Genomic DNA, 72,089 nt, shown 5'->3' on the forward strand with positions numbered 1-72,089 from the left:
ACATCTCTCCTTGTGGATATCCTCAATCCACATCTCCACATCATGTAGTCCACATCCTAGGGTGGCTAATTTAATACATTCCTTAGCACATACCTTAGCCTCTAATCTATGTGCTCATGGCACCACAACTCTCAACAACACATGCCATCATATGGTGCACCTCATGCCACACATGCATAAAATCACATGGATGGTGCACACATGCCTCACATATCATCCTATTGTGATTATTGCACATGATGCCACACACTCATACAAATGTAGTTGTATATCCCACATCAATGCAAAAAATAGCCATGATGACACACACTCATACAACTATAGCCATGTAGGAGCATGCATGCATCAATACAAACAGTGAGCACACATGCATCAGCTACATGATAAATACGCTAGATCTCACTCAACTAAATACTAAAGGATTAAATTAGTGGGACAACTGCAATTCTTGTAACACTTGTCCTCTATTCTATTTCATTTAAATAAGAAATAATGTGGCAACGTGTAACTTTGCCATTGCATGTAAGAGGACTAGATAGAGATTGTAATAAGAAAGTGGCAAAATGTGATCAAGGGATACCACCATGAGATGTGGTGTCAAAATTGGTGGGAGTATCATAGAAAGATCAAAATCTTTATCCTCTAATTGGTGATTCATCATGCCCAATTCCCTAAAAGACCTAGCAAAATATACTTTGTAGCTTAAGGTGCAATGTGAAATAGGTACATAGCTTAGACTAGTTGGCTATCTTGGACCATGCTTGCTCTTCTTCATCAACCTTCTCTAAATGTGGCTGAGTGGTCACTATGACTTTATCTCTTGTATTTGATGACTTTCATTGTGATTCTTAATAAAACACTACATCTCCACAGGTAATGAACTTTCAGTTGATGGGCATCATACAGCTTATATGCTTTTCTCTCTTCATTGTAGCCATCCAAGATGTATTTAGGTGACTTAATATCCAACTTTCTATGATGCCCATCATGTATGTGGGCATATCTATGCATCTGAATATGTGGATATGTGCCCAATACATGGATTATATCTAGTTAATGCCTCATAAGGTGTCATACATTGAATGAATCTGATCAAATCCGATTAAGTAAGAAGTTGGCAATGTGTACTACTTCTACCCAATAGTAGTTTGGAAGTAAGAAGTTGGCCATGTCTACTACTTCTACCCAATAGTAATTCGAAAGTAAGAAGTTGGCAGTACGTACTACTTCTACTCAATAGTAATTTGGAAGAGGCTTCTAACTTAGCATTGCTTTAGTAATTTGGAAGACGCTTCTAACTTCATACCCCATAGTTATTTGGAAGATGCCTTTAGCTTAGCATTGCTCTAGTGTTGTCTACTAAAGTCCTATTCTTCCTTTCCACTATCGTATTTTGTTAGGAGTATCTACACTTGTGAAATGTCTTTCGATTCCATTAGTCTTGCAAAAAGTTCATGAATGTGGAAGACATGCATTCACCTCCTTTATTTAATCTAACGACTGTGATCTTTTTTCCTATCTCGTTCTCTACCAGTGATGACTGTGAACTTAAAATCTAACAAAACTTTTGATTTTTCCTTGAGAAAATAGACCCATAATATCTATGTAGTTGTCGATGAAACTCAAGTAGAACAGTGACAATTTATGCTATGAGTTTGTCCATAACCCCAAATGTTTCTATGAATTAAAATCAAGAGCACCTCTTGCCCTAGTGATGCTTCTTAAGTGGTTCTTGATTGTTTACTAAAGCAACATGCTTCACAAACTTTTCCAAGAAATTGAAGTTTTGGAATGTGGGTAACTATTTTCTAATTTCTCAAGTAATTCAAACTCTTGAAGTTCAGATGCCCATATCTCTTGTGCCATATTAGGGAAAGTGGCATTGGTTGATGTTTAGTTAACATAGCTTGGAAGTTCAGTACTAAAGCTAGCATTGTAAATAAGCCACTAGACACTTTCCTTTGGCCTTGTTGAGTGTTATTGCATTGAAAGAGATGAACTCATGATAATCCATACACACATACTTGGTGCTTGTAACTACATGCTTGATTTCATATGGCTAATAGTCAATTTATGCAGGTATGGATCATTGATCGAACAAATTCTTTTGTATGGAGAGTCAACTAATGAAGGTCCTATATATGTGCCTTCTTAATTTTGCTATAGCTTCTCATGATAAATCTGCTAGAGAGTCTTTTGTGGTAGTACTCTTGGATAAATGTCAAATAAGTCTTAAAGAAGAAAAGCCTCTAAGGCATGCCAGTAAAGAAGATATCTTGAGAAAGTTACATGCCTATAATGTTAACAAGGATGAATTAAGGTGAACCATGCAAGAGATGATGGTGCTCTTTTGACATAGAACTGGCTCTTTTTTAGTATATACAAGTTGTTCATTTGAGTGTCAAGGATTATGGCAATTTGCCAAATATGTAACTATGACACTGTGCATTTACAATTTTGAAAAAATTTCATTGTTTCTTTAAAACAATTCATGCATGTGTGGCTTATATTTATTTTTAGGCTTACTTTAAGTTTCTTTGTATTATTCTCCATCTCTCTTAACCAAAGACAATCAAACCTTAGTAAAGGATTCGTTCATCCCTCCCAACCCCCCGTCTCAATGTGCACCCTACCTATAGCTCTCTACCCCCATCTTGTCATAGCCTGCACCACCCCAAATCCCATAGCTATGATGGTAAACTCCTCTCTAGTATTAGCCTCCTTGCTCTCTTACATACTATTTTTATGTAATGTCTAATTGCATGTAGTCATCAAATTTCACAAGCCACATAATTTTCCTTGACTTTGGCTAAGTGAATGTTGGGAAATGTATGAGTATGTGGAGTGGGCATCCTCGGTAGATTACTCCTACCACACTTTGGATGTTTCCAAAACAACACTATCCAATGATCGATATGTAAGATGTACACATGTCGAGATGGGGAGTTCAAAATTTCAATAAAGTTTATCAAAACTCTATTGCATTTGCTACATTCTTAGACTCTAAATAGCTCTAGCCTGATTGTGCTAAGGGTTTGACCTTTATCTAGTTGAATGTTAAGTTTAGGGATCTAGGTCTTTTGATGGGGCTTAAGGAATCTAAATATTTAGGACACTTTGGTGTCTTAGGCTAGGGTTGGAATAGCACTAGGGATTTTCTAGACATATTCTCATGCACTTTAAGGAGTGTCCTTAATGTGATTAGATGGTAATTCCTTTGGTATTGGTATCTAGAAAAATGAGGTTTACTTGGGTGTTGGGATCTATAAGTTGCCTAACAGATGTTTGTGCTTTGGTTGACACTACTTTTGTTAATAGGCCATTATGGTGTTCATGGGTCCTTAACATTTTGTATATATCCCACAAGTAATTCAATGATTGTCATGTTTTTATTTTAATTCAAGTTGTATTTAAATCATAACTTAATTTCTTCAATTTGCACAACATATGCAATTTCCCTTTTGTCTCAAGACTTGGTGGTTGTTTCATGTATACTTCTTCCTATAGATTTCCATTAAGAAAAGTTGACTTGACATCTAGTTTATAAATGTACAACTAACACCCATTAAGACTATAACATACTATTGATCGCATTTGTGTCAAATATTTAAAGAGGATGTCTATTGAACTACACTAATGGGATAGCAAATTTTGTGCATATAACTAGCACCTATGAAAAAAAAATTATAAAAAGTCTTGGAATTGTTGTCTTGGATCATTTTTCCTTGCCATAGCTTCTACCTTTTTTTATTCTCCTTTGTTCCACATGAAATCTTCCATATGTAGATGTGATCTTGGTCTTTCATGTGTGCCATAATAGGCAACATGGAATATTGCTTATGGATCCTTAAACAAGCATATAGCAATTGTACTTTCTAATAAATGTGCATTATTGGTGCCAATATGGCATTGCATTCATTGTATAGGAAGTATTGATAGTACCAAATCTGAAATTAAAGACCCATACACAAAAGATCACATTGCATTTAATGTATAGTAAGTATTGATAGTACCAATGTCTGCTTAAAATGATTGTGCTAAATCAGGCTAGTAGCAACTTCTTTTTTGTGGATTCATGGATAGATAGGTATAAGTAATTTGGCAAGCCATTTGTACATTTTGTGTGTGTGTGCGCGCGCGCATGTGCATGCGTGCATGCGTGTGTGTGTGTGTGTGTGTGTGTGTGTGTGTGTGTGTGTGTGTGTGTGTGTGTGTGTGTGTGTGTGTGTGTGTGTGTGTGTGTGTGTGTGTGTGTGTGTGTGTGTGTGTGTGTGTGTGTGTGTGTGTAGATACATACATATATACATACAGAATGAATAACTCCATTGGAGAAAACTACATTTGTTCTCACAAAGAACACGCTTGGAGATGCCTTGATCCCATAATGCTTGCAAAATAATATTGAGTTGGAACTCTCAAGCTCCCTCGTTGTGCACCATACTTGTTGAAGAAAACCTCCATGTCACTCTTGGTCATCTATCTGATAGAAAGAAGCTATGTACCATTGTCAAGAAATAGGATGCATGCTCTCTCATGAATTCTACTTCCTAATGGCCTAGGATGCCACATTACTTGTAGCTTTGTTCTCTCCTAGGAGTACTTGATTTCCTCCTCTTCCAAGGTTGCATCCACCTCTCGCATTCCATGTCCCTCTCTAAATGGTAGGACCATTGTTCTAGCATGTAATCCTAGTGCAGACTTAGATTATTTGCGATGGCTGTGTCCTCATCCTTGATTGTTGGAGTGGCTAGAGTTCTTGCTTTTGTCTTTGTGGAGCCCTCCTCCTCCTCTTGCCTTTGTCTTTGTGGAAGCCTCATCCTTCTCTTGCACAAAAGGTGTTGTCAAGATTCTTGGAACTTAAGATCTCATCTCATGTGCTATTGGATGACAATATCCAACATGAGTTGGAAGGAGGGAAGGCATCTCTTGTGACTATTGCAGTCACAACATTGTAGTCATTTACTAGTCAAGTCTAGTTGCTCTAGCTTGACCTCTTATCTGATTGAAGTAACTGATCTTTGATGTCCTTCAACCAAGCAAGTTTGACCACTTGACTCATTTTGTAGCTTGGGAGTTGTGTTTAATTGATTTTCCAATAAGACAAAAATCTTGGACATGATGGTAGTATTGAACCAGCTCTTAAGAGCCTTCCATGCAACCATGGTAGATTTTTGAGCTCGAAGGATGGATATCATGAAATTGTTCACATTGTGAAATCTATGATGTTCACTACAAGCTAGGTCTTCTTATCCCCATTGGATTGTTATTTCATTGGTCAGGGGTGAAGAGAGTTGTTGAACTTTTAGAAGGAGGTTCAAGTCTCTTCTTTCTTTTGATGATGATGTCCTGCAACCTCTTAAGCTGGAAGATGTTGACCATCTTGAATCTCTAGTTTCCATAATTGTTATCATCTAGCTTACTATAGTGATCTAGAAGTATGATATCATCATGTGATCTAGCCATGATGAACATGCTAGGGTTAGGGATTGTCCCTATCCCTCTATGCAATAGTTCAATTTACACTATTCTTAACAATACACTTGTGGTTGTAAGTTTCCTTCCCATTGGGGTGCTTGTATGCTGGTGGGTAGCACTCTATCATGTAAAAAGTATTTGAACACTAAAAGTATTTCACAAAGAAAAGCACGAAAGCTAGCTAGTTTTTTCTTTTCTATTTTCTAGAGAGTTTCCAACCTTTGTCTAAAATTTTTATCATTTATTCAAAAAATAATGATTTGAAGCGTCATCCTCATGACTAAAAAAAGATCCCTCACATCCTTGGGTTGTCCATCTGCAAAAGTGGATGGAAATGTCAAGCTTTGTACTTCCATTGACATATGAATCTAGCAGCAACCAATGTCCATGGGTTGTCTTCCACCTTCTATATTGAAAAGCCATTTACGATGCTTGACATGTTACGTGTGTATCTACAACTACATTATAGTAAAAAGTGTACAAGCTTTCTTTCACTTCCATAAAAATATGTTGCATTTAATGGTAGTGGGAGTTGTATCTTCAAAATGTCCATGTGATCACAAGTCAACATAAAAGGACGATACTGACAAAGATGGCATTGTCAACATAAAAGGAAAATATTGACAAAGATGGCATTGTCAACATAAAAGGACAATATTGACAAAGAAGGACAATGCCATCATAAACAAGTAGGTCAGCTATGTCAGTGTCAAACATTTTCTCAAATGTCCTCAAGACAACCAGTGTCTTCTTTGAAAGAAAAATCACAATGTTAAAGAAGAGGTCCAAAAAGACATGTCTAACACATTTCTTTTTAGGTATAAGGAAAGCAAGAAGCTTAAAAAATCATGTCTATTAGTAGGCCCACTCTCAATTAGTTCATAAAAATAGTCATGTGGCCTTTATAGAGAAGGTGCTCACCCCATATCCATGAAAATTCTCATTTCAATTGAGGAAGTGAAGCCTCATGTTTCTCAAGCAGTTCTTTAGACCTTCCAAAAAAAAATAGCCTTCCCTTAATTAAAATTCCCCTAGCAAAAAGAGAAGTGCCTTTGTTGGCATAGCCTTTCTTAGGATTATGCCTTTCTCTTGTGATCACTATCCCATCAGATCCATTAAGAATTTAATTGCCTTCTAGCCTTCTAGAATTGAAACATGCAACCATGCATACATCACAAGGTGAGATATTCATTCATTGACATCTCACTCACTCTCAATGGCAATCTTTTTCAAAACACAATCAACCTAGCTTCAATCTGAATGGGATACCAAAATATTACAATAGTTATAAATCACCTATTCTCTTTTTTTTCCAAAAATGGGATACCAATTCATTACAATAGTTATAAATCACCTATTCTCTTTTTTGTCCAAAAATGAGGGTTTATATTAATATTTTACGAGTTAAGGGCCCTTGTGGAACAAAAAGGGAAGATAGAGACACCAAAAAAAATTTGATTCTTTTAAGGAAAAACTACTCCGCCTCCTTAGATGCAACCATGTCTGGCTCAAAGACCACACTGATCACAGGTGTGAATTGTGGTATAAGCATAATAGGATGCTCAAGAATTATGCAAAAAGAAGCGAAGTTGACCCTGAGTGTCAAAAAATTCTGATGGCAGTCATTGACTTGGTAGACGTACACGCTGCTACTAGGGCCGAAGGCCTAGTAACTGGCCCGGATAAAGACTCACATAGACAAAAGACATCAACTTAGAAGGACCAAAATCAAGTGGCTACTAGGTTGGCTAAAGAATTAAAAGGGAAGGTAGTCAACTTGTAGCCTAAGTCACCTCTAGTACTACAGTTGACCAAGTTAGGTGAAGCTTCAACGAGTAAGTCCCAATCCGAGGTGAGTACCACCAAGTGCCCAAGTCCAAAAGTGATGCAAGCATGAGAAACCTTCCACAATATGAATGTTAGTCTCGTGGTGGTTAAATCAATGAAGATTGGTTTGTATTCCAAATACTTTGTTATGCAACAATTTTGAGCTAAGGAGAAAGCCTTAAGGACGTAGACTCTCTTGTCAAGAGGAAAATTGTCCAGCCTTTAGGATTGGTGGATTAAATTTGGAAATATCCTAAGCATGGACAACATGAGCTACATTGCAAATACCACTGCATCTATTTGCTTGGCCACCATAGCACATTATAGGGAGGTTAGCTATCATATATTGTGAATTCTTTCCTCAAAAACTTGGACTTGTAAACAAAAAAATAAGCAAAAATAGTGCCCTAACATGTTGCATTGCACAAATTTTGAAAATTTTCTCGATAAAATGAGGAAAATAATTTTGCACGTTGTTCTATTGGTATTGCTTGCTATTTCATCAGTCACTCTATAGTTCTTCATTGATGACATCTATCTTATGTGTTTGAATGCTTACGACTTGCTCTAGCATTGAGTCACTTTTTATTTTTATCTTTGCATGTGTGATTTGTTCCACGTCTCTACTTTGAGTCGATGTAGCTTATATGAAATTATTAATAATATACTTACCTCTTGCCAAGGTGGGTTACTAAGCCCTGCCATTTTGCTACTTTTCCCGTTATCTTGCTGACAACCCAATCCCATCTGCTTTTCTTTGAGAATTTGAATCCCATAGGAATACCAAGCAATCTAAATACTTCCCCTTCTTTTGAGATTCTGGATCCCTTTTCAATGGGTAGGTAAGGAGGAGGGCTCCTAGTCCTATAAATTTCAATCTTACTATGGTTTATCCTGGACCCAAATGCTTCACAAAAGAGGCATTGCATCACTACTCCAACCATTGAGGATCATTTTGAGGAGTTAAATTGTGTCATCTGCAAATTGTTGAGTTACAATTTGTAGAACCCCATCTAGTTAGATGCCTTTGATTTCTCCCGTGTGCACATTGTCCTGAATGATCCAACCAAGGTCATCAACAACAATTGCAAAGAGAAGAGGGCATCCCTTCCTTATTAATATTTTCAAAGATTAGAATTGTTCCCATTGACTTCTAGCTTGGCTTTAGGAGAATATCCACAAAACTGCTAAATTTGGGTCCTATGCCCATATCCTGCATTGATAATTGAATGAAGCCCCATTCAATTCTCTATCATAGGCTTTATCAAAATCTATTTTTAAAAAGAAGATATCATGCCCCTTATCTTCAAAACAAACTCCAAACTCTTTAGCAGGGCTTTAGCAAGTATTTAGCATGGTAAGAGGTCTCTAATCCTTTAGTTCATCTTTTGGTACTCTTTTAAGGATAATATCTATCATGCCCAAACTAATTATGGGATCCAAGTATCCTTTTTCTAAGGATTCCTGCAACCACAGCATTTAAAAATAAGGGCCTGCAGTTTCCCATAAGGTTTGATAAAATTAAATTAGAAAGCTATTCTCTCTTGGGGTTTTCCCTATAGCCATCTAGTCGATGGCTTCTTTCAACTTGTCTAAAAACAAATCTCTGTCCAAATAAATTGAATCAAAATGGGAGACCTTCCTCACTTTAACTGCATTGCAAGTGTTTTGTGCTCTCAACTTTTTTTTTCACCTTGGGTTCCCCTAAGAGTTGTTGAAAGTGATTACAATATCCTCCACCCTAAGGATTTCATTGCATTCTTGGGTGTGTTTTTTTTGAAGCATCCTAAATATTCCATCATTTTCTTTGTCTCCTTTTTCCAGCCCACCAATCCCTAGCATATACCTGTGCTTGATGTGCTTCAATGAGGGCCTTCTTCCATAGATTGTCTTTGCATTCCCTTAGTCTTTCATGCTCCTACTTATAGGTTCTGCCACTAGATCTGATTCGGTTCTTAATGTCTTGTCTCCTCTTACGTCTTGCCTGATTTTCTCGTTTCTTGATAGTTTTAGAAAAATCTTTGTTTTATGAATAGCCTAAAGCCACTTTAGACCCCTTAAAAGCTACATGTGAAATTCTGACATTTTTTTCCCACACGAGGTAACTGAAAATAAAAGGGGTTTGCCTTGAACCAAGATTTTGCTACTTTTTGCTCTCCTCTATCCAACTTCATCAACACTCGCTTGGGATCTAAAAATGGAAAGGAGGAGAAGAACATGTGTAGAGTATAGATTCTTCTGGGATGGCTTTTGACATATATGCTTTGTCTATCCTGGCTCTTCTATGGTTGTCAACATACTGGTTATTGGTTCAAAGTATAACAAGTATCTTCTCACACATCTATCAACTCAGCCCCGTGCTCTTGCCTCACTCCCATGTATACCCAAACCATTCCATCTGTCCTCACGTGCCTCAACCATATTTAAATTACCTAGAATGATTGCCTTTTCTCTGAAAGGGCGACTATCCCATAAGAGAGCTCTATCTCTTGTAGAATTAGGTGCATAAATGGAGAAGATGTCACAAGCCAACTTTTCATGCGTGAATTCCACTCCTATCCCACAAACACCTAGAGAGTGTAGAGGTCTCCTAAAAGGCCTCCTAAAGACTCTAGTACTCCCAAGGCTGGACCTACCTTACCCTCGGGATTTGTTACAAACCAAATTCTCTTGATGTCAATTTGTTTAAGTTGCCACCTAAGCTTTAAGCCATATTTTGTTTTAAACATTTGTAAGACCCTAAACGTTTGCACTAAGAAGCAGAAACTATGTTGGCTGATGTGTTGCATTCTTAGTAAGTGTTCCTATTCCTTTCTTTCTTAAATTGGATCGTACTTTGTATAGGAGAAACAACAAAATCCCTTGACATCCTTCTCTTTTCTCCCATCTCAAAAGAAGTTGCTTCCTTTAAACTTGGTTTTGTGCCTATTGCTTTGGCATGCTGGCTCTTTCTTTCCAATCGAACTATCCTCTTGCCCTTAACCAATGTAAAGGGGGGGCCGTTGCTTTTAGCGTTTGCCTTATCCGCCTTCAAAGTTTGTTCCTCAAAGTTATGTGTTGGGAACTATTTCTTCCACTTCTTCCTCTAAGCTTTCCCTTTCGTCTCTCAGCACCTCCAACGTGTTCTTACTCTCTACTTCCTTTCCTTCGTCCTTCTCTGCACCTTTTTGATCCATGGGTGGGGATTCGCTTACCTCTGTGGGTTTGCCCTCCCTTACGTTCATAGGTTCCTCAATGGCTTTCTTCTCTTTTTTCTCCACATTCCTATGACTCACCTATCTCTAATAAAATGACCCCCCAACCCTTAGAGGAAATAAGAGTTCGGTATAATTTTGTAGAAAACGTTTTGAACTAAGTCATAACCATCTCCCTCTACCACTTAGATGGGAGTTGGAGGATCAACCATTAAGTCCATAAGGACACATACTTGCAGGTCGCCTCTTGAGCTAATAAACTTTTCAACTTCTAAACCCAAAGACTGACATGGGTGTGCATACAATGTATCAATCTAAGGGAAAAGCGACAAAGGACCAACAAACACTGGTTGCTTATTGTCCAAGTGCCATTTTGAACCACAAAACTGACCATCTTTGGCTTTTCAAATAAGAAAACCATAAATCCATTCTTGAGGAAGTGTATGTTTGTTACATTCAGACCTTTCCTGACGGGCGAGAGCCATGAATGTATCCTAAAATCGCACATGAGCTAAGCCACTTGGGTGCTTCATTTAACACACCATTATGGACATTTAGGGGCTAGAAGATCTTCCTTGCCTTGGGACTGAGCATTTTCCACATCTGCTTATCCTCGACTACAGTTGAAAATTCCCATGCAAAGGTGGGACTTAAATCCTAAAGCCAGATTCACTTGGGGCAACGAATCACTGCCAGTCTTGTCCATGCTTGTTAAGGGGATAACACTAAATAATCATATCATGATTGTTTACCAAAAGAGATCTTGCTCACCTGCAATCATAACAGTAACAAATTCTTCCAAAGGGTTAGGGATAGGATTTTTCCACAATACCTTGCATGTATACGGACACTTTCATCTTTACTAAACCATCATAAGGGAGAAACAACCAAGCCCATATTGAATATGTTCATCACAAAAAACCTTTGTGGTAGTGGTAATATGTATATATGCATGGGGACAACACCAAAGTATTCTCCTCCCCTTAGTTCTCTCCTCTTCAATTCTCAATTCAAAACTATACAACTCACTCTCACTAGTGATTTTGTTTTGAAAGAGGTATGTGAGAATTTGAACTCTCTTTTTGGAGAAGATTGTAATAATTCCAAACTCTTTCTCAATTCTATGAGATGTCTATTAAGGATTCCTTCTTCGGGACCATCTCAATGCTTTAGGTATCCTTGTACAACAAATAAGAAGGTTGTAGTTCTTAATACTCTTGAAGATAATCCCAACTATGCAGGTATTTTTGGTGTCCTTCATTGATTGCACATTAGAGAACCTTCTGACCAAGGGGGTAAGGAGGGTTTTATTAAACTGCCATGTGTCAATACAATAAATCTTTGAAACCTTAGGTAGGATTCACAAACAGGCGCAGACATCCCAGTAAAAATAACATCTGCAAATAGCATCCTACCATTTCAATTGTCCAGGCTTTTTGGATGCTCCATGAAGGATCAAGTGAAGATTTTGCCTGATTTTCTTGAAAGTGTAGCCTTGAGTTAGCATGAGGCCTTGCCGGACTCTACCAAGGAGACTGGGACCACGTTACTGTTTCTCACTTGGATCTGGAGAGCTGTCATGGGTCAATAAGAAGCAACCCACAGTTGCTCTTTCTTCTACCGAGGCTGAGTACAAATCAGCATGTTTTGCCTCTTGTGAGGCAGTGTGGTTGAGGAGGATTTTAGGGGACATGGGTGCAGTGCAGAACAAGCCTACGCAACCGGTCCAACTGCAACATCAAAGCATTTGGACTCCACTACCTCAAATCTCTACTTCATTACATCCACCACCTAGTTTTGTGTTCCATCACGCTTCCTCTACAATATCCCTTAAATTATATGCTTTTGTATTTCATGCTAGTTTTCTGTGGTACCTTGGCCCACTCTACCCACCCCACCCCACCATGTCACCCCCTATGAACATGCACAAAGTCACTTTAAATCTCCCCTTTAGAAATTTGGAATAGTGTCATGAAAGGATCTAGTTTAAATAATTGAATGTCTCACTTCTTGTTTTCTTCTTAGAAAGCATTTTCTTTGCTTCTCTAAGGGAGGTTTCACAAATAGGCGCTAGACATTAGACCATGGGCCCTACATATCTCGTGGCTAAGGGGGAGCTTGGGCACAAGCACATTCACAAACAAACATTGGACAAACATATAAATCTTTAAAATCAAGCAAATCATGTGGTTATCATCTACTCTTAATCGCCTCTAAATTTTTTTGGGCTGCCTTGCACTGCAGCCCAAGAAAAATCCCCCCCCCCCCCCCCAAAAAAATTTATTGGAATGCCACATAAGCATGTCAACACCAGTTTGGTTTTAGAGATCGGCAAAAACTCGCCACCCCAAGACGATTGCTACAAATCTACTAATAAGGGCCTCGGTAACAATCCCAACAAAAAGAATGGAGAATCGACCACGATACATAAAGGGAGGGAAACTCGTCAACGAAAGTAGTAATCATGGGAAGAGGTTCCAACAAGTGAAGGATCACCCAAAGTATGTACTATGCTCCCATAGTCTCCAATCTCTCAACAAAAGGAGAAATTAAAGTGTTTGCTTTAGAACACAGAAAGGAAACAACATAAATCCTTCTGAGAATGAAGAGACCCGTGGTGAATAATAGCGAGACGGACTACCTCTAGTGAAGAGAAGCGACAACCTTCAAATAGAAATAATGCATAAGATCAGAATGTAAGATGGTTTAGCAAGAAGTTACAAGTCTGACCTGCAATGTAGAAGATGCAGCACATTCGAGAATGTGATTCCAAGGTAGAACTTGATGGCACTTATCAACAATAGAGGCGTACAACAATGTGCATTTTTCAAAAATGATGTCTCTAGGAATCGAGGCTAGAATAGGCAACCATTCAAGAGCATACAGATCAACATCTTTATCAAGAGAAGCACTCACCAAGAGTGGAATCACATAGTTTGACTCTCCCTCCCACCCTCTCTCTCTCTCTCTCTCCCCCCCCCCCCCGGTTTTCCTCTTGAAAAGCCTTTCTCTTTTCTTTCTTTGATGGGTCCCAAGCTAGGCTCGTTCAATTGATGTGCTAAGCCTTTACACCTAGATTGCATCATTTATCATCATATGATGTCCTTTGTTAGAGCTATGCCAAAAGTTGAGGGTAGCTTTTTTGTTTTCTTTTAGCTACTCCACTCCATCATGTGTCTTCACATGAAAGGATATCCCCTTGGACTTCCTCAAAGCCTCTAATTTAGTCCCATGTATTTTTATTTACCCTCAGATTGTCTACATCTAAATATCACATTTACTCCATATTAATGACACGAATAATATTCTCTGTTAGAGGGGTGACAATCCTTGACTAAAGAGATCTGACCACACTTTTAAGTTGCACACATTCATCCCAATTAGGAAATACACTGTCATAAAGCAGTCCTAATTCAATTGTCTTTTTCTCATTTGGTCTCATTCTATCTCAATATTGAAGTCACGCTCAACTTCATAGCATGCCTTTATTATCTATCTACCGCTACACTGGCTCATATATACTCCATTGCAAGTAGTATCCATTGCTACTCCATAATATCATATTATATACATAAACAATGTATGGTTGAGTTTAATTTTTTAGGCAAGTCAAAGAATGTGCAAAGATCAATTTTGCCGAACTATTAGCATTCACAAAACTTAATTCTAAGTCGATAAATCATAGTAAGTACAAGCAACCACTCATTCTAATCAAGCAGGATGGCCATTTTATTATCTAAAAGTTGGAAAAACAGACTGAAATTTTGGTTGAGAGCTCGACCTTGAGACTTTAGGTAAAACTCAGTCATAGGTGTGTTTTTACCCAGTCATAGGTGTGTGAGTTCCAATTCATAATAATCCAGCACATAGCCTCATATAGCCAATAATCAAAGCCCCAAAATAAATGCCTTGGAATAATTCTAGAAAGTGGCCAAGTTAACAGGACATAAAAGTGTCTTAGAACATTTTTAGGTCCTTTTACCAAAATAGTGTTAAGGAACCACCAAAGGCTAATCATTGTCTACGTTTTCCAAATATGGATATGAACCTTTTTAACGTCGTAACACAAGCATATGAGAGAGAGAGAGAGAGAGAGAGACCTTCATGACTTGGACAAAGTCCACTCCATCTGAATTTCGTGCCTTGATCTTGCTCAATTCTAATGTTGCTTATCTAATGACTTCCAAACCATTGCAAGGCTCTCACTTGCTGATGTTTTGAATCCCCATCAAGTTGGTCATAGATCTGTGGTCAGAATCCATGCTCTTCGCTTTTCCCACATTAGAATTACTCTGGGGTTTTAAGCTTCAATGTCAACTTCCTTACCAAAAATTGGAGGCCTCTAGTTTTTTTGAATTTTTATATCATACTGAACTTCCTAGATGACACACTCTGGCTTTAAGGTTTTCAGCTATCATGTTGCCTAAAGAAACAGACTTTAAAATGCAACACTGGGTACAAACGGTACCACAGATAGCAAGCAAGCTTTTAAAAATTCTGTTGAATTTTAGTCGAGGAGGCTTCTTAATCAACCTTGAATGAACTAAAACCTACTTCATCCAAGATGCATCAAGAGCTTGAAGGAGACCAAGGCACACTAATTGATGCAAAGCTAGATTAAACCATGCTCAGGCATAATTCTATGTGCATTTCAAAAAAAGATATAGCATCAGCTAGCCACTGGCTAGACCTCATCCTCATTCAGGAGCATATTTGGGATTCCCTTGCTGACTGGGAAACGTCGACCTGTCTCTGGGCAAATAAGAGCACCCTCTTCTAAGTGCACCTGCAAGATATGCATCACATAGTCTCATTCAGGAGCAGACGACAATAAGGCACAGAAAGGTATCAATCACAGAAACAAACAGATCTAAAACAAGCTCAAATACATGAGTCAGCCACAAGAACTGCAAACCTACAGATTCCTTTTGCGAGCCCCACAAAGATCAAGCATGCCCCGAATCAATAGAATGACTTCATCTAGCTCTGCTTTTTACAGTCAAAAATGTGAAAGCAAGAGAACATTGGTTGGGATCTAAAAGTAAGCTGTCCGATAACAGGAGTGCTTAAGATCAGCAAGATTTCAAACCTCCAGCAAAGCATGATGAAACTTTTTGAGGAACTCGTCATCTTCCAGCATCATAGGCTCCACTTGCTCAGGAAGATTATCAATGCCAAGCTATAGAAGAATATAAAGCCAAGTCTTCGTTAGAATTCTAACCTTCTTTCAGACATGGCCTAGTAGTATGAAATAGTGAAACCAATATCCAGTTAAGTTGAACACACTAAAACTCATTCTCTGAAATAAGGCATTGCCTAGTAATATCAAATAGTGTGACAAAACATGCAAAGCATAAAACCTCCCAGAATCTTGTTCATTACAGCCTCAATTGAGAAGCTACCACTCACATCCAAATAACCTCTACATAAATAATTCAGGTGGATAGACATTTCAAACATTCTAATTCTGTATTTCCCACGTTCCCTTACAAGGATATTCGCATCTGGACTTTGAAGTCTTGGAAAAACTAATCACATATCTCTAACTCACAAGCCAAACTCAGATACTATCAAACAGAACCCTTTGACCACAAATCACCTATGTGAAAGAAATTGCTAGGATGCTACACACCACCTATTTCACTTCAGACGTGTGCACACAAGTAGACAAAGAAGCATAGGAAAATGCACGGCCAGAAGTACAGCCACAAATATGTATAGATATGTAGAATTGAGTCCAAAACCTACCTTGAGTGTACCATCACCTGCTGGAAACCACAGAACAGGTTTGGCACCACCATGGTCTCTGTCTGATGCACCTTCTGCTGTGGAATCTCTCCTTACTGCCGCATGTCTCTAAAGGCTTCAATAGGTGCTCAAGAAGAGGCATAGCTTCTCACTGTGGAATACCCACTCCAGTACCTTTGTTGAACCGTGCTGCTCTGCAACCCAGCGTCCATCTGTGGCCTGGGTTGCCAAAAACTGAATCACAATTGCGTCCCCAAGGGAAGGTTTTTATAGAGGTCTGAGTGCCCCTTCCTCTGGCCGACGTGGCCCTCTTTCAGCCGAATGAGCATCATGCTGGCCGGACTGGCAGGCCGACTGCTCCGGACCCTTGCCGACTGCAAGCAGCCTCCTTTGACCTATATAAGGCCCTTCTACAGGTGCCTTTTACTGGTCCCACACCTTGGGCTCATTGCTGGGCATAAACCCAGCCCATTGGTCCTTCCTTACAGGCCCATGTGCAGCCCCAAGACAGGCAGCAGCAGGCAGTCCCACGTGGACTTTTCAGCCTGCCAGGTGGGATCCAATCAAATGCAAGAACGATGATGTCATGCTGCCCATGTGATAGCCTATGTGCTGCCTACGTGGCATCCTCTCTCTCTACTCACTCCCATCTATTGGTCTGACTCACCCTTGTCCTCCTCATATGGGGACTCACAAGTGGGGAGTTGAACTCTACTTTCCAACATCCCCTCTCAATGAGCTGTCCAATACCTACTCTGTGGAGATGATCCATCGGCTGCCATTTAGAAGCTGTAAATAACATGCAAAAGGTGTCATTGAAACCAGGTCCAAAGTCCACACCTTCTGTACCTACAGGTACTGTTCCACAAACGATCGGAACTAACCTGGAGCCTTCTGACTGGTACAGTCACAGTACCATGCGCCAGTGGCACTGCCAGTTAGAAGTATGCCAGAACCCTTCAGAAATCATCCCAAGCACCTGCATCACCCAGCATCACCGTCTCCACAAAGTACATGATACCAACAGCTACCATGGACAAGCAGACAGCTCCAGCTGTGCTCATGCCTTGAGAATTCCCCTTCTGCCTGTCCAGAGGGCTTTCACCATCCACCTATACGATGACCAGAACACGCAACTGACTCAACCTTATACTCAAAGCATACCCTAGTTCATCACTTTGCTTGCCATTAGAGCAGCCAAGGTACCTTCCAAAGCGCCCACTAAATTGAATATCTGGATACTCAGCCTCTTATTTAGTCATTGGATCCTCATATCTGTCAGTGCCTTCAACTGCCTCGCATTCCGTCTGAAGCTGGCCTTCCTCATCCACCTTTGCTGTCCTTCCTTCACAAAAGGATCTCAATCTTTTGCAACTACTCTATGTCGGACATAAGCATTGTCACACCTAGATCGATGAATCTGTTCACGAGCGTCGAGGCTACTGGTTGTAACCACCAAGCTCCTTTCATGTTCCCCACATGGGTGATCTAGAGCTCAGAGGCTCTTTTATAGGCTTAGCCTCCAACCTGAAAGCAAGAGCTTTCTAATAAGCATACTTTTCTCAAAAAACTGAGCTTTCCTAAATTCAGCTTTAGGAAGCTTTTCATGGAAATTGCGCTAGATTTTCTGCCTGATTTGGCCTTGTGGGGTCCTCCATTTTTGCACTCCTCTTGGTCCTACAAAAGCAAATACCAACACCTTAACCCATTAGAGGTTAGTAAAATGCATACATTCTAGTTCTTGGACTATTTCTAGTCCCTTGTTGGCGTCCCCACAAATCTCTTTTTTACCAATGCACGGCAAAATAAAGCTTATTCTTGGTTAACCAACAAGATTACTCTTTATTTTCTTAGAAGTCCCAAATGGTGGCATCCCCTCATCTTCTAAACAATTGTCCTCAACTGAAAAGCTTCCTAATACAACTGTATAACTTAAGGATACTCTGAGAAGAATTGCATATTCATAATATGTGACACGTTTTTTTTCGTGTCAGATAAGTAAGGCAGAACGGGTGAAGCCACCAGGCCTTTTACAGCCCTTAGAGATACCACTAAGTAAGTGGGAGAGCATTTCCATGGACTTTATTGTAGGGCTGCCTACGACACAAGGTGGATATGATTCTATCCTTGTGGTGGTTGATCGTCTCACCAAGATGGCTCACTTCATTCCAACTAGAAAATCTATTAGTGCCCTGCAAGTGGCGGATTTGTTTATTAGACATATATTTCGTCTGCATGGATTACCCAAATCCATAGTGTCAGACAGAGATGTCAAATTTACCGGTCATTTTTGGATTGCGGTATTTGAGACACTAAGGACTGAGTTGGGAATGAGTACGGAAAAAATCAACCAAATTTTAGAGGATATGCTTAGAGCATATGTGTCATTGAGGCAACATACATGGGACAAGTGGTTGCAGCTTGCCATTGTTGGAGTTTGCCTACAATGATAGAAAACATTCCTCTACAGGGTTCAGTCCGTTTGAGCTGAACTATGGTTATAGACCAGCGAATCCAACTATAGTTGGAATACCTCAGAAAGTGCCTAGTGCCGCAAACTTTGTGGTTCAGATGCGGGAGATGCTAGCACTTGCGAGAGCTAACATCCGCCAAGCTATGGATAGAGCTAAGGCGTATGCGGATGAAAACCGATCCGTTAGAGAATTTAAGGAGAAAAAGTTTTTCTCAGAGTTCCTTCGCACTCTAAGTCTTTGACTGCAGGAGAGTGTGCTAAGTTATCACCTCGATATTGTGGGCCATGGTTAATTCTAAAAAGAATAGGCAAGGTAACCTATAAATTAGAATTACGACCGGGGTGTAAGGTGCACCCAGTGTTTCATGTTTCTCGTTTAAAGAAATTTTTGCATACTGGTGACTCACTAATCGAAGGTGTTGTTTTGTTTCAGGAGATAGAGGATAATGCAAGACGCAAACCAACAAGAATCCTGGACCGAGGAACAATGCAAGTGCGCAATCGGAAGATACCCACGGTGTTGGTTGCATGGCATGGTCTACCTCTATCGGAAGCTACCTAGGAATCCGTATACCAGTTACGGAGAGTGTTCCCAGATTTCATCATCAAGGACGCTGATGCTTGAAGAGGGAAGGAATGTTATGCTCTAGCCGAGATAGCATGACCTCGGAAAGATTGGTGGGCATTTTCTCTTAGATGACCGACTTTTGTAATATTTTATGTGCGTAAATAAAATGGTCAAGGGAAGTAACTGTCAAGGTCCTAGGTGAGGTTGTATTGGCATCGACTAGGTGGTTCTGAGTGCTCAGGCCTAGGTGCACCTAAATGTGTAAAAAAATGCCAAGGGGCAAATGTTTTAATTGTGCCCCAAGAGAGGGGTAAATGGTGTACCAAGCTAAAGGTCTAGAATGATGACATGTGGCAGAGGGAACCATCTAGGGAATTGTGGGCTTGTGGATAGGCATGAAGGAATGAATTACGTATCTTTGTGAGCATGCCATCCATGAGATAGGCTGGGAGGATATTTAAGATGCTAGCGCCTGTGATTTGTCTTACCCTCGATTGACGAAACGAAAAGAGAGACATGTGACTTTGTATTGTCCGTAATTCAACAGAACAGTGAAAGAAAAAAAAAGGAGTTTAACACCCTTGAGGGGGCGATAGCGTTCTATTGCTGACCTCATGCCTCCACTTCCACAGCCTCATCCACCCTGATGTCCTATTGCTAACGATGATGATGATGATGATACCGACGATGATGCTGAGATTGATATATATATAGTTGGGATATGACTATGTTGTACTTAGGACTTATATTGCCATTTTGCATTTTTTTGCATTCTGCATTGGTGTGGATGCTCGTTTAGTAGCTCCACTACCACAGCTCATTGTATCAGGTTTTTCACAATCTCATAGACCCATCGGTCTTCCGAAGACTTTAATAAACTTTCTTTCTCTCTCTCTCTCTCTCCCCCCCTTCACCATGTTTCTAACACTATCCTGCGCCTTCAAGCTTGCTGCGTATGTGTGCCTGACAGAGGTCTTTACCGAGGTCTCGTCCAAGTCCTTGGACAGCTGCTACCAAGGAAAGTAGCAAAACCATGCTCTAATACCACTGAAACCAGAACTAAGCCTCAAAACAGCCTCCAAAACCTGATGTACAGCAACAAGAGTTGTTGTGGGTGGCTAGATGTTCAAGTGCAGCAAGAAAACACCTTCCAATTAAATCGCAATTCTCTAGCAGACTCATGAAACACATCGCAATTTGAGAAACTGGCACTGAAACTTCGTACAACCTTGGGAATCATGCAGGGCTTGTAGAAACTAACTCGCCAACAAGGAGAAGGATTGGGAGATGAGGGAGAGGAGCAATACACAGCAATAGGGCCCATAAATAAGGGTTGGAAGCCCCCAAAGGTCTTTATTGCAATAGAATAAGGCTTTGTACAACTGGCTCGCACAAGAGCATGGACTGAGTACAATTTGTGTGATCTAGAGCTCAGAGGCTCTTCTTTTATAGGCTTAGCCTCCAACCCGAAAGCAAGAGCTTTCTAATAAGCTGGGGCTAGCTTTCTAGCTTTTTCTAGTCCTAAATTAGGCACACTTTTCTCAAAAAGCTGAGCTTTTTAAATTCAGCTTTAGGAAGCTTTTCTTGGAAATCGTGCTGGATTTTCTGGCTGATTTGGCCTTGTGGGGTCCTCCATAAAGTAGGCGCCCACTTCTAGATGCTTTTTTTTTCTTTTCTTTTCTTTTTGCAAAGATGCTTGAAAGACTTCTTACAAAACAGCAGCCCCGAAGGTGCTGAGTATGGAAAAGAACCGGGAAAAGGCTGAAAGAAAAACTGGTCAGTTCTAGAGAAACCCAGCTCACTGCCTAGGGGATCTCTAGAACTTACAGCAAATGAAAGCCCCCTCCTTAAAGCATGGAAACCCCTGGTAATGCCTCAGTCCCTTCAAAGACACCTCAGGCATCATCTATCACACAATATTGTGTTCAGATTGCACAACCAGCCCATTTCGAAGCTTTTGCATCGTGGGTCTTTTGTGTCACGTGCCCTTCCAGTGACTTGGACCACATCCTATATCTTCTGTGTGAGGCACCTCAATTACATTACTTCCTCAGCACAGTCCAGGTTGTGTTTCACGAGACATATAGATACCCAGAACCCGATATTCCTCACAAGTTTGCTGTCCATCTTTGGAGAGACTTTTACCCCTCAGCTTCAGCATCTCCAGGGTACTCTCCACCTCCTTCAGCTCCCAGATATCCTCCGGAACAGGTTTTACCTTACCCAAGACAATATTTACACTAAGAAGGCACTCCTCCTGGATATCCTTCGCTCCCGACAGCAGCTCCTTATCCCTTCTCATATCCGTGGACTCTACAACCTACCCCTGTCCTCTCACAAGCAGTAACACCCACTTTGGCATCACCAATGTTACCCCAGACAGGACCTCCTTTACCATATTTCCACGGGTGGTTCCATCCTGCCTCGCCTGCCCCTCCTAACATGCGCAATCTAAGGGAGCAGCCCGGATCTTCTTCCAGGAATGGTACAAACTAGAGCGCAGGTTCATGCTCTTCTCACAAGGACCTCAAATATGTCGCAACGCTCATGTGCAGCCTCTCCGGAGATAAGGGACTCCAGTCTAAAAAAGACCCCTGAAGTCAACATACAAGGCGACGCATTTGGTCCAGAAAGTCCAACGACTCCAGGATTCTCACAGTACCACACATACAGAGGATGACGTGACGCCACCGGACGACTATGTAGACTCGTTTCCACCAGAGGTAGAAAACACTGAACTCCGTGCCCTCTACCGCTTACTCCAAGCTTCCAAAACTAAAAGACTTGACATTAAACTTCCGAAAGCCTACACTAGTCAACGAAATCGCCGAACAGTTGACCAATGGCTCGCAAAACTGTGCATGTACTTTGATATTGTCGACCTCACTGAAGGCAAAAAGATTGCCTTGGCAGCCTCCCTCCTCAAGGATATAGCTTTCCTATGGTGGCAACGACACTTAAAGGACGACAAAAGTGTGTTAACTTGGGAACGTTTTGAACACGTGCTCCATAAGTAGTTCATATCTGCCAATGCGGACTTCCAAGCACGTTCAAAACTCCGACAGTTGGAGCAAACGGGCTCCCTGTCTTCCTGCATCTCTCAATTCACCACATTGGTGCTGGAGATCGATGGTTTAACTAATGATGATTGCCTTCATACTTTCATCTCAGACCTAAATCCCTCGTTACGCATTGATGTCCTCAAAGAAAACATCACCACCACAGCTGGCGCTATTGCTTACGCAGAGCGCATTACCGATTTTTAAAACACACGGAAGCAAAGTTCTAATAGAACACAGAACTCTACTATGGCCAAGGGTGCTTGCCCTCAAGATAACCTCAAGGTCAGCGACAGAGTCTCAAGCATAGTTTCCACGCGTTTCGGAAACTGGGGTGCAGAGCACGGCGGGAAACAACGTTTCGGAGTTTCGGCCTCCGAGAGGAAACGGGGAAACGGAGTTTCAGTTTTAGGGTTTAATACATACATATATAATTAATAAAAACATTACAAAAGCTTGAAAAATAGTAAATACATCTTTACTCAAGTTCAATATAAATCTATGATTTATCACATCAATCATTCAAATTTCAATGTCAAAGACTCAAATGATAGATCAAAATTCAGAAATGACAACTGTAGGCTCAAGGCTCAAGCCTCAAAAGAGTCAATACAAAACAAGATCCATCATCCATAATCCATATGTAATAGACTATAGTAAATACAAAACATGATCAAAAAATATCCATGTGGCTGGCAGCAGCTGCTCAATGCTGGAGCCTGACATGACAAAATCCTAGACCTAAGTGCTCCAAAAATCACTCATCAAGATCATCCATGGAGGAGTCACGTGTCTCCTCCATGGTTATAGAAACCCTAGAAAAAATAGAAAAACGGAAACGCCGTTTCCGGGGACGGAAACGTTTCCGAAACGTTTTGGCGTTTCGCCCAGGCCGAAACGGCGTTTCTGGAAACTATGGTCTCAAGATCCCCACAAGTCTCAAAAATTGTATGCTGGATCCCAACAGAAGCACTCCTCCAGGGATCGCGCCTCTTCCTCTTCACAAAGTCATGACCGTCATCACCAACATAAAGGTGTGGCCACTGACAAGAAGAACAACTCCAGCACAAAAGGACTTTATACCATCTGCACGGGCGACCATAGATGGTTCGATTGTCCAAAGTGACCAAAGCAAAATTCCAATATGGAACGTAGCACTTCTTAAACAGAAGATGCTACCCCAGCACAGGACAAGAAAGGCAAAGCTGTTCGAATAGCAAATACCATCCACATGAGCCTTGCCAGCAACCCCGAACCTTCCCTGGCCACTCGAGTACTCTGCGTCCAAGGATCGATTCATGGAACAACGGTCACTATCCTCATCGACAGTGGCTGCTCTCATAACTTCCTAGCTAGTTCTATGGTCGAAAAACTTCGGTTGACCACCAGTCCTAGTCCCATGGACTATCAGATTGAACTCGCAAATGGAACTACCTTCTTGTGCAACACCAGGATCAAAAACTCATCTTTTCGCAGGATCAAATACCGACAAGTTAAACTTTGACATCATGCCTCTTTCTCGATACGATGTCATCCTCGGACAACAGTGGCTCTACGACTATGATCCATCAATCAGTTTTCGCAGCCATACTATCCAGTTTGTCCACCGGGGAAAACATATTGAGCTAACTGGTTCTAGGGACTCTCCTTCAACTCCACTTGCCTCCACCCTACAAGTAAAGAAGTGGGTTCGTAAACGTCAAGTAAAGACTTCACTTCTTGAAGGATCGATTGAAAGAGAGAGAATGCAGGTTACAAAAGAGTCGATAGATTAGCCGTCACGTCAAAACTAGATAATAGGAAAAAGAGAAGTACAAGGTACAAGTACCTAGACCTAGGACTAAGTGTCCTAGGTATCACATAGGACTAAGTGTCCTATGTGGCCTAAAAGGCACTAACACTACAAGTGCCTTTATTTATGCCTACAAGGCACATACCATGGCCTATAGAACATCACTAGAACCATCAGGAGATGGCCTACAAACCCCCCTCCATGGAATGGGCTGAAGTACTCTGGAAACGTCTCAGAATACCTGGTATTTTTTGGTCATGGTGACACATGTTCATCCAAAAGGATATAGCCACCTATGAATGTACAAGGGATGTCAGATCATGTAACAAAGGAAACCAAGTGTAAAGCCTGTCGAAAGACTTCGAACTTGGGACGAGGAAGTGCCTTTGTAAACATATTTGCTATGTTGTCCTCTACGGGAAGATAGGATAACTCTATGTCTCTTGCTGACAACCGCTCCCGAACATAATGATAATGAACTTCAATATGCTTGGTACGCACATGAAACACTGGGTTACGCACAATGGCCAAAGCACTCTGGCTGTCAATGTAGACAATAGTGGAGGATGTCTGGCGAATACCAAGATCTATAAGTAATTGTCTAAGCCAAACACACTCTACTGTAGCGGTGAAAGCTGCCCTGTACTCAGCCTCACAGCTAGATGTGGCAACTGTTGGTTGCTTCCTGCTAAGCCAAGAGATACATGAATTGCCAAGCAAAAAACAATTTCCAGTATGTGATACTCTGGTGTCGGAACATCCTGCCCAGTCACTATCCGTGTAAGCATGCATGGTAAGTGAACCCTGATCACCATAGAAGAGGGCTAAATCCTGAGTGCCTCTGAGAAATATGAAGACTCTCTTCACTGCCTACCAATGCTGCGAACTAGGCATGTGCATGAATCTGTTGAGCTGAGATACTGCATACTGCAAGTCAGGTTTAGTGTGACATAAATAAATAAGGCATCCAACAGCCTGCTGATAAAGAGTGATATCACATGGTGGGCTCCCATCATGAGCTGAGAATTTGAAGCCAAGGTCCACTAGAGTAGAGATTGACTTACAATCCTCAAACTGAAAACGATCAAGGAGCTGTCCAATATACTTGGACTGAGACATTATGATACCCCCCTCAACATGAACAAACTGAATGCCCAAATAATAGTGAAGTCTGACATTTCAAAAACCTACTGCAAATCAGCCTTGAAAGCTGCAATTTGCTGAGTATCTAGGCCCATGATGAGCATATCATCCACATATAAAATCAGCACTAAAAAATCAGATCCACTCCCACGGACATAAAGAGTGGGTTATGTGGGACTATTCTGAAAACCAAGGGATAGTAAGTGTGCATGAATTTTGGCATACCATGCCTTGGGTGCCTGCTTCAAACCATAAAGGGCTTTTCTAAGCCGGCATACCTTATTTTCAGAATTAACAACCTCAAAGCCAGGAGGTTGTGTGACATACTTCTTCCTGCAGATCCCCATGACGAAAAGCAGTTTTGATGTCAAGCCGGTGCACTTGCAAATGATGATGGGCTGCAATGGCAATGACACATCTAATGGTAGTATCTTTATGGCACAAGGGCTCTTCATTGCAAGCTGTAGCAAGGAGTGCAAATTCAAGAAAATGACCATGCATCTATCTATTCCTTGATCTTGTCCGGGCAGCAAAAGGCTGATCTTGTTTGCTGTCCCTCAATGTATCAAGAAGCCATCTGGGAACTTGCCTTTGCTGTCTATTGACAGCTCTCTTTCTTCAATGACTGCATCATGAATAGTGGGATCATTTTGTGCTGGAAGAGAAACCTGCAAATCAGCATGGGGTAGTGGCTGATTATTGCTTGGTGGAGGGCCTGCAGGAGGCTCATGTTGCTGGTCAAAGTCCTCTTCTGAGGATGGCAGAGGTAACCAAGATTCAAAGGCATCAAACATGTCAACTTCTGGCTTAGCTTTGCAGTCCACAAGAGGAGAAGCTGAATGTTCAGCAAAGATTACATCGCTACTGACAATAATCTTCCCAGTATTTGGTTGATATAACCGATACCCTCTGCTCTCCTAGCTGTAACCAATAAATATGCATTTGATTGCCTTGTCATCAAGCTTATGTCTCAGCTGAGATGGTACATGAACATATGCAAGAGACCCAAAAACTCTCATGTGTGAAAGTGAAGGCTTCCTGCCTTTCCATGCTTCATAAGGTGTAACAGTCTTCAATGCCCGTGTAGGTGATCTATTCAGCACATAGTTGGCACACATCACTGCATCAAGCCAAAATTTATTGGGCAAAGACTTGGCCTTAAGCATGCATCTGACCATCTCCATTGTGGACCTGTTTTTCCTTTCAGAAACAGGATTCTCCTGAGGAGTGTAAGGAGTAGTGCATGAGTGAATAATGCCCCGTGAAGACAGAAATGCATCAAACTCCTTAGACATATACTCTCCCCCCCTATCTGTGTTGAGGGTGACAAGCTTGCATCTTGATTCATTCTCAACCATATTCAGCCACCTCTGAAAGCATAACAAAACTTCAGATTTGGCTTTTAAAGGATATACCCAGCAATATCTTGTGAAATCATCAATGAGAGTCATGAAATATTTGTACCCTCCAATGGCATTTGTCCTCATTGGGCCACAGACATCACTGTGTACTAGCTGCAATTTCCTTTGTGAGAGTTTTGGACAATTCTTTTGAAAAGGAAACCGATGCATCTTACCCAAAAGACAACCCTCACACACATGTTTGGAAACTATGTGATTTTGAGGTACATCATTTGCCATCTGCTGTGAATGTAGCTTTGCAAGAGCTCTATAATTGAGATGACCCATTCTCTCATGCCAAAGATGAGTTTCAGCAAGCTGTGAATCTGAAATAGCCAATGTTTCAATAGAAAGTGCAGCTGAGTGATGATCAAGGTGATAAAGCCCCTTTTGCAAAGTGCTAGTGAGAACTATGGCATTGTCATCACGCAGATCATAAACTAGGCATCTGTAGCCATCAAAAATAACTCTGAAACCTGAAGTGGCAATTGCTGAAATTGAAATCAAGTTGACTTCAATTCCAGGCACAAAAAGAACATTTATCAGAGTAACTAGATGGCTTGAAATGGATGTGAGCTGCACATCTCCAATTCCTTTTACAGCATATGAAGCATTATTAGCACATGTGACAGTCCCCCCTCGAGGTGCATCAACTAAAGAATGAAACAATTGTCTGCAAGATGTGACATGCTTGGAAGCACCACTATCAAAGTACCAGGACTGAGCATCATTAGCAGTAAAGAATGCATCAGCTTTGGAGGGATCAAATGAGCAATGGACAGCCCATGCCCAATCATCCTGAAGAGCATGTGCAGGTGAAGCATCTTCTCGCTCATGGGATTCAATAGCATGAGAGGCATTAACTGTCAATCCTGCTTTCTTTTTCTCCGAAGCAATGCGCTTCCTGCATTCTGAAATGTCATGTCCAGGCTTGCGACAATAGTTGCATCTTTTCTTCTTTGACTTATCTGCTGTAATTTTAGATGCATGGGAGGAATTGCAGCTGCTATGTGCAGATTTTGGCTTGCCCATAGGCTTGGAAGCCTTGCCTCTTCCTTTCTATTGTGAAGCAAATGCATGATTAGGAATAATGGCTTGTCTATTAGCTCTACTTTGCTCTTCCTACAAAAGCAAAGTAACTAGCTGATCAAAAGAATAGTGGTCTGGATTACCCATGGCCACTAATCGAAGGGTTGTAGCAAACCCTTGATATGTATCTGGCAGTCCATTCAATGTGGTACTGACAAGCTGTGAATTTGGCACCACCTCATCAATGTTGGCAAGCTGTTCCATGAGGTCCTTGACCTTTGTCAGGTATGCATCCATAGAGTCACCTTCATTCATACTGACTTCCTGTAATTGCCTTCTCAAATATGCAACACGAGCTTCATTGCGAATTTGATAGAGAGAAGCCAATTTATCCCAAGCATCCTTTGCTGTCCTGCAAGACCGGATGTGTGTGGAATAATGATTCTCTTGCATGATAAAGCAATACATGAATGTGCATTTGCATCTCTTGCATCCCATCTTGACTATTCTTGAGTTGGAAGAGCAGCAGCAGGAGTGCTAGAGGAAGAGGCATCAGGAGGAGTAACCCATGCAGAAGGACCAGCAGCAGAGGCAACCACTGTAGCATTGGTTGGCCTCAGATCGACCCCTGAAACAATATTCCACAAATGCTTTACAACAAGAATATGTTTCATGAGATAAGACCACATAGGATAGTTGGTGCCATCCAACTTACCATCTTCACGAAGAACACCAAATAGATCTTGATTATTCCCAACCATAGCAAATCTGATACCCTGAAAGAGACCTGAAAACCCAAAAGCCTCAAGGCTATCACTGCAAAAAGCTGGCTGTTCAAAAATGACAGCAAATATCTGCAAATTTCCGACCCACATCAAAGGGCAAATGCAGATCTGACCCAAATGTGACTGTGGCAGGCAATGTTCACTGCAAAAACAGCAAATCTGGGCAAATAGGCCAAAAAGAGGGCAAATGCAGAAAAGCCCCAAATTTTGCTGAAATTTTTGCAAATTTGACCCAATGTATGCAAATCTGACTCAAAGTCCTGCACAAGTGACTCAATGTCATGCAATGTGACCCAATGTACTACAAACAAACAAGAGATTGCAGATCAAACTCCAAAGCCCCAATGTTCTTGCAAGAAATTGCAACCAAAGAAGGTGAAAAGAACTAGAAGCCCCATGAACTACCAATGTCCGGATTCACTGCCAATGTTAGCTAGTACAGATTCTGACAAGAGTTTCACACATGTGAAACTGTACGGAATACTTGGTGCAGGTACAAGCTGTACGGATCTGTTATGCTGTATGGATCTGGTACATTGTACGGATCGCTGGACGGTGAATGTACAGAAGTACACTACAAAAACAGGTACGATGCCTGTACGGAAGCAGGTACTGAACAGGTGCTGTGCCTGTACGAAGAACATGTACGGCTGTACGAAATGTACGACGAAGGTACGTAAAGCAGTACAAAATGGGTACGGCGCCTGTTGTACGGCTGTACAGCGATGCAGATCCTGTATGCAAGCTGTACGGTGTAGGTACGTATTAAGTACTGTGTACGGATCTGAGTGGTGGCGCGGGTGCAGAGCTATATGACTGTACGGCTAAGTTAAGTACAGAGCAAGCTGTAGGCACAGTCGTCGTACCGTACGACTGTACGGATGAAGGGCAGTGAAGCTGAAGAGAGCTAATGTGAGTCCAAGTGCAGGAGAAGACGAGTCAAGCCCAACTCTAATACCACTGAAGGATCGAATGAAAGAGAGAGAATGCAGGTTGCAAAAGAGTCGATAGATTAGCCGTCACGTCAAAACGAGAATAATAGAAAAAAGAGAAGTACAAGGTACAAGTACCTAGACCTAGGACTAAGTGTCCTAGGTGTCACATAGGACTAAGTATCCTATGTGGCTTAAAAGGCACTAATACTTCAAGTGCCTTTATTTATGCCTACAAGGCACATACCATGGCCTATAGGACATCACTAGAACCACCAGGAGATGGCCTACACTTCTATTGGTTACGGCAATAGAGGAGACACCAACAAAGGATCCTCCTCAGTACCTCAACCAATCTTTTTTCCAGCCTTACCTGGATATTTTTCCACAGGAATTGCCAAAGCAGTTACCACCTCGACGACCAGTGGATCACCCAATCGAACTTATTCCCGGCAGTAATCCACCATCGAAACCTCCTTATCGAGTTTCTTACACTCAAAATGAAGAAATCCAAAGACAAGTGACCGAACTACTAGACAAAGGTCACATTCGGCCCAGTCGCAACCCTTTCGGATCTCCTGTACTACTTGTGGAAAAAAAGAATAAGTCAATGTGCCTCTGCATCGACTACCAAGCCCTCAACAAGCTCACTATCAAAAACAAGTATCCATTGCCTCGCATCGATGACCTCTTCGATCAACTTCTACACGCAACACACTTCTCAAAGATTGATCTTCGTTCAGGTTATCATCAAATCCACATACGAGAAGGCGATGAGTACAAGACAACTTTTCGAACAAAGTATGGACACTATGAATGTTTGGTCATGCCTTTTGGGTTAAACAATGCCCCGGCCACATTCATGACACTAATGAACGACATCTTCAGACCTTTCCTCGATAAGTTCGTCATCGTTTACCTCGATGACATCCTCGTTTTCAGCAAATCCCTACATGAGCACAAACAACATCTTCATCAAGTTTTTGAAGTTCTCCGTGCAAATTCTCTCTACATCAACGTTCAGAAGAGTGAGTTCTTCAAAACCCAACTCGAATATTTGGGACATGTTATTTCAGCTCAAGGCATCTCTATAGATCCCAAGAAGGTCGAGGTAATCCAAAACTGGCCTACTCATAAGAATGTTCATGATGTCCGCTCTTTTCTCGGATTGGCAAACTTCTACCATACAAAGGTCTATCAGTTTTCCGAGATTGCAGCTCCTATGTCCATATTATTGAAAAGCACGGAAGTTTTTCAGTGGCTTCCCGAAACCAAGTATAGTTTCCAACAACTCAAGCAAGCACTCACTACCACACCAGTTATGGCTATTGCTGATCCAAACCTTTCGTTTGAGGTCATGACCGACGCTTCCGACATCGCTACAGGAGCAGTCTTGATGCAAGAAGGCAGAGTTATTGCTTTTGACAGCCATAAACATTCCGATATCCAAATCCGAAACCCAGTTTATGATAAGGAGTTTCTTGCCATTGTATATGCTTATCGCTCTTGGAAACATTATCTCATGGGAGCCGACTCGGTGGTAAAGACAGACCATCACTCTCTAAAGTATATCTTTACTCAGCCAGTAATGAACGCTCGACAAGCACGCTGGGTTGAGTTTCTGGCCAACTTTCACATGACCATTGAGTACATTCCAGGACCACGCAATGTAGTTGCAGATGCTCTCAGCAAGTTAACTCTAGCATCAGCTATGGTAATCTCTACATTATCCGTGGATGTTCCAAATTCATTCAAAGGGAAGTATCTCGATGATAAAGACTTCGGCACAACAGTACAAGTTCTTTCGAAAGATCAACCTTCGACTTCCGAACAAAAGATTTTCTCATCCTATTCTTATACGGACGACGTTCTGTATTATCAAGATCGCGTCTGTGTACCACATGACAAGGATGTTCAACGTCTTTTGTTAAAAGAGCATCATGTAGTCCTTATGCTGCCCATCCAGGCATCAACAAGACTTACAGGTTACTCAGTGCAACATACTACTGGCCTCAGATGAAAAGCGACGTCATCAAAATGGTTACATCTTGCTTATCTTGTCAACAAATGAAAGCAAGCCGACGACTTCTAGCAGGACTTCTTCAGCCTCTTCCAGTTCCAACTGAAAGGTGGGAAAGTATTTCCATGGATTTTATTACAACACTACCACGATCCTCCAGAGGTAACACTCAGATTATGGTAATTGTTGATTGATTGTCCAAAATGGCACAATTTGTTGCTTGCAAAAGAAGTGCCCAGGCTCCGAGCATCGCCAAACTCTTCATACAACACATCTTCCGAAACCATGGATTGCCCAAGAATATCGTTTCCAACAGAGACCCTAAGTTCACCAGTCACTTTTGGATTTCTCTGTTCGAATCTTTGGGTACAACTCTACTGTTCAGCTTACAGCAGTACCCTGACATTTTACAACAGTATTTTCAGAATTTACCGTGATATTTTCTACATCAGTTCATTATCTCCACCAGGGTCTTATTTTGAGTGAGAGGGGATGTCACGATCTGTGACGTATTCCTTTCTCTATACCTTAGACTTATGGATGGTTTAATGAATGGACACTTGTGGAAGGGTATGCCCTTTCGACGGGACACTTCCTATGAGGCACAACCCTTCACAAGAGACATTCTATTGAAGAGACACTACCATTGTAATGTACCCTCTCATCATGGGTCACACCCTTCACAAGGGTTACCCACCTCTTCATGCACATACACTTTGGAGTACACACCTTTTCATGTGTGACTCTTCACTCTCTATATAAGAGAGGCCCAACTGTATGGACTACAAACACGACAGACCCTCAAGCAATACAAATATTCCTTGTTCTCTGATATTTAAGTCTCCTTTCCGTTCCTTAGCACATTTCTAAATATAGTAAATCTAGGATTTCTTACAGGAACTGCTCAATACACCCCCTGTGAAAACACCAGCAGGAGACGATATACCAAGACGTGGCAAGAAGGACCTAGTTTACCATTAAGGCACAGCCCGCTAGGGAGAGTTTGGCTTAGCTCCAGTAGAGAAGCTTGCGCCGAACACTCTTGAGGACTAGGGCGATCTGTTGCTCTACTGTAATATCAATACCAACCTGGCATCCGAGGTATCTCCTTGTCTGGCCCCGCGGTATCCATCTGAAGCCAAAGTGACTCCCCCACTCTCGAATCTCCTGTGTCTCCTCAAAGCCTTTGAAGAAACCTATGGATTTTGTCTAATTGATCCACACACCCGAGGCCTCACAGTAGATAGCCAGGGCTCCCCTGACTCTCTCCAAACTCATTGTGGTGCCCTCTACCTACAAGGCCGTGTCATCTGCAAACTCAGAGTCCAGTAGCTCCTCCGTCAGTCTGATTGGGAGTTTCAAACCTATGAGGCCCGCCACGTCTGATCTCAGGTAGTAGTCCAAAGCCTCCGCTACAAACAAGAAGAGGAAGGGAGCGAGGGGGCAGCCCAGGCGGACCACGCAAGAGAGAGGAAAGGCCTCACCCGTGTGTCCTCCGATAAGCATCTGGCTAGAGCTCCCGCATAAAGCGCAGAAACTCCTCTAATCCATCTATCTGAGAAACCCAATCTCCGCATTGTACCCTCAGGAAAGACCACTCCACCCTGTCGTAGGCCTTCTCAAAATCCAAGAGGAGGACAACCAACGGCTGTGACTCCTCCCTGGACCAATCCACTACCTCCCAGAACGTGAAGATATGCCCAGGATGCTGCGCTCTTGGACGAACCCGGTCTGTGTGTCGTGAATGATGTCAATAAGATGGGGCCGTAACCGCAAACTCAAGACCTTGGCGAGGATCTTGTATGCAGTATCAAGCAAAGTGATCAGTCTCCACTGCCGGATGTCTGACCTATCTCCCCCTTTCGGGATCAAACAAATTCACCTCTTGCTCAGGGACTGAGGAAGGGAGCCCGTGTCAAAAATCTCCTGGCAAGCTCGTCGGAAAGGGGTGGAGATGATCTCCCAGAAGTTTTGAAAGAAGGCCGGAGTCAAGCCATCCTCGCCAAGACACTTCTGGGTCAAAAGAGCCTTGTGGGCTTCCCAAAGCTCCTCATCTGCGAAAGGGCTCCTCAAGAATGCTGCACAGATCCTACGAGACTACTGTCAGAACGTAATTCTAAACTACCTCACGGGCCACAAGACAAGATGGAGTCATCCTCTCTGTCTGAAAGAGCTGGCTGTAAAAACCTGTGGTCAGGTCTAAAATCTCCTGAGGATCAGTGTTCATGATGCCCCACAGATCTCGAAGACGCTGCAGCTGCGTGCCTGCCGAACAGGGCCCAGTGGTCAGAAAGAATTGCTTCGTCATCCTGCCCCCTTGCTGTACCCACCGGGCCCAAGAAGAGTGATAGGAAAACTCATCCCGTCGAATCTCTGTGTCATGCAGCTCAAGGCGAGCGCTCTCAAACCTGCCACTGAGATCCTGGGTCCTACTCCCTGAACCTCTCTATGGAGGCGAGGTCTCTCCACAGTGCCCACTCGCGCTCTTGAAGAGCCATCCTTCACCTAAGGGCATGAGCTTACAACTCCTCACTGCTCCTCTGAATCACATCGGCCACCCACAAAGCCCAGCCCTCGCACGGTGCCGTCTCTACCTGCTGCCAAATCTCTGCCATGGCCTGCTGAATCTCCTCGTCTTGCAAGATGTCCTCTGAAATGCGGACTCGTTTTGGGGAAGACCTCGGTGAGACTGCTCTAAGTGGAGTACTGCTGGAGAGTGGTCTGACATCGTGCTACCTGCCAAAATCCCGGTAGAGCTACCTCTGTGCAGTGCCCAGTCCCCAATGTAGAAGCGGTCTAGCCTCTCAAGCAATCCATCATGTCTCCTCTGTCCGCAAGAGAAGAGGAGGATGCCAGGTATCCTGCTGACTCTGGCTCTAACCATGGATCTCTGCCACCACTGATCATGAAAATGAACTGCTCCCAGGTGCTCCGCTCTGCTACTGGCATCTCAGAGACGGAGGCGCCGCCCTACTTATCCTCCACAAACTCTAGATTGTTGAAGTCCCCTCGCCCCATCCACTTGTCCATCATGCGCTTTGATTTGATTCATACAAATGTATGGGGTTATGCCCAAACCCGCAGCATCAATGGTTACTACTTGACTTTCATCGACAACTATAACAGATATTGTTGGGTCTACTTTCTGAAAGACAAATCTGAAGTCTTTTCCAGCTTTCAAGAAATCAAAGACATGGTTGAAAACCAAACAGGCGGAAAGATCAAAATCATGAGATCAAATAGAGGAGTGGTGAATACATGTCTTCATCATTCATGAACTTTTGCAGAAGTAACAGCATTCAAAGACAATTTACATGTACAGATACTCCTCTGCAGAATGCAAGAGCTGCAAGGAAGAATGGTACATTAGCAGATAGTGCTACTCAATGAGAAGCATCTTCCAAAACATTATTGGGCGGAAGCAATCGCCACTGCAAACTACTTGCTTAATCAGCTTACAATTGAACCGATTCAGGATATGACACCTTATGAAGCATTCACTGGACACAAGCCACGCATTGGGCATCTCTGCATATTTTGTTGCATAGCATATTCCCACATACATGATGATCATCGCAGAAAATTGGATGCAAAGTCACGCAAATGCATCATGGTTGGCTACAGTGAAGAGAGCAAAGCATACAAGTTGTATGATCCCATCAACCAAAAGGTCATTATCTCCAGAGATGTAATCTTTGATGAGGAATCAAAATGAAAAACCTCAAATACACAGGAGATAGACACACCGATTACTCAGTCACCTACAAAAAGGTTGATGAAGAAGAGAAAGAATTGCCAAAAGCATCCCGAGCAGAGCAACAGCAACTCAGACGATCTACTAGGGAAAGCAGACCACCAGCCAAATTGACATATGCTCAAAAAGGGAAAGCAATTCAAGTTGAAACTACCAATTATGCTCTTATGACTACCATTATGGCTACAGAAGAGCCAGTGTACTTCGAATATGCACTTGACAAGCCAGAATGGCAAACTGCTATGAATGAAGAAATGGAAGATTTGTACAAGAATAATACTTGGAAATTATGCGACTATCACAAGGGTGTGAGTTTTGATGCTCACATTTGGCCTCGACCCCGGTAATCAAATGGTGAGGTCGTAGGATGTGAGTGTGCAAGATCCCCCTAGGCAATTGTGCCTTGGGGGCAACTGAAAGGTTTAGGGCCAAAAGGGGCCCAAAAACCTTAGGCCTTGGTCATTGGTAGGCTTTCAAATAGGCCCCACTAGAGGGAGCCTAGGGGCAAATGAAGCCCTTGGGGCAACCCAAGGCATGGGCTGCCATGTGGCAAGCCCATGCAGCCCCCTTTTGGAAAGGAAGGCCTCGGGCAAAAATTCGACGCGGAAGGATGGTGCGGGGGCTGATCACGTAACAGAGGAGGTCTTACGAAGGTTGGCACCTCCACGGAGAGAATCCATATAGTCCATACGACAGTACGGGAGGAGCAATTGATGCAATTAATGCTGTTGGTACGGCGACATACATACGGGTATTGAAATTTACGTACGGGTTGGTACGGCGCAGGTATAGAATCTCAAGCGCGGGCTGGTACAGGCTAGTAGTACAGTGCCTTGATTGCACGTTGTACGAGCACGTACGAATCATACAGGGTCGTTAAAGATGCCTTCTACAAGTTGTACGGAGGATGGTCGCCATTAAATGCAGACTGTACAGACTACCATGCATGGTTGTACGGGTGTAAGTACCTGCTGTTGTACGTATGATTGTAAGGCTGCTTGTACAGAGAACGTGTCTGCTGGTTTCTAGACAATTGTACGGCTGGTTGCTTTGTTGGGTATGCTTGCGGGAACAAGAGTGATAGGCTGGCCTTGCCTCAAGTTGTGTACTCATGGTTGGGCAATGTTAAATGCCAACTACCTCCAAGCGAGTAAAGCAATGATTAGAAGTGTATGCTGGTGGGTAAGAAGAATGTACACAGTGGTTAGCTTGGGGGTCTTGCTGGCCAATGAGCAGTGGGCTGTGTTTTTCAAGAGACTTGCTTGGCAAGGTGAACACAATGTATGCATGCAGATATTGCTTGTTCTTCTCAGTACCGGGGGCAGCTCAGTGATGCTTTCACCCGTTGTTTGGATACCCCAGTGGATCAGTGAACACTTGTAGCTGTTGAGGGAGCGTGTGGCCTTGCTTGGGCTATAAATAACAGCTCCCATGTTAAAATGCAGGTGTTTGCACTGAGTATGGATGCCAATGGTCACATGGTTGTGATGGCAGAGCCCCGCAGGGCTAATGTGTTGTGATACTAATGCCTTGGAGTGAGGGAAGAGCACTGAATACGTGTGAGTTGGTACTCACGGTGTAATCTCTTTGTGGCACTCTTCAATCAATAAAGAAATACCGAAAGGGGCGCCAAGGCTTTGGGGCCAGTCTATGTCTTTGTGTTTGAGCAGGAGCGCTCTAGCTCCCCCTTTTTGTCTGTGGAGTGTTTGCTGAGTTTTTTTTTTTTAAAGGCTTTTGTTAGTTAGTGTTCTACCACCCTCTTATTAGCCTTGAGGCGGGTTGAGTTCTGGAGAGATTTAGCTGAAATATGTTGACAGTCTCCTGAAGAAAATTCATATGGTAGATTGCAAGATTGTAGCCACTCCTATGAAACAAAGTTTGAAACTTACAAAAGATTCAAAAAAGCCTACCGTCAATGACAAGTAGTAAAAGCAGCTCATTGGATCTCTTATATATCTGACTATCACACGGCCAGATATTTCTTATGTAGTAAGTTCACTTGCACAGTTTATGGCAAATCCAAGCCAAAAGAGTCTTGAGATACATCACAGGTACAAGACAGTTTTGAATAGAATACAAAGGAAATCATCCAAGGTTGCATGGATACTGTGACAGTGACTATGCAGGAGATCATGAGACCAGGAGATCTACACAAGGATATGCATTTTTCCTTAGTCAAGGTGCTATATCATGGTTGTCAAATAAACAGCCAATTGTTTCTTTGTCTTCAACAGAAGGAGAATATAGGACCCTCACTACAGGTGCATGTGAAGCTATATGGATCAGAAGACTATTGTCAGAAACAGATTACTTTAATCATTCAAAGCCAACAACAATATACTATGATAATCAATCAGCTCAAGCATTGGCCAAGAATCCAGTATACCACTTCAGGATAAAGCACATTGATGTTAGAGAGCACTTCATCAGAGAAAGAGTGTTACTTGGTAACATCACACTACAACATTGTGATAGCAAAGAGAATGTTACAAATATCTTTATAAAACCACTTGGCAAAGAGCTTTTTGAGAAGCACCAACAAGCTCTTGGTTTGACTTAAGGACATTCCAATTAAATGGAATGTAATGCTCGGTCCTTCTTCGATTCCCCAGAATCATCAACTTGAGGGAAGGCCTACTTCATGATGTTGATCTTGAGGAAAGATGTTGAGAAACCATCTCAACATCATGTGTTTCATATGAGCACACAGCACTAACCCAATAGTGCTATAAAGGAAAGGGATAGATGCCCTAACCCTAACCCTAAAAAGGTTTGTGTATATTCTACATTTCAACTAAGTGTACAGTTAGTCATTGTGGTGTCCTCTCTAGCTGTGCCCTCTCTCCTCATCTCCACTCTTCTCCTCTCCCCTCTTCATATTTTGTCATTCTGATGATCAGCCTTCTTCAATCTACAATATTTGCTATGTATAGGCATGTCGCAATTGAAGTATTTTCTTTGTTTCTTCTTGCTCCCACTCTCTAAAGAGCCCCCTCCCTCTTTTAAGAGTCACAATCAGTCTTAACCTTACCTTGTACAGGTTTGCCCTTGTCACCTTTCCTTTGCCTGCTGCAAGAAAGGCCTTGTCCTGTGCATTGTCATCCCAAAACTGCTTCTCCATGTCTTCCTCTTGCATGAGCATTGGACACATCTCCTCAAAACTACATGGCTTCGTGCTTTGTAGTGGTCAGTGTCGTGACCAAACTCCTGAAGCTCTTATTTAGCAATAGCAACGCAAGTTCATTTGTGTCGACCTCCTGACCTACAACTGCTAGCTGATCCCTGACAACCTTGACTTTAATCAAATGTTCACTTACCAAATCTCCTTCCTCCATCATCATTGGAAGCAACTCATTCTAGAGTGTAAGAATTTGGCGAGTGTTGCTCGTCTCGTCCTCTGCTGAAGTATCCACAACTACATGTGCTGAATCACTACACCTGACATCATTCATGTCCTCCTCCCATTCTTCCACATCATCTAGGTCAGCATGTTAGACTACCTTACCTACAACGTCCAATTGATCCTCCCGTTTCAGTTCTTTGCCGTGGTGACCTTTCATATTCTTCTAGCCACCATATGGCTCCTTCCAAATCAGAAGTTGCTCCCATTTAGCTTGCCATTGTCCCCAAAGTTGGGTAACGGCATCTTTGAAGCCATCGGATTCTAAAGAAACGGGAAGGTAAGCTGATAGATAGCACACTTTACTCACCTCTTCCTTTCTTGATACATACCCTATGAGTTGGCCTTCTGATCCACTCCTGTATCGATCTGTGGATCCTTTTTCGGCTCTTACACATCTGAATCGTCAACTGGCTCTGATTGTTGGAAAGGTCACCTCCCCATCTATAAGCCCCCATATGAGGAGAGCATGGGGGAGGTGGACCTGGGTCTTGAGAAACTGACACAGGGACAGAGTATTGACTGCCATCTGGGCAGGAATCAAAGAGAGAAATAAGAGAAGGGGATGACACATGGGCAGCACACCCCAGTGAGATACATGGAGCTGAGCATGGATGGCAGGAGCAAATGGCGGAGCAGAGGGCTACAGCATGGACACCCGAACAGCCACGATGAGCTGGCATGTGACAACAGTAGTACGGCTGGCAGAGAAGAACAGTACGGAGCTGTTATGGGCAGATCAGAGGGCCAGAATAGAATGGAAGCATGGAAGATCTGTGCGGATTACTGGTGCCTGCTGTACGGCTGGTTTTAGGGACATGTACGGAGCTTGGGAAGGTGCCCTAGAGCTGGAATAAGCGTGGGCAGAGGTGAGTCTCTAGGACAGATTGCGATGGAACTAGTACATGGAGGCGCACTGTTTGCAGCAGGTTTGGGGGCCTGGACCCTGAATATATAGAAGGGCATCTTGTAGAATCCCGTAGGATAGAATAGATGCATCTTGCAAGAGGTGTGAGAGCACAATGAAAGAAAGATGGTAGTTCTCTATTATGATTGTGAGAGAGAGAGTCTCTCTCTTATAGAAAGGGGGAGAAGGTAATACCTTCCCTACATAAGTGGCAATCAGCCCTTGCATCAGTGGGAATCAATCCCTACATCAGTGGGATTGCCTTTGTCTTACATCATCACTTAGGTCACACACTAGACACATCATAGCACTTGATGTGCCTTTACAACACACACAAACACACATGTGACTCCCCTAGATGCACACATGCACCATAGAGCAAGCCCTTGATCATACTTATCCCAACATACCCTCCCTCGAGGGTTTGCCTCTTGCAGTGTCAAGGATACATCTAGTCTCATAGTTTCTCATGCCATCTCATGGTGGTCAAGGATAAATCTGACTCTAAATCAGAAATGTGATGAATATAGTCATCTCCTAAGCCAAGGGCAATGATGCCATAGGCTTCTCCTCTCTAGCAGGATCTCTTGCCGGATGTGTCGGAGCTGAGGATTCTCCAGCATTAGAGGCTGTTGAAGAAGTAGTTGAAGCAGGTTTGACAAGCCCCCAGAGGTTTTCCCTCATCAATGCAAACTTAACCTTCATCTGCCATGTGTGAAAGCCTTTACCATTGAACTTATCCATATTCAAGATGGTAGCCATGAGAGGGTCTAACCCAAAATGGGCAATGTCTACTCTCTTACAAGGCTAGAAAGAGTTAAAGAGCTTCAAAATACAAGCATTTAGAGTAGCAAAGACTTGTGACCAAATTCCATACTACAAAACATGATGGAAATGATGCTTCCACTTGCATGCTTCATAGAGGTGGCTAAATGAAAGTATTCCAAGAAAATCCAGGTGTAGCAACTTAAAGCAAAGCTGTAGCCATAGTTGTACTGAAGCTATTCAACACTTTAAAACATCAGAAATGCTAAAGTAGCATCTAATGTAGCATCAAACTCACAACCTTGTCAAAACTGTCCAAAACAGAGACCAGAACATGGAGGGTGCAATTCTCACAGCTCATAGCTCTATTCAAGGGGATTTTTATGCAGGAAGAAAGGCCTTATACCAGAGAAGAGCTACCAGCAAGGAGGGGCGCATTGTTGCACCAAGTCGCCATAGCCAGGCTTGAGAAGATAGACTGGTTTTTCGTCGTTTTCTTCTCCATCTCTTGTCCAAATGAGCTCAGATTTCAGCAGCAGCTTGCCCTCAGTGTCGTCCAGCACGGGCTCAGAGGAATTTGCAGATAGGTAAGTACAGAGGCGGCATTGCGCGAAATTTCGTCAGAGAGTGTGAGTGTTGGCATTGCGCGTACAGTCGAAATTTCTCTGATTGCTTGCAGCTGGAAGTTCGCCCATACGTGAGGAGTTTGCAGCTCAAAGGGTTTGGGCAATGGTAGCTTGAATGCAGAGAACAGAGCTCTCAAAGATTTGGGGAAGAAGGAGGAAAATGGAGGAGATGAAGAAGTTTTGAGAAACTAGTAGTTTTATGCTAGAGATAGCATCTAAAGCTCTGATACCAAGTGTAGAATCCCGTAGGATAGAATAGATGCATCTTGCAAGAGGTGTGAGAGCACAATGAAAGAAAGATGGTAGTTCTCTATTATGATTGTGAGAGAGAGGTCTCTCTCTTATAGAAAGGGGGAGAAGGTAATACCTTCCCTACATAAGTGGCAATCAGCCCCTACATCAGTGGGATTGCCTTTGTCTTACATCATCACTTAGGTCACACACTAGACACATCATAGCACTTGATGTGCCTTTACAACACACACAAACACACATGTGACTCCCCTAGATGCACACATGCACCATAGAGCAAGCCCTTGATCATACTTATCCCAACACATCTGCCCTTGAAGTGAGGGCCAAAGCCCTAGTGTTGTGGGCCAGAGGCCTTTGTTATGAGAGCCCTTTTAGAGCAGTTTCGCAGCAGCCTCATCGGCCTGTTTGGGTCGGCCAGATTGAGGTCGGTTTTGTTGGGGCAGGCCTTGGGCCTATAAAAAGAGGCCATTGTGCCTCATACAATCATCACTTGGAGCAGCACTTCAGGGAGCAGAAGGAGCAGCAGACCAGCCACCTATGGGCCTCTATCCAGGAGAAGACAAGTGGTCTGTAGAGCTGCATACCTAGCTCAGCAAGGTGCTGCCCACCTAGGCTGGCTTCCGGACAGCAAGGTGAAAGGGATCGGGATGAAGAGGCTACATACGCTCAAGGTGGAGCACGCGGGCTCTAGTCTAGAGATATCCGGCAGATAGTAGAAGAACCTTGTGGTAAGATGAAAGGACCAGCTCTGGTGGGACTTTGGATTTCTCTCTCTTTTGTTGTGTCCATAGTTTTGGATGGAAATAATTGTTTTGGTAGCTTCTATATCTGGCTGGATTATTGTCTATTGATGAGTCTACACATCTATGTGATGCACATAAGTTAAAGAAGTTTGTGATTCCACACCCCACACACACTGTGTGAGCTCCTAGGCTATTCTATCAGTCTTCCACTGTGCGTACCCTCTGTTGGTCGATTTCTAACACTGATTCCCTAAACGTGCAATTTTAGCCTCAAGTCCTAGCTTCTGGTAACACCTTAGAACACGCAGTGGAAAATGAATCATGCACGAGATCACACCTAAGACCCTACTCAGGATGTGCCACATACACGTAAATGTAAACCACTCTCAGACCTGGAATAGACAGCAAAGATATGGCAACTGATAACAGAATAAGAACGGATGCACTCACAAACCACACTAGTAGACAGTGAGGTGCTGGCACCTGCCCAATAGTGCTGGAGCTGAGGCTACAAAGTGTTGCCCAAATCTTCTGCTCTCTCCTGCTGCATGGCTCTGATGAGGACTTCAGTGACTATGGGAGAAGACCAAAACTCTGTCTGTCAGTTCCTTGTCTGCACTCGCATGTTCTGGTCACTGGATCCTGCTGCTGCTGGTGCCTCTCTCGCCCCTGCTGGAACCTCTATTTGTGTCTTTTCTAGTGCCCTGGTGCACGTGTGTCTTCTCTCGTGCCTGGTGCACTTCTGAAGCCTGGAACAGAGGCGGATCCACTGCACCTTGCTGCTGCCTTCATCTGCCTACTTGATGAGTACTCTGAAGATGCTATACAGCAGCCTACAAGGGTGTTACTGTATGCCACATGGGAGCTTTATATAGGGGCTGGGATGCCCCTGGAACTGGCTGACTAGAGGCCGACCCAATCAGGGTTAAAGGCCGACTCAGTCTGCTGCCAGTCCCCTGTTGGCTGCACCTCTAGTGCCCATGTCCCGGGATCAGCCCCTTGTGCCCCTCCAATAGACTTCAGACCTGCCCTAGATCAAGCCCATGTGTGGCTCTAAGAATATACCTTAGTAAGAATAGAATACATCCAATCGTTCAAAATTTAGATTTCGGTTGTTCTAAAGTCCAAAATTCTACAAAGATATATGTGTGGCCCTAAGAATGGCCAACACAATGGCTGTCTCTTCCATGACAGATCTGTACTAAACGATAAGTCATAAATAACCCCAAGAAGGATAATTATCTGCTGTCCATGTGGCAGCCTGTGTGCTGCCCACATGGCAGCTCCCTCCATGTTCCCCTATCATGCTACAGGTGTCATTCCCCTCATTTGGGGGCTAACGAACGGGGAGTAATTTGTTTGACACTAATGAGGGGGCAAAGCAGTGTGGATGGACATCCAGCTAGGGATCTTTGTATTGGGATCCTTACTATTTATTCACCAGCATGTCACCAGTAGAGAGGCACCTTCTAGCGACAGTCCCAGACTGCCTCCCTAACGTGGACTCTTGAGTTGTTGGAGGAGATTCCAACAAACTGGAGTTTGAGAGGGACAATCAAGGAGTTGCTTCATCCTCAGTCATGCCAACTACGGAGCGAGGCACTTGACAGCAGTATGTTTTGGCTGCCCTAAAATTAACCTACAAAGGATCTATTGTTGCTGCACACATGGCTGCCTGTCATGGCAGGCCTTTGTTCAGCCCATGTGGCAATCCTCTTCTCTGTCCACACAAATAACGTTAGGACTATGACCTTGCATCAAACAGAACCCTTTGACCATACGTCACCTGTGAAAGAAATTGCCACAACACCTATCTCTCTTCAGACGTGCACAAGTAGATAAAGAAGTACTAACAGATATGGAAAATACCAGAAGTAAGCCAAAACACCATAGAATCAAGAGGAAGTGAAGCAAGAGAACCGTCAGTAGCTAGGAGGAGTACTGCGCAATTACAAAATCTGCCCTGAAGTGTACCACAACCTGCTGCAAATCACAGCACAGCTATGGCAGCACCATGGGCTCCATTTGCTGCAGCTTCTGCTGTGGGACCTCTCCTTACTGCCACGTCCCTCTGAAGACTTCAGTGGCTGCTCAAGGAGAGCCCTAATTGCTCACTTATGCATTGTGGAATACCCACTGCAGTGCCTTTGCTGAACTGTGGACTCTGTGCTGCTCTTCGACCAAGTGTTGATTTGCAGCCTGGAACGCCCAAAACTGAATGACAATTGCCTCCGCAAGGGAGGGCTGAATGCCTCTTCCTCTGGCCGACTTGGCCTTAATTTAGTCGACAAGCATTGTGCTGGCCAACCAGCAGGCCAACAGTTCCAAACTGCTGTCGACTGCAGGGCAGCCTTCCTTGCCCTATGTGAGGCCTTCTACAGGCGCCTTTGCTGAACACTTCCCATCGGTCATTGGACCTTGCAGAGAGCACATTCCACAGGCACCATCCCAGGCATCACTATATCAAACCACTCCCTTTTGTGCTAAGGTTGCAGCTTCATATGAGACCACCTCAGCAAGGCATCCAGAATCCAGATCCTTTTTCAGAAGTGAATGGCAGAGACTACCGCTCACATTGGCTCGTGAGCAAGCCCCCCAAAAGTTAGGCATTGTGGGCAATCGTGGCTACCCGTAAGTCCAATACAGCTGGTCAAGATAAGGCACTTCGCTATCATCAAGAGCATAGGAAGCAGGACTGTCACAGGCATCTACAGGTCCCTGAACATCTGCCTAGGGCAGCCACAGGGGGCTCCAAAAAAGTTTTCTTAAAACAAGACCGTGTACCCAAGAGCACTTTCAGTTGACTCCTTGACAGTTCTAGCCTATATTGCATCTGAAAACAGCAACTCTAATATCAATTGAAAGGGAACAAAAGCCAAAAAAAGTATTCTTTGTACTTTGTCATTACTGTAAACATGTGGCCTGCAATGAAAGAACAGAAAAAAAATGAAAATGAGAAGCTGGCTCCATGAAAATTGTCGATAAAACTTCAAAACAGTATGAGACTAGTAGATATGAATATAGTCATGATAGAAATGTATGTACTGTTACCCTTTGCTTCTTTTTGCATGCCAACTAAGCAATAGTAGTCAGGTCACAACAAAATGTATATACAGATGAATCCAGGGACATGCCCAGGCTCATCCTTTGAAAATTCACAACAAATAGTGCAGTTTCGATCTCTTGTTAGTCATAAACTCTATTAAACATAGCAGGGACTAGCTATGCGCCACAGGAGAAGGCTAATAAAAAAGTAGTCCACAATCTCTTCATTCAAACTAGAATGCTTGTGAGACCAAAACCATATTTCAAAACCACTATTCATAAAGATAAAGCACCCCCACTTACACTATGAGCAGCATCACGAAAAGCCTTCCACTCCAGTTTTGGGTAAATGTGTCGAAGAAACTCCGGATTCATATCCACCTCCTTGGTCTCCAAACGAGTGGCATCAATGCCAAGTGGGAAGCCTTTTGTTACACCCTTGATATTACAAGACAACATGTTGTGGGTAAGGAGCCGCATGATTTTGTTGCTGCAATAGTGCAAAAGGAGAGAGAAAATGTCAACACAAAACACATAATAAACTATTTTTAAAATGGCATAACTGTATTTTACAGTAAATAAGAGGAATAGACATTCATGGAAAACCTAAGTCTATTCCCAAACTAGCATTTTGTCACAAAGCATCAAACCATAAACTCCACAAGGGCAGCACAAGTTGCAAATAATGGCAGGTGCACCAGGGGTGCACCACTGGATTTCAATCCTTGTTTGATGTATTTTCTTGGAAGAAGCACATATTTTCTTGTAAGGATAATCACAGATTGCATGGGGAAGCTTTCCTGTCTTATCTGTATCAAAGAAATAGTCTGTAACAGGCCATTCTTTCGCAATAGGTCTAAGCATTTATTTTTGCAGGTTGCAGCACTGCCTTTGCTATCTTCCCTTAACCCAAAAATTGATGGGAACCATAGGTAGAATTAGGATGCTTTCTGTATCAAATAGTAGGAACATTGGGACTGTATCCTTAATGTATTGACCCAAGTAAGCTTGCTTCGCTATCCAATCAGCCAATGCATTTCTATCTTTATCTGGAATCTTTCTGACCCGCAAAAAATTGATGTGCTTGCTCCAGACAGTTATTGCAGAATGGAGTTACCTATATTTAGCACTCCTTGGACTTGGGACGACACCAGATTAAGAAACCATACATGACACACCAGGAATTCCCTGAATTATTTTTACCCCATTGCTCAAAGGCTCAAAAGCCACAAAATGCCCAAGACAAACTACAAATATTCCTGCAAAATGTCTAACTAACACAACACTGAGAAAAGCCTCGGCTTCCCATCAGCTTTGAGGCGTTAATTGGTTTGCTACTTTGATATAGTCAAGAGGAGACGATCATCAAACCAAAAGGGGAACTGAACATGACTTGTACACAGAGAAAGCTCTAATAGATTTGCACTATTTACACTAACACAAGCAGGGAGCAGCCAACATCTTAGGCTTGCCAGTCATTGTGCAGGCTTCTTCTGAAAAAGTCATCTCTGTTTACATTGAAGAGCAGATCTTTTGATGGCAAGATGTTTGCAGGGCAGACTAAACACGCACGTACAGATGTCGAGTCGATTGACCTAGGATCGATTTTGCCACTCGATGAGTAAAGCAAGTGAGGCCTTTCAGAGCCAACCCCTTGTTAGCACGTTAGCAACTTAATCATCTCAAAGTACGCCAAATGTACCATTACTAAAAGACAACAAAATTGGGGGCAGTTTTGCGAATGAAGTGGATGCTTTACTATACGACATACTTGTAAGTGTTGAAAAGATGAGCAGAAACATGAATATTTGACCGTTCAAATGCAGGAAAGAACATCCGCTCTGTCGGAGGCAATGGGTGCAGGCAAAAAATAGAGAAGTACCTGGCTACTGTCTTTTTTTTTTAGTGGTACTGAAACTGAAAGTGCCAACAGCGTTTAGACCAAGCTTGTCGTGCCCAAGGTGTGTTGCGCAATCCAGCAGGGTATATATATACCTTTGAAAGTTTGAATTTTTACATCAGCTGGAGAATAGACAATAGAGGGTGGGTCAGGCCCTAAAAGAGACCCAGTACAAAAATTGGCCAAGAAGAGGGGAATCGCTCAAGGCTTATGCTCGGGGAGCAGGGTAGAAACACCAAGTCACAAGAAGTTTATGACACGCAAGAGGTAACCTGAACCAGGCAGTTGCTGACCAGGGAGTCAGACTTACCTACCACCCTGGCAAAGTCAAGAAGACTAACCTTCACTGAACTAAAGATCAAAGACTCACAATAACCAACCATCCGACCATCTCTGAAAACCATCTGATTTCTGGCACTCCAAATAGATAGAGTGACAGCACCACGAATATACAGCTAGCATGCCTTCAAGGTCAACGGGAGACCCGACGCATCGCCCAACAGTAGTAACTTCCAATTTGAGCCAATGGTGAAGTGAGCCATCATACCAGACTTGCGCAAAGCTTTCTGAACGAGCCCAAACCCCTCTAGTGGCAGGGCATCGCCACATTAGATGGAGCATATATTCCATAAACTTGCCACAAAATGGAACGCCACCAGCATTGCTGCTGTCAAAATACTGTTGCCATTTTTGGAGATTTTCCTTCAGCTGCACAGGCTGACTCGTACATCATCTGCCGCCTTCATGTTCAGAGGAGAGCTGTCCTATCTTTTGCCATTTTTGGCCATTTTATGCTTGCTATGCACGTGGGTGCTTGCTCCCTTAATTGCTTGTGGTAGGCAAGGTTGGCACAGTGCCCTAAAGCTTCTTGCACTTTGATCCAATTGGTGGAGAAGGGTGCAACTGATTTTGTTAATGGAACCTTGCCCTTGAAGGAGGACAGCAGTGAGATGAGTTGCTTTGAGATGTCCGGAAACTGCTGCTGTGGCTGAGTACTTGGGCCGGGCTAGATTGTCGAAGTTGACAAAAAGATCGTTGTAGAGCTAGACCTCGATTGACTTGGACTGCCCTGACCTATGATCGTGCTGTTTTTGCTGCTCTTGGATCTACCCCTATTGCTGCTCCAGTACTTGAGTGGTCATGAGAAAGGGGGTGACCACTTGTGAGCAACACCATTAGGGCTTCCATTCATCACGACTGCAGGAAACATGGAGCTGATTTGCAGTGTGTTGTATGTACCGAACTTGTGCAAGAACCTTTTGTCTTTCTGTCAGATGGACAAGCACAATATGTCGGTCTTATTTGACAACGGCAAAGTCACTGTCACATCCAAGGCAAATGGAAAGGTGGTGGCTCCAGGAGTCGAGGAGCACGGGCTATATTGGCTCAACGCTCTATTGGTGCACGGGGACCATGGCAGATCCAAATTGTGGCATGAGTGGTTCGGTCACGTCAATTACGACACTCTCGTCGAGATGCAAAAGTCAAAGATGGTAGATGGACTTCCACTGATTGCAGGCAATGATCATGTTTGTAGGGCTTGCTTGGAGGGCAAGCAACACAAGGACAAGTTCCCACAAGAGGCCTCATCATGGGCCAAGAAGCCGCTCGAGTTGGATAATTCCAAAATCGGTAGCCCAATGTCGACAAATTCATTCGCAGGTTCGCGGTATTCTCTTTTATTTGTGGATGATTTCAGTCGCATGATGTGGGTATTCTATCTGGCCAAGAATTCTCAGGCTTATGAGAAATTCAAAGACTAGAAGACCCAGGTAGACAAGGAGAGCGGGGAGGTAATCAAAGCCTTCCGCACTGACAGAGAGGGAGAGTTCACTTCTACCGAGTTCAATGGATTTCGCAAGAAGCATGGGATCAAGAGACAGCTCGCACATCTTAGTAGAAAGGAGTTGTTGAGAGGAAGCACAGGACCGTCACAGAGACAGGTTTGACCATGTTGCAAGGGAGGAATCTCTCGAAAGCTTACTGGGGTGAAGTCATGAACACTGCCGTTCACATCCTCAATAGAACAAAGGCCAAGGCTGTTGATGAAAAGACTCCATATGAAGCTTACTATGGTAAGAAGCCCACGATATCTCATTTACGGATTTTCGGTTCTAATGCATTTGTTCATGTGCATAAAGATGAGCGGACGAAGCTTGATTCCCATAGCCGAAGATGTATCTGTGTGGGATACAGTGAAGAATCGAAAGACTATCATCTTTTTGACCCGGAAATGAAGAAGATCCTTATCAACAGGGACGTGATATTTGAGGAATCAAAGCCACAGCCTGCAGAAGAGGTTCCTAAACTTACAGTCATTACCCCCCCCCCAAGGTCACCATCCAAGACGTGGAGACAACTAAAGACCCCGCGGAGGAGGAGGAGGAGGAGGAGGAGCATGCTATTCCAAGGGTGTTGGTAGTATTCCATTCATCATCACTATGGGGGATAACCGGACATGCCCTGTGAAGGGTGTTGGTAGTATTCCATTCATCACAACTGCTTGAAACATGGAGCTGATTTTCGGTGTATTGTATGTACCGAACTTGTGCAAGAACCTCTTGTCTGTCTGTCAGATGGACAAGCACAATATGTCCGTCTTATTCGACAACGGCAAAGTCACTATCACATCCAAGGTAAATGGAAAGGTGGTGGCTCAAGGAGTCAAGGAGCATGGACTATATTGGCTCAACGCTCTATTGGTGCCCAAGGACCATGGCAAGATCCAAATTGTGGCATGAGTGGTTCAATCATGTCAATTATGACACCCTCGCCGAGATGCAGAAGTCAAAGATGGTAGATGGACTTCCACCAATTGCAAGCAATGATCGTGTTTGCAGGAGGGCAAGCAACACAGGGACAAGTTCCCACAAGAGGCCTCATCACGGGCCAAGAACTTGCTCGATTTGGTTCATTCCGACATCTGCGGCTCGATGTCGACAAATTCATTTGAAGGCACGCAGTATTCTCTTTTATTTGTGGATGATTTCAGTCACACGATTAATCCACTTCCATGACCAGGTCTACAATGGGCTCTATCTGCTTGAGATGCACTGACATAGGGATATCCTACTACGACATATCAAAGAATAGCAAGAGGTGGCCAGACCACAGGACACAAAGGTTGACCAGACACGGTGGCTTGTCACAGATTTCTCCCAGTGGGCGGACCAAGGAGTCAAAAAGCAACCCTTTGGTCCGTGGATACTGAAAGTGAGAGCGGAAGCACTGCCTCTCTAGTCTAGCCAATGAAGCATATCCTCTGCTCAAGCGTGCCTGCATCGCGGGTCTCATAGTGAAGATGGATCCGGAAAAGACGACCCCAAGATAAGTGTATGATGAAACTACCTCAACAGGTGACCCATCAAATGCAAATTGCTCCTGGCGCATGACGGCTCGAGATGTATTGAAGATCATAACCTTGGTTTTACCTAGGTTGACCTTCAAATCATGAGACTCACAAAAGGACTGTAGTGCGTCAAGGTGTCTCTGGAGCCCCTCTGCTGAGGAAGACAAGAGAGCCATGTCATCTGGGTAAAGCAATATCCGGATCAGCGGAGAGAGAGAGAGAGAGAGAGAGAGAGAGAGAGAGAGACGTCGGACAAAGTGCAGACCACACCAATGGGAAAAACCTCATACAAGCCACAAAGGGCTGGAGCAAAGGACGTGCTAAGGCCCTTGCTGAGTACTATGCTGAAATAAAGCTCTAAAAAGCTTAAGAAAAATCAAGTACAAAACATGTCATATCATATCATATCATGTGCTATCTGAAGTAGGATGAGAGCTGGAGCTGGAGCTAGAACTGGAACTCAGAATCAGAATCCGAAACCCAGCTCTGTGATGACTCGTCTATGAGCAGCGAAATGTCTCGGATCTGCGTCTGCTTGGCTGTCTCAAGCTGTGGTGGCAGAGGGGGGCGTGGTCACCTCGATCTCTAAACCTGCTGAGCTATGTTCAGAGTGATCCCTCGTCTCGGGCGGTCTCCTCTGAGAAAAGCTGTGATAGGTTGGACCTCAATGGAGTGTGCTTTGGTCACTCCCCGTGCCACGGGAGGTCTCTGCAATCCTCCTTCGACAATCCATACTACCTGCATATCATCTAGCTCCTCCTCCACCCCACTGTGTCCTGGGGCTGACTCAAATGCATGATGTATGGCAGTCCATGCTGGGGGCCAAACTTGTCGGATACAGAGGGGGTCAGGGTGGAGCGGCTACAGGTTCTCATGTTATCACGGATGATCCGTGGTAAGCCATCCGTTCCTCACCAAATCATTCGGGCAGAGTTTGGGTCACCCCCATTACAGCTAGATGCTGCATTTCAGGTCATCACGTATCTGTACCGAGTCAGGGAGTATGGGGATTACACTTCTGGATGTAGCAGGCTACCATGGCTAGCACTGTCCTCTTCTATGGCACTTGCAGCAGGGGGAGACCAGAGGTGCTCGTATGCCCGCACAGAGAGATGGTTTGAGGGATTGGGGCTCCACATGGACAGAGTACCTCCATTCCAGTACAGCATGGATGCTCTGTTTTCTCCCCTCCTATCACACGAGGTCAACCAGGTTATCCATGAGGATCTATTACAACTACACACATTCCGGACCTAGTTGGGCCCGAGTGATCTTCCAATGAAGCTGGGCTTCTACAGAGATCACTTCTTACATATCACAGCGGAAGGTTTCATTGACCCACCAGGATACACGCAGATTTACCTACCCCTCGCTGAGGATCTCTCTTGGGAAGTTCCAGGTCTCTTCACACAGACTTCGTATTGAGAGCGGCAGAGCAGAGCGGCTACCCAAGGAGAGGCGCATATGCACACTGTGTGACATGCAGGAGGTTGAGACAAAGGAGCATTTCATCTTCAGGTGTCTTGTTTACCATGAGATCCGAGGGTGTTTCTACTGCCTCTTCAGAGATAGCTATGGGATTTTGGCCCATTTCCTCTCCTACCCAGACCAGCGGTGTTTGGAGAATGCTCCAAGCACAGAGACGGGAGCAGACTTCTTCCTCAGCTGATTCCTCTCAGAGCTCTATCACGGAGTTCTTTCAACCAGATCACAGAGACCACGAGACGAGGCCTCGACATCACCGTGACCCGGAGCCTGTGACCCTACAGCTTAGACAGAGGGTTGACACACAAATCGTACTTGGGGACATCCCCTCCTTGTTTAGAGTCGGAGCTCGACTGACAAGGGTCACAGTGGCCCTGGTTAGACGCAGAGCTACGACCAGGAGACGTGCCAGGACTGCACCTTTGAGGGGTCGACAGCACTCTATTACCGACCTCATGCCTCCACTGCCTCATCCATCCTGATGTCCTGCTGCTGATGATGATGATGATGCTGAGATTGATATATAGTTGACTATCGACATGACTATGTTGTACTTGGGACTTAGTACTGCCATTTTGCATTTTTTGCATTTTGCATTGGTGTGGATGCTCGTTTAGTAGCTCCACTACCACAGCTCGTTGAATCAGGTTTTTCACAGTCTCATGGACCCATCAGTCTTTAATAAACTCTCTCTCTCTCTCTCTCTCTCTCTCTCTCTCTCTCTCTCTCTCTCCCCATATGCACACACATATAGATGAATTCCATATAATGCAATTTTGAAAATATTTTGAAAAGTCACTCAATTGACATAATTGATTGATCCTAATCAGTTACATCATCATTATCACCATTACCATCAATATTCGGCAAATCTACTATATTTTCCTTTCAAGCACTACCTCGGCCAATATTCTTGTTCATTCTAAAATCCATAAAACCAGTAATTTAGCACATATGAAGAATTTACAATAATAAACGTGCAAATTTACAACCATAAATGTGTACTATGAATGCTAATCCATAGGATGCTCAAACCTTGCACTAAGAACGCACCCATATGTCTACAAAGATCACCACTTCTTTTCAAGCACTACCTTGGCCAAAATATCCCAAACCTCATGATCACTGGCCCATCCGTGACCTGTCCCATGCTTCTTGAGACATAAGCTCTCCTCAGCTCCAACTCTTGCAATTCTAGACTATGGAACTAACACCTTCGATCATTAAAGAGGAGGCCTAATGCATCTCTGCAAGAATGTAGATGTGCTTCTCAAACAAGAGGCCCCTTCTAGTCTAGACAATAATATAGCCATGCTTCTCAAACAAGAATGTAGCCTTGAGCAGCCCCTTCCACCCCCTTGCTGCCCACAGTAGGGTTTTTGTCCTCCCCCTCCATTTCGCCCCTCCTTGGGTAGCCTCTTCCACTACCTTGCTGCCCACAGCCAGATCCTCCTCTCCCTCTTCATTTCACCACTCTTGTGGGAAGCCTCTTCCTCTCCCTTGATGCCCCCAACCATTTTTGTCCTCTTTCCCTCTATTTTGCCCCTTCTTGGGCAGGGCAGCCTCTTCTACTTTGCTACCCACAACCAGCTTCTTTCTCTCCCTCCTAATTGTAGCTCCATTTCACCCTTCGTAAGGTACCTCTTCCACTCCCTTGCTGCCCACAGCTAGCTCCTTCCTCTCCCTCTTCATTTCACCCCTCTTTTGGGCAGCCCATTCCTCCCCCTTGCTGCCCACAACGATTTTTATCATCTTTCCCTCTATTTTGCCCCTTCTTGGGCAGCCTCTTCTACCCTTTGCTACCCACAACCAGCTTCTTTCTCTCCCTCTTAATTGTAGCTGCGGCCCACAGCTAGTTCCTTCCTCTCCCTCTGAGGTCAGTAGATTTGCCGAGTTTCGAGGACTCAGAGCAGCCGGACAGGCCGGTTTCAGTCGAGATCATGGGACCATGGACCACATTCTTGCGCTCAAATGTATCATCGAGGAGGCAAGGGCACGGAAGCAGAGGTTTACTGTTGTTTTGTGGATTTTCGCAAGGCATTTGACACCGTTCCAAGAGCCCGCCTCATACGACACCTACAAGATCTGGGTTACGACCAGGAGATCATTTGGGCTGTCATGACAGCTTATGAGCGAGTTTCAAGCAAAGTCTGGACAAGAGCTGGATGAACAGACGAGATCATGAGCACTATCGGAGTCAAACAAGGATGCCCATTATCACCTACCTTGTTTGGCCTCTACATCGACGAGCTCGAGACAGTGATGCAGGCACAGGGTGAAGTAGGCTACTCTCTCGCGGGCACACTAATCCGGATATTACTTTATGCAGATGACATCGCTCTCTTGTATTCCTCAACAGTGGGGAGCCCTGAGATACGATTACTTGATTGCAAAATGGTCCAAGGCTTCTGCTATGAGCTGATCTTCAGGATAATCAAAATAGCAATAATTTTGTGAATCCTATCCTAATCGTTGAGTCTAGCAACCCTCCCATAGTTTGCAATGATCCTACTGATCAATAGAGTTTATCCAAGGAGTAAGCTTCCTTCATAATATCTTTAGTTTGTGATAGAAATTCTTCTCTTCTCCCATTTGTTCTCTAATTCCTATACAAACCGTCTGTATTTTTTATCATGATCACCAATTGACGAACATTAGTGCTTGATCGAGAACATAAGAGCATCACAGCCTGAATGAGGGCAAATATATTAGGTGATGTGGGAAATCTGCAGATTGTGAGCCTAACGAATATATCTGATAGGTGAAGGTGAGCAAGCAAGTGGCAAATATATTAGGCACTGTGGGAAATCTGCATTGGCCTTGCATCGGGTTATCTCTCATATCCGTCGTGCTAAATAGGTTGGAGCATGCGGATACCTATGACCAATGCTACTACATCGCCATAAACTGGTTGACTTGTGGCGCAAGATAAATCAGCACCTCCTAACTCATGAAAACGACCACATACACTAACATGTTGAAAGGGGCACCAGTATAATTGCTATTGCTGCCATCTTTCCAACGGCAACTGAAACTAGTGCGCTCCTTTGCAGCTTGCATACAACAACATTGTTGATAGAGTTTTTTTTTTTTTAACAATATTGTTGATTGTAAAAGATGATTGTTGCTAGCGAGCATGGAACACATGACGGCTAGCTAAGTTTAGAACAAAGAATTTGAGAATGAAGTGGGGGCTTTAGCTGGACGTTGATCGGCCTGTAGGAGCAGACTCTCTGATTACAATTTCAAGGGGACAATCCGATAACAATTTCAAAGGGGACCGCAAAACGGGGGACGCGCAGAACAAGTGATTTCAAAAGGTACCAATATGCAGAAAGACGTGATACTTGGAAGAGAAGCTTGGAAATGATGTTCACACAGCGTTTCTCCCTCCGTGAACTTCAGGTGGAGCTGAGCAGAGATGTTGGAAGATTTTGCCCACGAAATCTCTAATTAAGTTGACACCAGCGTAGAAGATTTTTGCCACACAATCTCAGATGATGTTGACTGTAGGAGAGGAGAGCCGACAGAAAGCCCCCTTGGAGATGATCAGATTGAATTTGTGGCCCAATTAATTAATTAGTTCCGAATCCGACTAACCTAAGGTGCTCAGGCGCCACATGTCAACAATGCGAAGTGTCTCAATTTTTCCACATCCTTCTATCACCGCCTCTCAGCAAATGTATGAGGGGAGTGGGCCCTGGGGCGGGGAGTGAAGCCGAGTGAAGCCAGAGGGGGAGCGAGTGTAGGAAGGGAGAGGCTAGGGGGCTAGCAAATCGAAGCAATGATCAAGGCTAGAGAGTACGATTGTGAATGTAAGGCGGGAAAGGACAAAGGGAGGCTCTGACGGCAATCATTAAAGAGCTACGAGAGGCTACAAATCTAGTGTTGAATGATTGTATCCTAATAGCCACCTTGGTTGATACAAAGGTAGCATTGCAAAAATGGAAATGGGAAGAGGGAGAGATTGTGCATTTGCAGCCTAGGCAGACTTGGTTGACCTTAGGAGATTGCCCGTCAAAAGCATTGTTTTAGACAGTGAAGAGGAAGCATAAAGGGAAAACGTGGATCACGGGATGGATACCCGAGGCTTGCCATCATAGAATCTTGGCACATAGCTAAAACCTTCAGAAAGGAGCTAAGTTTGATTGTAGTAGGAGGGTGAGCAGAGCAGGATGCAATTTGGTAGAGTACCATGAATGAGACCATAGAGGGTCTTTAATACAGAATCATACAGTACCAAAGAGGGAGACTAGGCAGATCATTCACCCTCAAAGAACTCGAACAGGCATTGATGGTGCTAAAGAATGACAAGGTGTTAGGCCCCAATGGGCTCGCGACTGAATTGTATCATGAGTTTTGGGATATGATGGGACCATACCTAGTTAACATGGCCAATGAAGCAGTCGAAAAGGGCTCCCTCTCTGTAGACATCAACACGGGGCTGATGAAGTTATTCCCAAAGCACTAGGCTCAACTAAAGGTAGGGGATTGGTGGGCGCCCTATCACAATGTTAACAAGTCCTACAAAATTATAGCCAAAGCCCTAGGAATATATATCCATAGCATTTTCTCACCGTCATGGATAAGGAATAGAATGGCTTCATCAAGGGTAGGGACATCTTTGACAAAATTTTGAATGTGTCCATTGCAATTGTGCACCTCCGGCCAGTAGGTCCTCATTCTTGGCATTGACCTAGATAAGTCATACGACGCGTGAGATGGATTCTAGTAGCTAGGATTGCAATGGAAGCTCCGCTTGATTGGACATGCCTCTTCCCTCTCATCCACATTCACGGCAAGCTAGCCATACCTCAGGGCTTTTGTGCTGCTTGCCATACTTGAGAAACTTGCTTTTAAAAAGACGTCATTCTCCTCTACAAAGGTAAGTGTTTATTCTTAGGAGAAAATGGAAGATGTAAATACCTTTTTGAAAAGATAGAAGATATCTTGTAAAGGTTTGTAAATAGGTAAACAAATTGTTCCAATATTTGAGGAAGTATTGGACTCTATAGGATAAGAAAAATGAGAAGCTAGAAGAAAGAAAAGACAAGATAATTAAGCTCAGAAGGATAGAGATAAGGCTAATTACACATATACTGACTCCATTCCACCGATCTACTCATATCTTTCCAAGACCCAACCAAACTTGCAATGAACACCAAACCAGCAATCTTAAAGGGAAACAAAGACACAATTCTATCATACAACTCAGGTTACTCCACACCTTAACGTACAAGCTTTCAACTCACTCTACAAACCACTTTCCATCCACAGGCAATGCAATTTAACATTTTAGGAAGCCATTTGCTCCACAATGCCACATTACATAGCCAAACATCGGGCCAGTCAAGTTCTCTATGTCGTTTGAGTGCCTTCAAAGCTTCCCAAGGAATATAATGCAATTTCCATCTACTTGAATCTCATGAGCATCCTTTCAATCCTAGACTAATGAGACTCTTTGAAGTTCCAAATCGACACCAAGAAGAGGGTTGCTGGAAAGAACTTACTAAATGAGTATACATAGATGCCAGGACCCGAAGGGGCACCCATTATGGAACCCCTCCCCACCCAGTTTATTGGGAGATTGTTGGCACAACTAGGCCGAAAATCATCATCCACTCTGATTGTAAAGGTTCTTTCCCAACATTAGACTAACCCTCATCATTAGAAACCTCACAAAAATGATTTAAGACCTCGAATAGGTTAGCTACCATCTACTATCAATTCTCCTTAGACATGTCTTTTGCAAATTGTTGGGAACATAATTTTTTTCCAGAAGGTAAAATAAGACCCATTAATTCCCCTTCATCCATACCTCTATTAAGATCTGGGATAATGTGCATAATGCAAATAATAGAGGGGCAAGGAGATAGCCTTGCTTGATAGATTTGAGAACCTCAAACTTGCTCGCCACACCTCCATTTAGGTACAATATGGAAGATGCATTTCCAAACAAGGTCTCCACATTCCTACAAACTAATCACCAAAGCCCAAGCATCTAAAACATACTTTATGAGATCCCAACATGTCTTTATCAATATTAAAGCAAAAAAGAATGCATCTTTCACCTAACGCTAAGCATAATCTAGTGTAGCTAGGAGATACATTATGTTCCCAAATATATCTTTTCCCCAAATAAAGACGTCTCTCTGTTCACCACTCCCATGCAAGTTTCTCTTATCCTTAATGCAAGTGGCTTGGCTATCACTTTGTACAACATGTTGAGAATCATGATAGGATGCCAATCCCCCACCTTGAGTTGACTCTGTCTTTTGGGAAAAAGCTTCATAAGACCTACATTTACGTCATCTAAAAGATGTCCTCCATCAACCACCATGTTTGCCATCCCAACCAAGTCTACTTTGATTAGATTCTGGGAAGAAAGGAAAAAATCAATAGTTAACCCATTTGGTCCCATAACTTTTTCTTTCTCCATGCCATTAAGAGCCTCCCAAAGTTCATTTTCCAAGAAAGGGTGCCAGGTCCAATTCACTACCTCTCCAGAATTTATAATCCATAGCATCTAGTACGTTTGAACAATGGTTTTCCATGCTTCATGAGTGACTACTTTGATTAGATTCTAGGAAGAAAGGAAAAATTCAATAGTTAACCCGTCTGGTCCTATAACTTTTTCTTTCTCCGTGCCATTAAGAGCCTCCCAAAGTTCATCTTCCAAGAAAGGGTGCCAGGTCCAATTCAATGCCTCTCCAAAATTTATAATCCATAGCATCTAGTAAGTTTAAACAATGGTTTTCCATGCTTCCATCAGAGACTACTGGAGCTTTGATGATTATTTCTAATCCATGCTTGAATACCTCAATAATGTGCTAATCATATCGCCGTGTTGCCTTCCTATCCAATACTAAATCAGTCAAAATCCCTCAATTATTTGCACTTCACCGCTTGAAAGAAAACATGGGAGGCAGTCAACTATGTCCAACCATAGTTGCCTAATTTTCTATCTCACTTGTGCAATGCTATCTAACTCCCACCCATTTAGTACGTTTTCTAATTCTACTACAACTATTGCCAAAATTTGTTCTTGAGGACTACTTTAAAGATTCATCAGTTGCCTCTAGGATACGTCAATAGGCCTCCTTGTTTCCACCATTAAGAATTAAATTATTGATGTCATCTCCTCGCAAAGAGCACCACCCCTCTAATAGCTAGATCCCACCATGAGTGGGGCTCAACAATATCTGCATGAGATTTCAAGTAGACCTCTCAAATCAATTCATTATGCTTTAGGAAATCTTTGGAAAATTTAATGGGACATCATGAAACCTCTCACCCGAAATAAGGAGGGTAAACTAGGGTAGTGCAATGTCGAATCAAGAAGTACTTTGACACAACAATATTGCATTTTGGAAGATCTAGAAGGAAATGGACTACCAAAGCAAAATAAATGGATGAAGATCAAAGTCTTTTGGCCAAAATTCATCGAGGCAATCATCAAGGGTCACTGCATGAGAACTAATCCCAATGAGCTCTTACATGTAAAATCAAGGTTAGGTGGAATCATGACAAAGGGCACAAAAATTGGTCACAAAGTGCTAGTAAAGTTTAACATTAAATGGCCATGATTCCATGATAAGGGATGTTCGCATGATGGGAAAGAGAGGTGTGAGAGCATTGAAATTGATAGTTAATAGGTTGTTGCGGCAATGAACCCTAAACAACCAGATATATACCGACCAAAATTTTTGAGCTCACTTTTAACATTCAAGTCTTGAGCAAAGATTATGCTCTGACCTCCTTCAAAACCTCCAAACCCTCATCCAAAAACCCTAACCTCTTGTTAGATGATTAGTCAAACTAGTTCTAAAAATGTATTATCCTCAGGGGGGACTGTCATCCACCAATTCTTGATCACTTGAGCAAAGATTCATCGAGGGAACTGTGAAGGGTCACTTCATGAGCACTAATCCCAACGAGTTGTTACATGTCAAATCAAGGTTAATGGTGCAATTAGGTGGAATCCTAACGAAGGGGAGTATGAAAACTGGTCACAAATTCCCAATAAAGTTTAACATTAAATGGCCATAATTCCATGACGAGGTGTCTGCATGATGGGAAAGAGAGGTGTGAGGGCATTGAAATTGATAGTGGATAGGCTATTGTGGCAATGAACCCTAAACATCCACGTATATATACCCACCAAAAATTGTGAGCTCACTTTTCCCATTCAATACTTATGCAAATATTATGCTCTGACCTCCTTCACAGCCTCCAAAAGCTCAAGCCTCTTGTTAGATGATTAGTCAAACTAATTATTAATATGTATTCTTCCCTCAATGGGGTTCTCATCCACTAGTCCTCAATCACTTGAGCTCACTTTTCCCATTCAAGACTTTGATTATGGTCTGACCCCCTTCACAACCTCCAAACCCTCATCCAAAAGCCCTAGCCTCTTGTTAAATGATTAGTCAAACTAGTTCTAAAAATGTATTTTCCCTCAAGGGGGGCTGGCAGTCCTTGATCAATTTTGGCCGCTTGGAATTCTAGACCTTTCCTTTTATTATTCCAGGAGAAACCACCAAGGCCACTTGAATCTAGCTTTGATTATGGTCTAACCCCCTTCACAACCTCCAAACCCTCGTCCAAAAGCCCTAGCCTCTTGTTAAATGATTAGTCAAACTAGTTCTAAAAATGTATTTTCCCTCAAGTGGGGCTGGTCATCCACCAATCCTCGATCAATTTTGGCCGCTTGGAATTCTAGACCTTTCCTTTTATTATTCCAGGAGAAACCACCAAGGCCACTCGAATCTAACTCCATAAAATCTACTAAATCCCATTCTAGGCACAAATCTTGCCACGCTTCATGCTCAAATAGAGTTAGGAATCTTTTACTATGCGACATATTAATCTCCTTTTTGCTCATGTTCCAGTCACCACCAAGGATCCAGTTTTGTCTTTTTAAAAAGGCTCAAAGTCATAAAGACCCTTTTAACCCATTAGGGCATAAAGACACAATCCATGAAAAACAAACTAGGAAAATATGATGTCCACTTGTCCACCAGGAGGATTATCCTCTGTATTTGGTTCTATAGAATCCGAAGACTCCTCCTTTTGCTTCCCCGCTTCCTCGCCATGATTCCTTACCATGCACAACCTCAATTTTTTCCTTTTGATGCATGATCTTCTAGCCTTCTTTAATAGACCCGTCTCAAACTTGACTTATTGTGTGTGTATGCACCAGTCTCGCACCAGCCCATCAACAATCTTGATTTCCATTTGGATTTCTTGAGCATGATCCAATAAAATCCATGCCTGCTTTACTCCAAAGTGAGTCTTGGAGAAAGGAAAAATAAGAAACAACTTCCCAAGCACATGTGCCAGAAGCTCCAAAGCTTCCCCCAACCATTGTGGCAAATTAGGGAATGTTGGGAACTCATGGGAGAGAATTTCATCAGTACTGAAGGCAAGAGCCCATGGAATAATCAGAACATCAGGCCCCCAACCAAGTCATTTCAAATGGTCTCAAACACACGATGCATAAGAAAGAATCCTTCCTCTAAAAACTTGGCTTCAAACCCATTTCATGGACTACACACTCATATTCTCGAAAATTTTCAAGCTCACTAAAGGATGGGACTCGACTAGTAAAGAAGAGACACAGACCCCCATGAATCAGCTTTTCTAGATATGGTTTCACCCACTCCATAGGGACCTTAACTCGTGCTACCCTTTGGACTCAAATTCATGATCTTGATGCAAGATGTCCTCATGTAGCATTTGCCTAGCTTCTTCGTCCGAGATCTCCGAGAATCCCATACATAAACATTTGGCCATGCTGTATCTGCATATGAATGTGGACTACCCTGTTCGATAGGGTTTTTCTCAAATAGGATGGGTGACACGGATGCACCTATTACATCCTCCATCTTCAAGCACTTCTTACATCAGCCCAAACTTCGAATCTTTCTCTGGAAACACGCATCAATCAATCCAAGGAGTGGGGGAGGCAACACCTCTCAACCACTATCATGTATGCATACTCGTAGTTCCAATGTAGAGCTCGCTTTTGCCCACCGATTTTTGATCTCCTCGAGGAGAGAAGAGATGAAGGTAGTTAAGGATGTAAAAGAGAGCTCTAATGCATTGTAATTGCACTTGTGAAAGGGAGTTTTGCTTGTGACAAACAAAAGCCTAATTGAAGGTTACTTTTTTGTGTGGATTATATTGTTTGCTTGAGCCTAACGCAAAAAACCTTAATGCTACATGGGATGATAAACCCAAAGTCGTCATACAACCAACAACTCGAAAATCATCGCCACCATGAGATGCTTCCCCGCTCGCCTCTCCACTCTCGCCATTGCCTTGGACACCTCCTCTGCCCTCTTCCACTATTCCTGCTACACCGTTGATGGTGGCCACCGTGCTATCATCTTTGATCATTTTCGTGGCATCCTTCCCATCTCCACCATCGAAGGCATCCACTTTGTCACCCCCTGGCTCCAAATTGCTCACATCATGGAAGTTTGCACCTGCCCCCTCAGCATCAGCACCATTAGTGGCACGAAGGACCTGCAGATGGTTGACATCACTCTCAGAGTGCTTTTGAGGCCCGATGTTGAGGTACTTCCCACAATCTTTCAGAACCTTGGCTTGGATTACAATGAGCAAGTCCTTCCCTCCATCGGCAACGAAGTGCTCAAGGTGGTCGATTGCTCAATTCAATGCACACCAGCTCCTCATAGATAGCTTGGGCACATGTATGATGGAGGTTGAAATCTGGCAAGCTTTGATGTTATCGTAATCAGAGGCACATGGTTGCTTCAAGGTGTCGGACCTTATCGGATTTGTGGGCACATGCTCAGGTTGAAGTCTAAGATGTATTTTTATTGCATATCCAACTCTTGTCAGACCTTGCCTGCCTGTGTAGTCCAATTGTGCCCATCAAGCAGCAGATTGCCTTCCGTCATGAATCCGGCAGCATTAGCTACTTGAACCTTGCAAAAAATGGTCCATGTGCCCAAGGTGACAGTGGCCTCAGGGTTTGGCCCTGGTCTGACAGACCTTGCTGTAACGGGCGAAGGAGTTTGGCATTCTCGTGGATGATGTAGCTATCACTCATCTATCTTATGGGCCAGAGTTCTCCAAGGCTGTGGAGGCAAAGCAAATTGCCCAGCGAGAGGCAAAGACATCCAAGTTCCTTGTGCACAAAGTGGAGCAGGAGCGGCACGCTACCATCGTTCATGCAGGGGGAGAAAGCGAGGCTGTAAAGCTCATCTCCCAAGCAACTGCCAAAGCGAGAGATGGCCTTATTCAACTTTGAAGGATTGAGGCTGTGAAAGAAATTGCAATAGCTTTGTCCCAGTCCACAAACATGACTTACGTTCCACCAGATAACATTATGCTCTTTGGATTGAATCAAATGGGTAGTAACTAGATCGATTACATCCATTATGTACCCATTATGCAGTAGCTAGAGCGCCCCTAGAACATTAGATTGTTCTTCATGCTCCAAGGGAATTGGAATTTTTCTCTCCCATGTAAAGAAATCTTATTTTGAAGCTCTAAAATGAGCATATGTGTTCTGAAATACCCCCTCTCAGATCTTCCAAGCATGAAACACCCGAGTCTCACTTCTTAGAGATATACTCCTATCCTCTAAATTGATTTTGAACTACACTCTAAAGACTTGTGCCCATTTTTACATGAATAAAAGCAATAAATTGAGAAAAAGACTTGACAAGATAGGATGATGCCTGTAAGATTCTCTTGTTCTTTTTGTTTCCCCAATAAACTTGTCTACTTTTATTACAAGGTTAGTCTGAAAAAAGATTTGCATACAAAAATTAGCCAATGAGTAAGGATACAGTGCAATGACTTGCACTACATGTAGCAATATTACTTTCCGAGTCCCACCTTTAATAGACACTAACTGATTAGGGGATCATTTTTACTAATTAAGGAACCCCCAGATCCTATAGTCCCACTTTTGGGCTATCCAAGTTGGCCAACTTATCAAACCCAATAGGCACACGCTAATGAAAAACCATGATTTCTACTATAAGAACAACAATTGCACAAAGATATGGCCAATAGGCCATTAACATTGATCATGTGGTCATCAGATGACCTACCTACTTGACAAACTCAATTGGCTTCCCATAGAGAGGTCACACAGGGCTAACTTCTAGTAACCACTTAGCCAGCCTACATGGATAGACCTAGCCACTAGTGACAACGAATCTTCCAAACCAAAAAATGGGGCCTTACTAGCCCCTTCCAACTTTCAAGTTCAGTCTAGCCTTCCGAAGACCATTTCCTATCTAATTTAGGGACCGGAGGCCAAGTATCTATAATCAAACATAGATCACCTTCACATAACCTTTTTGTAGACAAGTTTTGCCCAATAGCCATTGATTCACCCTCTGATATGCAATTCAAAGGCCATGTGTTAAAACCCACTCCTAGGCTACATAACTTCAATTAGAGAACCTCCTGATCATTTAGGGAGACCACTAGAGATAACTAGTCCGCCTTGTTAAGATTCCAAAGATGCGATTAGACATGCACCCCTTACGATGCAAGGTTTGAGCTTGTGGTAGGGCTAATCTAGCTAATGGTTCATCAACCGCAATGACCACCCAACTCCACCGGATCTCGTGGAATAGACTAGCATCACCCCTTAGGCCTCCACAGCCCTTCCAAGTCAGCGTTCTCATGTAGACCTTCTAGGCTGTAGTCAAGCCAGTTATCATATCGAAGCCAATAATTTGAAAAGGGAACCTCAAGAACAAGCGATCATACTAGGATAGGCCAACCCATGAACCCATCCCTTCCCTTTATCATTCACAATGAAATCACTTTATGATGTTTCAATGGGCTAGAGTGACATTCAAACTATTGGGGTAGCCATTTTCATAATAAAGACACATTACTCAAACCAATGTACCTATGTTGAACTCAGACCCACCTATAAACACAGATGTAGCAATAAACCACCCTTGAAATAATTCCTTGATCACCAAAAAATTTTGAACCACCTTCTTTACCCTAATATAGAAAATTCACCAAAATCTCAAAGCTAATATTGCAAAGAGAGAACCAAAGATCATCATCTTCCCCTCTTTGTTTTTTCTTGTCACAAAACCCTTGCAAATTCTAGGAAAGAAGAGAAACCACTTAGATCTTATCTCCATCCTGCCTCACTAATGCACCATTGTTGAGAAAAGGTCTTATATGCATCTCTTAGAAAATGGTACCAAATTTTTGTACATGTATCAAAGTTCCTAGCCACATCTTTAATCCACTTTGCAACACCTCATCCCAGTTGCGAGTTGGAGTTTGAACCAACAACCTTGAGTGGTTTCTTTTCATATTGCTTCTCTTCATGCAAACTTATGATGGTGTAAGCTTCCATCATCTCCTCCTCCTAGCTTTCCCCATGGGGAAGAGCACTAGTTTGGTGGTGTAGTAGTGTCACAAACCTCTAGGCATGTTCCAAACTCCACAACTTTGGATGAGCTACTATGAACTTCCACTGCATCAAGGGAGGGAGTTTGCAATGGTTTCGGGAACTCTCGTCCCATCATACAATTCCATAGTGACCTACCCCTCCTTGCTAATTGTTTTCCAAGGTTCTTCTTTCGCATCCTTTGGCACCTTATCTCACTCATGAAGCAAATCTTTCTCCTCCAAAGCAATTTGAGAAGTTTATGGACCTTGCAAGTTGCACGGCGATCTTGCATCAGCTTCAAGACATCATTTAAGCTTTTGCGCATGTTGGGCATCTTTTCACAGAGCGCAAGCACAATCTTTTTGGCCTCATATGGACAACTCTTTATGAAGTGAGCAATTTTCTTCTAAATAAAGCAAAATTTGACTTGTTGGGCAATAACCAAGCCATTAGGAAATTTGATTTTGATAAATTTTGGAACATCCTTCCCTCAATCCCATAACATCCATGCCTTCTTGATTTTGACCAGAGATCTACTGATAGAGGGATAAGGAATACTCTCCAATGGAGTAGCCAATCTTTCCAATGAGCCCCGAAGTGAGGGCAAAAGATTTGGAAAATTACATATACTAAGCAATCATGAAAAATAAATCCATCCACGATGGAATCTAAGGAATTACCAACACATTAGCACCCACAAAAAGGAAAGACTAATAGACAAAATCATTCTATAGAGCCTCAAACACACATCAAACAAGAAAAAACTAATTACTTTGAAGCCTTGCCACGTATCCTTTTGTTGACATGACACATTCAAATGCTTAGAGTTGTCCAACTTGTGAAATTTGAAATTGAGATCCAAAAATATGTTGATGCTAAAGAAAAGTCACAAGAGGCAATTACAAGATTAATTATTGACAAGACAAAATTGTTAAAAGAAACATGGTCCCCCCTCTAGCAATGCTTGCTATGTACATTAACTAAGAAATTGGACAAAAGAAAAAGAACCCATATCAATTACAAGCAAAGGATCAAGGATGTGCACTCAATGGATATCTTGGAATATGTAGTGGAGTAAGAAAGCATAGGGGGCAATCTGCCATTTCATAAAATCCTCACAAAGTAACCATTGTAATTTTCGTATCTCATCATAATGCTTTTTGTAGGAAGTTTATGAATGAGATTGTTGGAAGAGGAGAATGAGATTTTTGGAAGAGGAGCATCTGTTAAATATTATGTGGTAAAGAGTGTGATCAAGAAGGTGATAGTACATTTCCATCCTTAGGGATCCTTGTCGGCAAGCAGTACAGTTGTACTTCAAGAGGTTCTACCTTATTTAAGGAACATGGCAGACATCAAAAGTTGTTCACATAGGTGATGTTTCTAGCATTAGTAGACAAAGGTAGTTGGCTATTTATAATGTTTTTAAATTCTACTTCAAGGTCATGGTGTAAAGATTTCATTATTTCCTAGGCTGAAACATGTTGTATTAGCAAGAAAGAAAACTAATTTGGTTGTCCAAGTTTTGTTAGATGGAATTTTTTTAAATATCAGATATGATGATGTTAGAAGACACAAACAAGACAAAAGGCCAAGACACAAAAAAGAAATGTGGACAAGCTACCAAAGGGACAAAGCAAAGACTAAGCAGAGAGTTTAACAATGCTTTTTTGGATGTACCCAAGGTCCAAGCTGCAATAGTAGAATTTTATGACATGAAAGCATGGAATAAATGACATTTCTCATTTACTTTAGCTATAATTTTCTTAAAGGCCTTTCTTAACAATTATAATTCATGACAATAAATGATATTTCTCTTATTTACTTTACCTATAATTTCTTAAAGGCCTTCTTAATAGCTACAATTTTCCTTAAAGGCCTTTTTTATAGTTACAAGTATATATATTTTTCCAAATAGTAGAGTAAAGCTTGTATTTGTTATAAACTTGGAGGAGTGCAAGGTTGTGAAAGGCAATTAGCTAAAGAGGGTGAGCATTACACTTATGAACAAAGCTCTTGAACATATCAAAAATATGGGAGTTCAAGATGAGTTTAGTGTTCAAGCAAAAAAACATATTTGGTGGCTTGTTGCATTTGAACTTCCTAAATAGAGAAAGAGGGCTTAAAACATTGAAATGCATGTTTGGAGTGGAAATGAGCACAAATACAACATATCCATGCCTTTTTTTGCATACATCACAACAAGTGCAAGTGAGCAAGGACACGAATGTAGGACAACATAAAGGGAAAGGGGAAGGGAAGCAAACAAATCGTAAGGAAAAAGCAATGGAAAGGGTAAAGATGTGATGAGAAATTTAGATAATGATATGGTAGATGATGATGCTAACAAATAGATATTATACAAGTGGACCAATGGAGTGATAAACTAACTTCTCTTGTGTTGCATGCTGAGATGTGCCTCATTGATAAGTTGCTATATTTGTACATCACAAATGTAGGTTGCAAGGGTTGAAGCTTTTCTATTAAGCATAGGACTACATGGAAAAATGTGAAGCTATGTAAAGACACACATGAAGAAAAGTGAAGCTCTTCTATTAAGCATGGGACTACATGGAGAAATATGAAGCTAGGTAAAGACACACAACTCTCAGAAAAATAAAAAACCTTTTGAGTAAAGTGTCCATGGGGGCATAAAGACGTGAAGATTTTTGTCCAAACATAGCAAAAATTAATTAAACATGACATTGGAAAGCATTATGCAAGTGTATTGCTAATTTGGAAGCTGATCTTGATATGACAAATTTAAGACTACCTATTTGGAAAGCATCAGACAATGTAGTAAAGATCTTGAGAAATCCTTCCATAAATGATGAGGATGTGCACATGATGTGCACCTATATTATGTCATTGTGAAAGAGTTCACTGAAGCCATGGTGGATGGATGGCATGAACCAAACATTACTCATTACATGGTATGTTTGGTCTCCACATATTTTTTTCTTTTAATCACCTTTTTTTTTTGGGATGTTACCTCATGTGCACTTTTTATGAATTTAGCACATTGTTTATGCTCATGGTCCATGGTTCATTAAATGTTTGGAGTGCCCAAGAAATGGAGGTAACATTACAAAGCATGAGGTACATACTTCAAAAGTACGTGGCATGGAGGTGAAGTTACTAAAAAATACTCTTTGGGAAATTTTTGAGTGGTTCTATTGTGGCATAATTAGGTTCTCTTATGCAAGGGATTAAGCTTTGTAAAAAGAGAGAGCACAAGTAGTTTGTCAAAGCCAAACAAGTAAAAGGAGGCTTTTTGGAAGCTAGCAAGTGTAAGAAAATAATACAACGTCTATGCTCAACAGATAACAGGATCTCGTACGCAGGAGAGTAAACAAGATAGTATGGAGAATCAAAAAATTTGATTACTGTAGAACTGATACAATAGATAGCGCTACCTCCCAACCGTGCGCTCCTGTGAAAGAAGCTTCGATGGCATGCTCGAAACAATAGAAAACGGAGGTTGAATGCTAAGGAATCAGGGTTTCTGTAGCCAGTGATGAAATGGGCTTCATGGGCTTGCTCTTATATAGCCACCAGTCGTAGTCGGTTAGGCTCAATTGGGTGACCGACCTAGTCCGCCCAAAACGGTCGACTGGGGATCAGTAGGCCTCCGACCATACGATAGAATCGGTGCACAAAACAGAGCAACTAACCTACAGTTTCCATTCCAGCCCAGAGCCATCCGGGATCATCTAAGGCTCCAAACGGGCCCCGCAACCTGAGAGTGGGCTGCCCCAGGAAATGCTCCACCGTCTACCCTCAGTGTGGTCAGTCAAGGGATGCCTTCCCACACTTGCATGTAGCCTAGTTGGTGGTGTACCAACTCTATCTGAAGTCGTCTAGCCATCAAGCCACACATGGCCCCCATCTGGTGTCCAAACCAGGACCTACCGGATAACGGAGCTACTTAAATGCCTTCTCCTCATATGGGGGGCTTACAAGTAGAGTTAGCTAGTTCTGGCGTAGTTACATGAGAGTGGAGCATTGATATCTAACACCCCCCCTCAATGTCCACCTGCAAAGTGAACTTACTTTTTCAGCCCAATGCCAAGTCGATGAAGATGCCTCTCTAGCAAGTCTCTTCCAAGAGCCTTCGTGAAGATGTCTGCAACATTCTCTATAGTTGGACCAGTACACCAAGTTGACCTCTTCATCCATGATGAGCTCACGTACAAAGTGATATTGAATCTCAATGTGTTTTGTGCGAGCGTGGAATATCGGGTTCTTTGCAATCGCCATGCAACTCTGATTATCACATGATAAATGCGTAGACTTGTTCTGCACTGCACCCATGTCCCCCAAAATCCTCCTCAACCACACCGCCTCACAAGAAGCAAAGCATGTAGATTTGTACTTGGCCTCGGTAGAAGAAAGAGTAACTATAAATTGCTTCTTGCTGACCCATGACACAGCTCCAGATTCGAGTGAGAAACAATAACCTGTCACTGACCTCCTGTTGTCCACATCTCCTGCCCAATCCGAGTCACAGAATCTGGTCAAGATGTTGCCCTTTGTATAGGTGATGCCATAATCAAGTGTGCCTTTGATGTATTTCAGCACCCGCATCCCTGCCCTCTAATGGTTCTCCTGGGGATTATTGAAAAACCTGCTTAGTACACCAGTCGCAAAACTGATGTCCGACCGTGTGCTGCACAGGTAAATCAAGCTGCCCACAAGCCTTCTGTACTTCGCTTCATCCACCAATGGTGATGAATCCTCATTTGAGAGCTTCGCGTCAACCTCCATAGGGGTACCAAGTGTCTTGCACTCAGCCATGCCAAATGCCTTCAGTATCTCTCTAGCATACTTCAGTTGTGAAATGAAGATCTGTTTCGGCTCCTGCCAAACTTCAATCCCCAAACAGAAATGCATCAGTCCGAGGTCTATCATTGCAAACTCTCTTCCTAGCAAATGCTTCGTCTACGAGATCTTCTCTTCATGGTTCCCTATTATGACAAGGTCGTCCACATAAAAGACCACGATCATACACCTGCCTCCTTCTCTGAAGATATACAAATTTGCATCAGATGCGTTCCTCCTAAACCCATTTTGCAGAAACTAGGCATCAATTCACTGGTACCACGCTCGTGGGGCCTGTTTCAGCCCATAAAGTGCTTTAGTTTGCAGACTTTACCTTCTGAACCGGGGATCTCAAAACCTGGTGGTTGTTCCACGTATACCTCCTCCTTAAGATCTCCATTCAGAAGGCAGATTTCACATCCATCTGAAACACGGGCCAACTTCCCTGGACAGCTAAAGCCAAAACACTACGAATTGTAGTTAGCTGAGCTGTGGGAGGAAAAGTATCTTGATAATCAAAACCATGTACCTGTGCAAATCCTTTTGCCACGAGCTGAGCCTTGTACTTATCCAATGTGCCGTCAGACTTGTACTTGGTCTTGTACACCCACTTGGTGTCGATTACCTTGCGTTTTGGTGGTCGATCCACAAGGTCCCAAGTGTTGTTCTTCATTATGGAGCCATACTCTGACTACATAGCCTCCATCCACCTATCATTGCCCTGTGCCTCTTCAAGACACTTGGGTTCGTAAACACGGATCACTTCTGTCATCAAAGCATAGTTGACCAAGTGTTCATGCGCCCTTCTTTGCTCCTCTAATCTCTTGGACCGACGGTGTTCAGATGGTTCCTCCTCAATGGCTGGAGGTTCTCTGCCATCCAAAAGCTGCTTTATCCACTTCGGGAATGGCCATTGTCATTGTGGTTCTGCAGGCTCTTCTTCATCTTCTTTATCTTGAATCCTCCCAAGCATCGTTGGGGGAGTTCGGTCTACTGTTGGTGGTGATACTGGATGGATATCCTGGTCCTGCTTGTTTGGGAAGGAAGCATCCTCCTCGAATTGATGTGGTTGTTCTAAGAAGACCACATCACGACTTACAATTTCCTTCTTGGTAACAGGGTTATAGAGACAGTAACCCTTCGCCTCTTCACTGTAGCCCAAGAAAAAACACTTCCGGCTCTTCGGTTCCCATTTGGTCCTAGTAGCATCAGGGACATGCACAAAACAGTCACATCCAAAAATTCTGAAATGTGCAGCTGAAGTTTTCTTACCAGAAAAGGCTTGCAGTGGAGTCATCCCATTCAGAGCCTTCGTGTAACTACGATTCAGGATGTAAACTGCCGTGTTACATGCTTCAGCCCAGAAAGTTTTTGGCAAATCTTTCCCTTTCATCATACTCTGGCCCATTTTGCAGATGACGTGCATCTTGCATTCTGCTACTCCATTTTGCTGTGATGTATGTGGTAAGGGTTTCTGCCTCTTGATCCCATGACTTTTGCAGTAACTTTTGAATTCAGTCGATGTGAACTCTCCACCTCTGTCTGATCTCAACTTCTTCACCTTCCTCCCGGATTCTTTCTCAACCATTACATGCCATTCCTTGAACCTACTGAAAGCCTCGTCTTTCGTCTTTAAGAAGTATATCCATATCCTTCTACTATAATCATCGATTAGTGTCATGAAGTAGTAGGAACCACCCAAAGCTTCCATCTCCATTTTTTTGTAGAGGTCCGTGTGAACGAGATCTAGAGGAGGAAGCCCATCAAGGGACACCAAGTGGCCATTTTGCGGGTGATGTGGCAATAAAAAAGTTTTTTCAAGCCGGATTATGGTGGCCAATAGTAATTAAGAATTCGCATGAATTTGCAAATAAATGTTGGTACTGCCAAAGAGATTGACAATCGTTAGATGTTGACAGATTGCCACTTAACCCAACCTTACCACTTAATTTGTAATGGGACCTAAATTTGGTGGGACCATTGAAACCAGTTGTAAAATACACTGGAAACAAGTACATTTTGGCAGCCATGGAATATTTTACTAAGTGGGTAGAGGCACAAGCTTTGCGTGATGATTCATTGGATAGTACCATAAAATTCTTATACTACTGCAACATTATTACATGGTTTGCATGTTTGATGGAGTTAGTATCAAATCAAACAGGACACTTTCTAAACATAAC

At 42.9% G+C, this 72,089-nt stretch overlaps 1 protein-coding gene and 1 pseudogene across 2 annotated transcripts; one reads left to right on the plus strand and one right to left on the minus strand.

The window, feature by feature from the left end:
• Positions 1-14,314: 14,314 nt before the first annotated feature.
• Positions 14,315-55,233, minus strand: LOC147884750 (multifunctional methyltransferase subunit TRM112 homolog A-like). 2 transcript variants are annotated; one of them, XM_087397562.1, is made up of 4 exons: positions 55,022-55,233; positions 45,244-45,430; positions 15,586-15,675; positions 14,315-15,282 (listed from the first exon to the last, which is right to left on the minus strand). In XM_087397562.1, the coding sequence occupies exons 2-4, from the start codon at positions 45,418-45,420 to the stop codon at positions 15,181-15,183; spliced, it is 369 nt and encodes a 122-aa protein (XP_087253688.1). In that variant the 5' UTR covers positions 45,421-45,430; positions 55,022-55,233; the 3' UTR covers positions 14,315-15,180. The 2 variants fall into 2 exon arrangements, with proteins under 2 accessions (XP_087253688.1, XP_087253687.1); XM_087397561.1 differs by having other exon boundaries at positions 14,318-15,282; positions 54,999-55,233.
• Positions 55,234-61,955: 6,722 nt separating this feature from the next.
• LOC147884751 (prohibitin-3, mitochondrial pseudogene) lies at positions 61,956-63,069 on the plus strand (annotated as a pseudogene).
• Positions 63,070-72,089: the final 9,020 nt, after the last annotated feature.

The sequence above is a fragment of the Dipteris shenzhenensis genome, chromosome 26 (genome assembly GCF_047967505.1).
Source record: "Dipteris shenzhenensis isolate YYH24624 ecotype China chromosome 26, Dip_SZ_1.0, whole genome shotgun sequence".
Lineage (NCBI taxonomy): Eukaryota > Viridiplantae > Streptophyta > Polypodiopsida > Gleicheniales > Dipteridaceae > Dipteris > Dipteris shenzhenensis.

Coding starts and splice junctions, on each gene's coding strand:
- LOC147884750 (XM_087397562.1), bottom strand. CDS start 45,420: ATGCGGCTCCTTACCCACAACATGTTGTCTTGTAATATCAAGGGTGTA. Junction 15,676..45,243: donor TTCGTGATGCTGCTCATAGT/GTAAGTGGGGGT, acceptor ATTCTTCTATAG/CTTGGCATTGATAATCTTCC. Junction 15,283..15,585: donor TTCATCATGCTTTGCTGGAG/GTTTGAAATCTT, acceptor CATATCTTGCAG/GTGCACTTAGAAGAGGGTGC.